Source organism: Sarcophilus harrisii, chromosome 4 (genome assembly GCF_902635505.1).
Source record: "Sarcophilus harrisii chromosome 4, mSarHar1.11, whole genome shotgun sequence".
Classification (NCBI taxonomy): Eukaryota; Metazoa; Chordata; class Mammalia; order Dasyuromorphia; family Dasyuridae; genus Sarcophilus; species Sarcophilus harrisii.
The window spans coordinates 229,772,031-229,844,119 of NC_045429.1; the positions used below are offsets into that span (position 1 = coordinate 229,772,031).

General features: G+C 33.3%; 1 protein-coding gene and 1 pseudogene across 1 annotated transcript; both read right to left on the reverse strand.

Moving 5' to 3' along the window:
* The window catches only part of LOC100926233, a 13,245-nt pseudogene extending 10,626 nt beyond the window's left edge, over window positions 1-2,619 (reverse strand).
* An 18,133-nt stretch (window positions 2,620-20,752) lies between these two features.
* Window positions 20,753-21,682, reverse strand: LOC100924493 (olfactory receptor 14A2-like). The gene has a single exon (XM_003769224.1). The coding sequence runs from the start codon at window positions 21,680-21,682 to the stop codon at window positions 20,753-20,755; it is 930 nt and encodes a 309-aa protein (XP_003769272.1).
* Window positions 21,683-72,089: the final 50,407 nt, after the last annotated feature.

A 72,089-nucleotide genomic window follows, 5' to 3' on the forward strand; every position in this document is an offset into this window, starting at 1 on the left:
TTAAGAAAAGCTGCACAGAAAAGTAATTGCTATTGATATCACACAATCTTTTTTCTCTTAATAATTTCCACTTGTAAAAGAATAGTTTGTTTTAGCTTTGAAACATTAATGCTTTTTTCGTCTTTATATTTCTAGTGTTTGACAGATAGTGTACTGAATTATGGATAGAAGTCATGAAGTTATTCCCTTTATTGCTTTTGATAGAGATCAAACTGTCTGTCAAAGTAGTTATTAAAGTTTCTACACCACAGCCATATGAAATTTCTGGGTCGATTTTTGATCAATTTCCCCAATTCCTCATTGCTTTTCTCTTTTTGTCCTGCTTATTCATAGCAGTTTCTGTTCACTCAGAACATTTCTACCACTTATTTCTTCTCTTAATCCTCTCATAGAGAAGACAGGAAATGTAATATCATGTAGAATCATGCAAAACAGATTTTTGTATTATCCATACTGCAAGAAAAATAAAATTAAAAAAAATGCTTCAATATGCACTTAGACTCCATCAATTATTTCTCTGGAGGCATATAGTATTTTTCATTACTAGTCCTTAACAATTGTCTTGGATCTTTATATTGACTAAATCATTCACAATTGATCATTGTACAATAATGCTCTTACTATCTATACTGTTCTTATTCTGTTCAATCACTTTGTATGAGTATGTAAGTGTTTTCAACTTTTTCTGAAAACATACTGCTCTTCATTTCTTGTAGCATAATAGTATTCCATCACAATCAAATACCATACTTATTTTAGCCATTCTCTGGGTGATGGACATTCCATTAATAATTGTCTTTTTAGAAATTTGATTCATTTCTGTATACATTTGAGAAATGAAGCATTTAGCATAGAAACTTCATATAAAATTCTCCTGTGCCTAGTTTCTTGCTTTTCTTCTAATCTTGTTTACATTGAATTTGTTTGAATATAAATTTTAATTTAATGTTATTAGGACTATTCATTTTACTTCCAGTGATTCTACTTCTTGTTTGGTTATATTTTGTGGATTTTCATATGAAATTTTCTACTTTCATCATTCTTTTTATTTTAAAGTCTTTTGATTAGGTAATTATGTACTTCTGTTAATATTGCTCAGTTCCCGGTTTGGAGCCATTGATTTATTTTATGTCAATATAAATCTTGCCCATATCCCTTCAAGGGGAATTTTTTGATTTTTACCATCAGGGGAAAAGGAGAAGGAACCATGAAACTGACTATATTTCTCTCTCTCTACCTCTTTCCCTTCCCTCTTCCCTCTCTCCCTCTCACCATCCCTCTTTCCCTCTCACCATCCCTCTTTCCCTTTCTTTCTCCCTAAACTGAACCCAATAACTATAGTTATAATAAGTGCAACATGTGTATCAGAAAAAAAGATTCTGAGGAAGGAAGGGACATCACAAAAGAACTGATGAATCACATTTTAGTTTACAGAAAGTCAGAGTCAATGTACTCACTGTATATAAGACACCAAACAAACCTTTAAGAGTTCAGGAAATATCTGCCATTTTTACACAAGCCATTTTTACACAAGCCCTTTTGTTCATGAAGACTTCATAGTTGAGGGGCCAAAAGTTGGCCACATAATGTTTATAGGACATTACAATTAGATAAAATGATGATGTACAGAAAGTAACAAAAAAAAGCTACTCCAACAGAAAGATGAAATAGCTGCCAGTCAGGGAACTGGCAATAAATTTAGGGACTATGATAGAAATTAGGCAAAGATCTCAAAAGGAAAAATTCTTCAGGAAAACATACATAGAGGTAGTGGAGTTACTCATCATGAAATATGAGAGTGAAGATGAGTAGGTTCCCTATTACAGCCAATAGGTTGATCAGCAAAAAGAGTATGGCATGTAAGTTCTGAAGCTCCCATGTACTAGAAAAACCCATGAGGAGAAATTCTGTCTCCATCATGAAGTTGGCCATGCTCTCAGAGTTCTTTTGACTGTCTGCATAGAGAAAAGAAGTATTTATCAAATGATGAGAACGTTGAATCTTCTGATTATCATGACCTATTGCTTTGGACTTATTCTGCTATCTTATGAAATGAGATTCTCTTTGTCTATTTTGCTTTGGTCATTTGCCAAATGCATAGATGAAACTATATCAAAATATCTTAACTTTAGGTTACATGAATTTAGAATTTAGAAAAGTTTTAGTAACTGCACTGAAACAAAGATGATTTCTTTTGAAATCCTCTATTTTGTTTCATGAGTGTAAATATCTTATGTGGAAATGGTTTCATAGAATTTACCAGAAGAATCTAAAGAGACAAAACAGCTTAAGAAATTCTTACCGAAATGATTCTAATGGTTCTTTTGCCTTCCAAAGGAGTTGTGTTTCTAGGAACATAGCATTACATTTTAAAATATGATATCTGTCTAAATTGTATGATTTTAAAGGATTAGAGCAACTTTTTATTATAAGTACTATGTGAGGTACATTTTTCAAGTAGTATTATTACCATTTGAAAATAAGATTCTTAATACTCAGAAAAATTTTGTAATTGGTTATCCAAGGTGTCAGTACTTGAATGGTAACAGGGGCTTCTGATTCCAAAGCTAAATTGAATGATGTCTGCTGAAGAAGAATGCCCAAGCAAGACACTGTCATTTTGGTACCCTAATTAGTCTACAATAATGGAATTATTATAGAAAGAAAGGCAATCTTTTGGAATTGACACCATCTGGGCCATTTCATTTTATTCTTTTCCTTAGTCAAAGAAAATGGCACCAGAATTTCAGAACAGTCATGTTGAATTGCAAATCTATTGTCAATTGAAGAATTAATTCCCAAACACACCTCTGTCTATAGTGAACTGTCCTACCTTCTTTGGAAAAGTGAATAACTGTCTCTCTGCATTCTGATTCATCTTACCTGACTTAAAATACCCATATATCTAGAGGAAACTTCATGTTGCATTGGATAGACTATATTGCCAGGCTTGGAGTGTAAAAGTCCCAAGTTTAAAATGGTTCAAATATTTACTAGCTGTGAGACCCTAGAGAAATCACTTTTATTTTTTCTTCAGTTTCCTCATCTGTAAAACATGACTAATAACAGTGCCTACCTCCCATGGTTGTTATGAAGAACAAATGAGATAATGATAAATCTTTTAGTACTGTATCTGGCACATAGTAAGCAAGATGTATATTTTGTCAGCTATTATTATTATTATTATTATACATTTCTATAATCTTAGGAATAGATCAAAAGGCATATCCAAAGGAACTACTGCTCTCATGATGGATATGTGTAAACTAATAAAAAGAATTACTATTAACTGTCTTTCAATAATACTTCCCAACAAAGTTATATTGACCAAATTTTGTATATAAACCTTTTTTCTAAATCTATTCATTACTTCAGTTACCAATTTTGCTGTGTCTATTCAAGGGAGATAAAAATCTCATTTAATTATCTATTAATTTTTAATACTGTCTGGCTTGAGGATACTTTCCCACCTTCCTCATTTTTTCCAGCTTTCTCATTCCTTGGTCTTTCTAATGTTTTTGATGATTAAGAGACAAAGTTTTATGTATTATCTCCATTCTCAAATAAGTACTTTGATATTTTAGATATTATAGTTATTAATGAGTTCTTTTCTGAATCCATGGCTGGTTTTGCATTTGTCCTTTCACTTTACTCTCATAACTCTTCTCCTCTTCCTCCTCCTTCTTCTAAGGTCCTTTGGATATAATTCATATCTTTTGATTATTTATCAATTGAAGAATGGCTATTTTAAAAAATAAATTTGTTTCAGTTCTCTATACATTTTAGAAATGAGACTTTCACCAGAGACACTTGCTTCAAAATTATCTTCCCAGTTACTATTGCTAACTGTATTCCTCTGTGTTTATTCCATTTGCTTTCTCATTTCACCTTTCTACTTCTCAAAAGTGTTTCCTACTGACCACTGCTTTCCCCAGTATGCCTTCTTTTTTATCACCCTCACCCCTTTCTGTATCCCTTTTCCCTCCTATTTTCCTTTAGATAAGATAGACTTTCTATACCCATATTGAGTGTGTATAATATTTCCTCTTTCAAACAGTTCATGAGAATAATGTTCACTCACTGCTCCTTCCTTTCCCCCTCTTCCATTCCACTAGAAAAGCTTTTTCTTGCATCTTTTATGACAGATAATTTATGACATTCCACCTCTCCCTTTCACATTCTTCTAGTACATTCCTCTTGCCCTTAATTTTATTTTTTTAGGTATTATCCCTTCATGATCAACTCATACAAGTGCTCTCTGTCTATAGATATTCCTACCTGCCATAATAATAAGAAAGTTCTTATGGGTTACAAGTATTGTCCTCCCACGAAGAAATGTAAACAGATAAATCTTGTTAAGTCCCTTTTAATATCTCTTTCCTGTCAATCTCCTTATGCTTACCCTGATTCTTTTTTCTGAAAATCAGATTTTCTATTCAAGGACTGTCTTTTCATCACAAGTGCTTGAAATTCCACTGTATTATTGAATGTCTATCTTTTATCTTGAAGGATTATATACTGTTTTGCTGTGTAGGTGATACTTGGCTGTAACCTTAGCTCCACTGCTTTCCAGAGTATCATATCTCAAACCTTCCAGTTCTTTAATGTAGAAATTGCTGAGTCTTGTGACATCCTGACTGTGACTTGTTTCTTTCTGAATTGTTTCTTTTTGAATGCCTTCAAAATTTTATCCTTGATCTGGAAATTCCAGAATTTAATATTACTGAGTTTTTTCACCTTGAGATCTCTTTCAGGAGATGATCAGTATATTCTTTCCATTTATTTATTTATTTATTTGCTTATTTATTTATTTATTTTTAATAGCCTTTTATTTACAGGTTATATGTATGGTAACTTTACAGCATTGACAATTGCCAAACCTCTTGTTCCAATTTTTCCCCTCTTACTCCCTCCCCCCTCCCCCAGATGGCAGGATGACCAGTAGATGTTAAATATATTAAAATATAAATTAGATACACAATAAGTATTCATGACCAAACCATTATTTTGCTGTACAAATAGAATCAGACTCTGAAATATTGTACAATTAGCTTGTGAAGGAAATCAAAAATGCAGGTGGGCAAAAATATAGGGATTGGGAATTCAATGTAATGGTTTTTAGTCATCTCCCAGAGTTCCTTTGCTGGGCGTAGCTGGTTCAGTTCATTACTGCTCCATTTGGTTGATCTCATTGCTGAGGATGGCCAGGTCCATCAGAACTGGTCATCATCTAGAATTATTGTTGAAGTATATAGTGATCTCTTGGCCCTGCTCGTTTCACTCAGCATCAGTTCATGTAAGTCTCTCCAGGCCTTTCTGAAATCATCCTGTTGGTCATTTCTAACATATTCTTTCCATTTTTATTTGAACCCCCTGCTTCTAGAATATCAGGACAATTTTCCTTGATAAGTTCTTGAAAGATGATGTCTTGGGTCTTCACCTTTTCATGACTTCCAGGTAGACAAATTTATTTTTGTTGTTTTTCCTGGATCTATTTCACATGGTTTTCTATTTTTTATTGTTTTGTTTTTGTTTTATTGTTTCTTGATTTCTTCAAAAGTCATTAGCTTCCATTTGGCTAATTCCAATTTTAAGGAATTATTTTCCTAAGGGAGCTTTTGTACCTCTTTTCTCATTAGACTAATTTTGCTTTTTAAGGCATTCTTCCCCTCATTAGCTTTTTTGTGTTTCCTTTTTGTATCAGTCTCAATTCTCTTCCCAATTTTTCCTCTGCCTCTCTTACTTGATTTTCAAAATCCCTCTTGAAGTCTTCTATGGCCTAAGACCAATTATTATTTTTCTTGGGGACTTTTGATTTAGGAGCTTTGACTTTGTTATCTTCTGCTGAGTGTGTATTTTATTTTTTCTTGTACCATAGTCACTTTCTATGGTCAGAATTTTTTTCTTTTCTTTTCTCATTTTTCCCACCAATTTATTACTTGACTTTTAATTTTCCAGGGAAGTTTGCATTGTCTGGAGCTTCAGGAATTTTGTGTAGATGTTTTCAGAGATCCTTCTAGTGACTTGATCACCAGCATTCTTTTCTGCTGAAAATGTGAGGTGTGTCCCCACCCACTGTAGTTATACTTTCTAATGTGCTAAAGCAACTGAGTCCTTCCTTAGTTCTAGTAAAGAAACCTCATGTGAGCTGAGGTTTCCTAGAAGCTGTGGGTTGCCATGGGTTCCCATGTCCACACCTGGTTTGTTGGTTTCCCAAGCCTCTCTCGCCCTGCTGACAAACCTTTCTTGCCAATCTTCTAGGTCATCTTTGGTGTTTCTGGCCTGAGAGGTCTGGAAACTGCTTGTGCTATGAAAAATTCAGAGGCCCATTCCTGATTTGCTGGCTTCCAGACCAGGGCCAAGGTAGGGTATGCTGGCATGGCCTGCACTGGGACTATGTACTGAACTCCCACCCTAGTGTCACAAATATTTCATGCTGACATTCTAAATTGTTTTTGGCTAGAAAATTGTTCTACTTCATATTTTTGCGTGTTCTGATTCTCTGAAATTTGTTTAGAAACTTTTTTTAATATTTTAATTTTATTTTATTCATTCATTCATTATTTATTTATTTTTGCTGAGGCAATTGGGATTAAGTGACTTGCCCAAAATCACTCAGCCAGAAAGTATTAAGTTCTGAAGCAGATTTGAACTCAGGTCCTCCTAACTTCAGAGCTGATGTTCTATCCGCTATATCAACTAGCTGCTCCTAGAAACATTATTTAAAGAAATTTGGCATGGCTTGTGGGAGAAATCAGTGAATATCTGCCTGCCCTCCCCTATCTTGGCTCTGCCTACTGTCTCTTCTCTTTTCTTGTAAGAATATTATTCTTTAAGTGTATCATAGATTTATATAATTAGAACACAATGGATTTAGTCAGTTATTTGTGCCATATTTGCCATTTCAAGCTCCCAATCTAACAAACTCAAATATTTCAGTATAGTGAAAGAATTGGTAGAAGTTATGGACAAAAGTTATGGTGAGGTAATGTTTTACTTAATGTGAGAAAAGTGTCTGAACAACTAACAACTTGCAAATGTGGAATCAGTGTCTTTTACTTGAAGTTACTCTTTCTTAGTGAAAATATGCTTCACATAGAATTTAGATAAATCTCTATTGTAGATGTTTTATATGATTGTCAATTTCAGGTGGACTAATGACTAGAGGAATGATGTTTTCATGTCTTTCCCAATTCTAGATTTCTGTGCTTATGTTTTGTATTTGAAGGTAAAATCAAGATTCTAATACTTTTATGAAAGAAAATTGGTTATTTGTAAATAACAAATTGGAAGATCCTTTCCTCAATTTAACTTAAGAAGTAAATTGTTTATTTAAGAAGTGGTTACATGTAAAAGAAAAAAACCTTTTCTGACTTGAAAATAGATTAAACAGTTGAATCAAAATGCTATCACTTGCTATAGACTTTGAAATTTTATTATACTTAAAGTGGTGACCATAACACTCTTCCTAACTATCCCTATTATTGTATTTGTGAAAACAGTTAAAAAGCTGTAAAACAAAAGATATGTGAAGAACTTTTCCCCAAAAGTTCAGTTTAAGTTGTGGCATTGTTATTCAATCAAGTCAAATAATATTTTTCTGGCATTGCACATAGTTTCTTTTTAAGTAAACACTTGTTATAAATTGATCAAAAGACCTTCAAATTATTTTTGAATAATTACCCTTTTGTTTTCAGAAAAGTGTGGTGACTTTTTGATTTTAGAACTGGTATCCATGTATATACATATAAAAGTATCCTGTCAAGATTCTCTAGATGTTGTGGGAGTCAGCATTTTAAAATCAATGAGCTAGATATGGGCATAGAAGCAAAGGATTTAAGCCAGTAAATGTACATTAACATGATCTCTCTCTCTTTCTCTGTATATGAATATATATATATATATATATGTATGTATGTATATACATATCTGAAATGTGAAACAATAAATATGAGATATATACATATAAATATCCATTTATGTGTACACATGCATGCATGCAAGACACATATACATACATATATACATACATAGAAACACATATATATATAAATATACACAAGCATATGCTCATGGAAAAGATTTTGGAATTCATCCCTTGGAGAAGTATTTCCAGGCAATGAGTTTTATCAGGTTCATGTCATTCTGCAGGGTGTAGATGACAGGCTTCAGGGTTGAGGACACCACAATGACAGATCTAGAACTGAATCCAGTGACTTTAGATAAGCAATGATACCTGTTGTGATGAAAATTATTAAAATGATGAGGAGAGGCAGGCAAGGGGAGAAGGCTTTTGACTTATCCTCTGTGTTTGGAATTTTCAATACAATTGAAAACATGGGACCATAAGAGACAGATATGGAAATAGAGCAAATAATCCCTAAAATGTACTCCTAAGCCATGGTGACATCCATTGCAAGGTATGTCCCAGAGAAGAAAATCTTGAGTAAGGAAGCAACATCACCAAAGAACTGGTGGATCTTCTTGAAGCACAGAAAGTAAATGTACTGGTTGAATACAGGGCCTCAGAGAAATCTTCACTCAGCCAAAAGCAGCTGCCATCTTCATACATGCTCCTCTGTAAATGATGATTTCATAATGCAAGCGTTGACAGTGACCACATAGTGATCATAGGACATTGCTGTGAAGAGATAAAATTCTGATGCTGCAAATAACATTAACAGTAGCTGTGAACCTCCCTCCCAAAAAAAGAGATGAAGAAACTATAATTTAGAGAGTTTGAAATTGATATGGGGACTATGATGGAAATAAGGCAGAGGTTCTTTAGGAAGAAGACAGATGTATGAAGTTTCCCTTCAAGAGATTTGAGGATGAAAATTAGTATTTTACTCATTAGAGCCACCATAATTCTATGAGAATTCTATGATACCCAGATGCTATGATTTATCTTAAACATTGCAGTAACCATGATATCCTGTTTAAAATTATTTTTGATTTAGAAAATAATTTCATATTTTACAAAACAATATACCACCCATTTCATGAAGAACAAAGGAATCCAACAATGCTATATATTCCTCTGAAATACTTAGAAAAAGCAGCCTATCTCATTATATATTTTTTCCCATTTCACAAATTCTATTTTTCAATGAGTTGGTATTTTTTTCATATCTATTTTTAAGGAGTATATGCTTTTCCCATTTCATCTTGTCTATTTTGTATGGAGTTATATGCTTTTACCATTTCATCAAATCTATTTTATAGTGAGTTATATGTTTTTCCCATTTCATCAATTCTTTTTAAAGGAGTTTTCTTCAGATAATTTTTTTTTCCTTTTCCATATTCTCTTGCAAAGATCTTGCTTCCTTTCTCCATTTTTCCTCTAACTCTCCTTTAAGATCCTTTTTGAAATCCTCCAAGAAAACCTTGTGAAATGGGGACCAGCTCATATCTCCTTTTGGGACTTCTGCAGTTTATTGGCATTTAGGAACCTCAGGGTTTAAGGTCTATTCTCTCCATAAAAACTTTTCTATGGTCAGAGTTCTTTTTGCTTTTTTGTTCATTTTTTTAAGGGTTGATATTTGCTCTTAAGGCAAAGGAGCAACAGTTACTTTAGTTTGTCCTGGGGCCAATGTTTCTGACTGATTTCTGGTACTGGGTAATTGTGGTCAGGTGCCAAGTTCTTCCAGGGCTGAGCAGCTTACAATTTGCCTTTTGTATTCACTTTTGGGTGTATTACAGCACATATGAGAACACCTGCTTGCAATCAGGACAAAGTAGCCTAAGAGCCTCACAAGTGCAAGAAAGCTTCAGTGCTCTGGCTCCTCACCCAATCTTCTTGCCCCTATTCCCTGTGCTATGGTCTAGGGTTAGCAGACTGTCCCCCTACCTGTTTGAAACAGCCCTGTTCTGAAGTTCTTTCAAGGTATTGTTTTCTGGGAATGTATTGTACTCCAGATATTTATGGGTTCTGTCACACCAAAACCCAGTTTAGAGGCTTAATCCACTGTTGGTTTGAGAGAAAGTCAGAGGAGGTCACATAAAGTTTTGTCTTCTCTCTGCCATCTTGGATCTGTCCCTTAAACATTTTTAAAAATAATTTTTCATGTGTTATAGAAAAGTGGGTAACATTTAACAATTTGACAGAAATAGTGTCACTGGTTCTAGCAACTAGCACAGTGCCTAATGTACATTAACCATTTTTTAAGATGCCAAAAGAAGTCATGAAGATATTCATTTTTTTGAGAGAGAGAGGAAGAGGAGGAAACAAAAAAAGAGGGAGATACGCACATGGGGAGTAGAGAGAGAGAAAAAGAGAGAGAGAGAGAGAGAGAGAGAGAGAGAGAGAGAGAGAGAGAGAAAGAGAGAGAGAGAATTAACACATTTTAAGATGTCTTAATCTTTAAAGTATTCCTGTCTTTATGATATTATGTCACTGTGTCAGTTTTTTGATCATTTCCTTAATTCTTCACTTTTGTTGTCATTCAGTTGTGTGTGAATCTTTGTGATGCCAAAGATAATAGCACTCTACTCTCTTTTTTCCTCCATTATCTATCACGATCTGTTTCCATTATACTATCTATTTCTTCCTCTGTTCTCTCTTTTTAATTTTGCCTTCCTTTTCCTCAAAATTAGGATCTTTTCCAATGAGTTTTGTCTTGTAATTATGTGGCTAATATATTTAGTCTTCAGCTTCAGTAGTTGACTTTTCAATTAATAGCCTGAATTGATTTCTTTCAGTATTTACTGATTTGTTACCTTTGAGTCTAAAGGACTCTTAAAAGTCTTATATAATGCCATAATATTAAATCATTAATTTCATACTGCTTTGCTTTCCTGATAGTCCAATTCTCAAAGCCATACATTGTTACTGAATAAACCATAAATTTAACCATATGGACCTTTGTTTGCAAGGTAATATCTCTGCTTTTTAGTATGCTGTTCCAATGTGCCATAGGAGCAAATGATTATTAATTTTGAGGACTCAACCATTATCTCTAGTGGTCTTTGTGCCCAAGAATATAAAATGTGACATTGATGACATTTCTTCTCCTTTTATTTCCCAAGAAATGATGGGACCAGTTGCCAAGATCTTAATTTTTTTGATGTTAGATTTCTAGATCTCTTTTACAATCTGTTCTTTTATTCTCATAAAGATGCTCCTTAATTCCTCTTAACTTTTTGTTTTCAGAAAATTTATCATTGCTTTTCTCTTTAGATTTAGGTTATTTGTAACACACTCTGCATATAATTGCTGTTAGTCTCTCCATTATTCTCCATTTAAATCTTCTTGATTCTTCTTTCTAGGGTATCCTTACATGATTATTATAATTATTTCTAATTAGTATACACTATAATCTTTCTTTATCATGGTAATCCATGTTTTGGGTCTCCTGATACTTTAACAGCACTATAGGAGTAATCTTATTGATAATATTATTCCAGACACTAGTTTCATGACACAAAGATTCAGTGGTACATATGAGGTCAGAGTTACTTCTTGAATCTAATTCTTCATGTTTCTTACTTAAATTTGGAAATTGTATATGGGTTTTTTACCCTCAGAATTTTATATCTAGTCATTTCTCATAACCTGTCTTATGACCTTCTGAAAGTCTTCTCAACTGTTTTCTTTATTCTTTCATTTTAACTATACTAAATGCTATTTACCTTGGTAGATGTGAATAGCTAATTTTCTATCATCTTTTTTTTTTTAAATTTACACCACTTTTAATAGCACTTATGAATTTCAAAAGTCAATACTTTGTATTATGCCAACATCCAGAAATCCAAATCCAATTTTCTTTTACATTTTTCTTAAGTATTTTTCCATTATCCTAATTAATTTTTTCTTTCTACATGGTGTTTCTGTAAAGGGCTGAAACTCTGAATAGGCGCACTGGAATCAGACAACCGAGCACTTAAGGCTAATTGCCTATTGGACAATAACTCTACTAGCATATGTTTGGAAAAATGGCTCTTCTCACTATTTTGTGGCTTGATCTTTTGGTGTATACAGATAATTGTAAGAGGGATTAGGGGATGGAGTGAGACAAGCGAGACCCACTTTGCAGGAGGACCAGGAGAAGGAAGGTTGGTGGAGAACTTGTGGCAGTTTTGTCCATCACCTTTACTTATCCTCCTAAAGACCAAGGACTTTTGCTTATACTGACTCTGGCTGACCCTGAGGTGTCCAGGGAACTAGCCTGGACTTTACATGTTTCCTTATGTACTTCAAGATAAAACTTTCTAAACTTTTTTGGATAATATTATTTGTGTCCATGAAAATGACAAAAAGTTGGAAGCAATTCTCATTTGGACAATTATTGTGCAAATTTCTGGTTTTCAGGCAAATGTTCCAAGAAAGAACTAAACTTTCTTATGGTGGTAAATAGAATAGCTGTCTCACAACTTCTGAACACAATCATATTCTTGAACAGCTACTCTTCTGACTCTTTTTCCTCTTCTGATTCTAATTGGAATTCCTGATAATCTCCAATGCAGAGAGATAATCTCTGATCTTCATTATGTTTTCAAAATATATGCATGTACAATTGTTTAAAATTAACCTTTGTAAAACCCTGTCTTCCAACTTTCTCTCCTTTTTGCTACCTCAATTCCCAGATGGCATGTATTTTTTCCAATATGCCAAACATCGCAAAAACATATGCTAAATCCAATATATGCATGCATCTCTATAAAATTTTCTTGCTGCACAGGAAAAACCAAACCAAACAGGAAAAAAAAAAAGACAAAAAAAACAAAATGCAAGAAAACAACAACAAGAAGAATGAAAATGCCACACTGTGAACCACACCCAGATTCTACAATCCTCTCTCTGGGGATAGATGGTTCTCTTCAATGCAAGATCATTGGAACTGGTATGAATCATCTCATTTTTGAAGAGAGCCACGTCCATCAGAATTGATTATCATATAATCTTGTTGCTGCCATGTACCTCTCCTGGTTCTGCTTATTTCAGTTAGCATCATCAGTTCATGTAAGTCTCTCCAAGCCTTTCTGAAATTATCCTGCTGATCATTTCTTATAGAACAATAATATATTGATTTATTAATCAATACCTGCCAATTGTTTAACAAATAGGGACCAATAGCCTTTCTCTACTTCAACATTGGACATTGGATTCAAGGAGAGATAAACTTTTTTGCATTAAAACCTTTTTTTAAATTAACTAAATGAGACTCATTAATTAAAATACATTAACTGGGATACAAAATTAGGCAATCTGATTCTAATTGGTGCAATGTTAGTACTTTACTAAGTTGGGAAGGGGAGAGTGAAAAGGCACAATTAATTGAAATCAGTAAAAAAGGTGTCCTACCCCTAATTCCAAAAGTCTGTGTACAAACTAATGAACATGGAAATAATAATTGATTGATCAGTATGGGAAAAGTTTTCAAATAAGATACTTGAGATCCTTGAAATGTATAATTGTGAAAAAATTGTTTATATAAATCTTTGGATCACACCAAGTTTCTTGTAACTACAATCTAGATCCTCATTTAAAACAAAAATGATCCAGCTTCCCAACAACAGTGATCTAGGTTCAAACAAAGCAACAAAATCTTCTCACAATTCTTGTAATTAAATAAGAAATTATACTAAAACCATTCCTGAATAAAAAGGGAACTGAACTATATCTAGAATTAAGTTACAAGATGGAGTCAGTATGGTTTGACTCCATACTTATAACCACTTGGTGATGTAATCAATGCACTTTCCCCCATTTGATTCACTGGGGAATATGCATCCTATTCTTCTCAGTGGTCATTCATCTATAAGCCAAATTTATAACTCATATGTTCAAAGAGAAATTATTTAAGTCAGGATATAGATCCAACTTCTTAGAAGGCTTACAAGGGACTAATTTTGAAGGAAGCTATTTGCATATCTCTAAGGTTAGTAAGAAAGGCATAAACACCATGAAACAACGCCCCCCCCCCAAAAAAAAAAAAAACATGAAACAAGCATTAATATCAACTAACAAGAAGTCTCTAGTACCTTGATAACCCATTCCCAATGTCCATTTAATCATCGCATTTTGTCTTGAGTCCTAAATATGCTATGTAGTCAAATGATCCCTGGAAACCTTTGTTTGGACATTCTGGAGTAGGTTTCATTTTTACAGTAGTTCTGAAAGGGACTCTGTTTCTCTCATTCCAAATTACTTGTAATGATTCTGATAATTCTGCTAATATATGTAAGTAACAAAATTTTGTACAATACAGTAATTATTTTTCCTTACTTGAAATTTTGTTTTTCCAACTTGAAAATTTAGAGGATATTTCTTTCTGTTTCTTTCTTTATCTAAAACCTACACATGAAGTATAAATCCTAAAAAATTCCTGAGAGTTTAAATTGTAAAAAAGAAATTGTCTTTTTATTTTTTTCAAATACTTTACAAATGGGAAAACAATTTCACTTTAGGAGTTGGAATAGAAAATAAAATTACTGAAAAACTAATTCTCAACAAAGAGTAGTTTACATTTTTTGGATCAATAATTTAGGTTAGATCTATTACAGTGGAGATAATCATTTGACCCATCATCCCTTTACCTTTCAGGAGTTCAAAACATACTTTAGAGAACTGTAGAAATAAATGTGAACATGAGTATCAGAAAAGGAGAAATGAAAAACTTTCATTTGAATTGTTTCTTGTACTCTTTGAACTCATTAATAGTAAGTATTAGTAGAGGCAGAGTTTATTTCCTAATTTACCAGCTAACTCTGGATGAGTATTGAGTAATGTGGTATAGTCTTTTAGAGACTGGTCATGGTATTTCAAAGACAATGTCAAGTTCCCTTAGATTTAAGGGAGCCAGTTATGTAGGCAGAGAATGTAGAGTTCTGGAGCATTTTCAGTCTCTTCAAAAGAAGATGTTCATACATGTAATCCTAGTACTAGGAGAATAATAATGGACTAGGACAACACAGAGGAGAAAAATCCATGACTTTTGTTTCTTCTGCTATTTTGAGCTGTTCAGATATGTTTCCTGATGCATAGGAATATATGGAATATTCACAGAGTCTTTTTTTTCTAACAAATTATTTTTATTTATGAAAGTAAGCTAAGGTTTTATATCAAGAATGAAAAGGTACATCAATGAAAAGGTACATTAATGAAAAAAACAAACAAACAAAATTCTTCAATATTTAGTCTTTTCCAGGCACTGATCTTTGCTCTGTGCTTATAAATGCAAAAGTGACCAAATTCATATCTTCAAGAGCTTATATTTTAATAGAGAGAGTTATAGCCATGAAAAGGAAAATAATTTGTTCCAGACGTCTCAGGGAAAGTATAACAATAATTTTGTTTTCTTTGTTGGTGTAGCTAGAGAACCTTGCGTACAAGTAAATAAGAAAGGTGACACTACATAGCTTTTTTCTTTGAGTAAGTCATTGGGAGAGGGAGAATTATAATAGATTGACAAAGGTAATAATTTTGAAAAGGATAGAAAAGGCAGCTCAAATTATGTACTTCAGAACATTCCTGGCCATGATTTTCATGGAAGATAAAGAAGGAACCAGTATAAGTGCAATTCACAAAGCAGAAAAGTAAAATTCAGGATAAGTTGAAAAGCAAGAGACTGATGAAGACAAACAAATAAGTTTTAAGGTTCTGAAGGGTTACAAGTAGAGAATGTCACATTCTATACTCACAATGAAGGATATACAAAATATCTCTATCTCTTAATTCTTAATTTTAAGAGAAGGCCAGTGACAGGTAATATCTTGACTTGCATGTGAATTGGATTTAAGCGAGGCAGAGTTGCACCAAGTCATCACTTTCACTCTCTTTTTCCAGTGTCATCTCAGCCCAGTGGCAGAAAAGAAGTTTAGATAACTGGACATAGCCCGAGATGCAGTAGAGGATCTTGGTCTTTAAAGTCCTAAACACACCCCAGGACCTGCTTCAGCCCCCTTCATGTCCATCAGTACAAATTTTTCTCATCTTCCCCTTTTTCTGGGGAAATCCTTCACATGCATGAATAGCAAAAACATAAAGGAAATAAATCTAAATGCATAAAAGTGGTTAAATACAAGATGCTTTGTAGTGGGAGGGAAGGAAGTAACATAAGATGATGTTACTTTAGGTGCTCCTAAGAGGAAGAGAAAAGGAGAGAGTACATTTAAGATTTGTGGAATGATCACTACAGACAAAGCCAGGAGACATAATATCTTGTATAAAAAGTAGAGAGAAATCCAGTTCTACTATATTACCAAATTTGAGAAAATTGATAATATCCTGTGAGCCTGTAACCACTTGTTGAGTCTGTATCTTTAAAGAAGTGTTTCTAAACATGAATAGAGGAGCTTTTATTTTTGATCCATTTAGGCAATAAAAAGATGCTAAAGTTTATTAATTACTGAATGACTTTTATCAGATTTGTGCTTAAGTAAATTGGTTAGTCCTGTGTAGGATGTTCTACAGTAGTGAGATACTTGATTTAGAGAAGTCAGGTAAAAGATTGTTGTAGTAATTTAGTTTAGGGAAGAGAAAGGTCTGAACTAAGACATGAGACATGAGATTCTACCCAAGAAGAGCATGAAGGAAAAAAATATTAATGCGATGATAAAAAAAAACAGTGATTTAAAGATGAAGATGAAGTAGAGTCATGAGGTAATAGGATAAATATAAAAAAGTTTATATTCTGATATGAAGTGAATTGTCAGAATAATGTCCAGAGTACTCAAGCTGAGAATGCTCAGATTAACAAGGAAAAATAAAGGTTTTGGAAAATTTTTGTTTGTTTTTAAGTCTTGTTGAAAAGACTAGGATCAAGGAAAGGTCAGGATTACTGCTTCATTTGGGTAAGATGCTGATAATTGACCATACCAGGATAGGGGTTCCTTTATTTTTATTTTACATCTTTATTATTGGACAAGGAGAATGAGTTTTTCCACTAGAAAGGACAGAACAAAATGTGTAGTAGATTTGGTATTCAAAGTAAAGGGATCCTGAGAGTACTTAGCAACTGAAAGAGAGGAATGATGTTTATTGGTGCTGAAAGAAGTGGGAGATGTATATAGTTCATTATTTTAGAAATATCAATTAGAAGAGGAGAGTTTTATCAGATTGGAAAAGGAAAAAAGTGGTATGCCTTATTATTTCCTGACAATGTCACTTTATCCTTGGATATATTTACCATGCGACTTAATGGAAATTTCTCTAAGTTTCTCATATTTTATAACAATTCACCATGTACAGCTACATATTTGAAATAGTTTCCCTTGCATTCCACTTTTAAGGACTTATAATTTCATCCTTGGACAAATTACTATACACTCTTGAATCAATATATTGAGGAATACACACAACCACAAATGTTATAACCAACTTGATAAAATCATGACAATATTCATTGGTTGAACAAAAGAAACTGCATTTTTAAAAATGAAAACATGAAGATAGACAGGAATAAAATTGGTTATAGTACTTCTAGATCTCAATCTGCATTACAAAACTGCAAGCATCAGAACCACTCAGAGTTTGTTTAAAAAAATATAGAGATAGTTTAGGAGAGGAGACTAGAAAAAAGAGAGTTAGAAACCATGAAACTTAATAACTTAATTTTTGATAAAATTGAAAATACAAATTACCCCAAAAAGCCTCTTTTTTGAGGGGGGGATAAAACATATTGGAAAATCTGGGAGGAAGTAAACTTTGACCAAGAACTTATACCATGTTCCACAAAACATTTCAAATAGATACATGACCTTAATATTAAAAATTATATAATACATAATTAGAAGAGAAACAGTTCATATGCCAGAGTGGGGAATTTTATCCTATTGAAAGATTGTGAGTCTTTTGGCTAGTATAGCCTTGCTCTTGGTGATGTATTGGACAGAAGCAGAGAGGGTAACGAGCAATCTCAGATTATGCATTAATTACTGGGTTTTAAAACTTTCTTTTGTTTTCTAAATCATGGAGCAATCTGCAGCTACTTTGCTTTGATATGTCAAAAGTTATGAAAGGTTGTAAGTATTAGACATAATTAATGTCTGTTTTTCCATCTCCTTCTTTTGTTCATGTAAGCAGTTTATGCAGAATTCTTCATCAAATAAATAATAGAGCCAATTGCAAGAGGAAGAATAAATAGCTTTGATCACTTAAAACTAAAAACTCTCTGCATACACAAAATTAATGCATAGGTTTAATATAATAACAAGCTAAAGAAGTTGAAAGGAAAAACATTTTTTGAATCAAACTTCTTTGAGAATTAATACTTCAGGTAGCCATGGCTTATGAAATAAGTTATCTAAGGATATGAGGAAACATTTCTCAAAAGAAGTACAAAGAATTTACTACCATATGAAAGAATGCTTCAAATCAGTAATAATGAGCCATACAAATCAATGTAATCCTGGGGTTTCATCTCATATCATCCAAATTGGATGATACTAAAAATGTCAATAATCAAAGTTGGAAGGTTTGTGCAATAGTATGCACACTAATATTTTATTGGTGGATCTATGAAATGGTTAAACCATTTTGGAAAGCAGTTTGGATTTATGATAATAAAATGATTAAAACTCCATGTTTTTTGAACTAGAGATTACGTAATTGGAGTATAGTCCCAGAAAGTAATAATGAGGAAAAAAAGATCCAATATATACCAAAAGATTTATAGCAGCACTTTTTGTGATAGCAAAGAATTAGAAAATTAGAATCAGAGCAAAGATTCACTGACTGGGGAATAATTAAACAAATTTTGTTAATGGAATTATGTGATTATTATTAAGCTTTATTTCTTAATGTGATACTTGTGCCATAATCATACCTTTTTTTTTTTTTACCCTTGGTTTATTTTGAGTTGAGATCTGCATAGATCTCTACTACTTGGAACCAGACTCTGCCAAATTTTTAAAGTCCAGAGTATCGAATCTTCATTTTCCGTTATAGCATGTTAAGATAAGTTCTAATGATATCAGAAATTTAAAGAATAACTTTGGTGGTCTGAGTGAGGCTATATAGGCAGGTTGAGTGGCTTGATTAGTTTCATTGTGAATTCTTTAAGTTTCTGATCACTCAGGAGCTTTTTGTGGAAGAAAATTCTAATCTAGCTGTCACTAGATATAAGACCTTGTAGACTACAGTGTCTCTGGCAGAAATCTGTTTCAATTATGCAGTTCTTGGTTTGTTTTTCTTATTTTGGTTTCGTGACAGGCATTTCTTCTCATTGTCTATAGCATACCATTGTCATGTCTTTTTTCCTGTATTTTTCATGGGAAAAACAATTCAATGTAGATGGTTATTGGATTTCTTGATTATTATTTAAATTTTTAGTTTTACTAGTTTTAGTTTGCAAGAGCTTGGCTGCCTGCCTCAGTTGATTAGAAGTTGGAGAACTCTGGCCTTTAAGGAGCCTGAGCTCAAAATCTCTTAAACTAACCAAATGCTATGAATTCACATCTCCCATCTTTCGGTCATCTATTGGTGTATTCTTTAAATCTATCATAGTCTCTATAAATTGTTCTATATTCATAAAAAAAACTGTTCATTAACTTTAAAATTCTCCTTTCCAACTTTGATCTCAAGTTTTTTCTGCTTTTTACATTTCTAAGCAGAAGTTTGTGATGGAATAGGTCACTATCCACTGAATCCCTAATATGCCACTTTAAGAAATAAGAGAACATGGGAGATCTCTAGTTAGGTGTCAGTGAATAGTATTTGCCTATCTATATCTCACATGATGCCAACCAATTGTGTTGTGCTGATTTTGTTCGATTGACTCTTTAGGTCAGAAGTTAAGGAATGTAGAATCAGTGAATAGTTTTCCCAAAATTAACTGTGTTAGAAAATCATTGTTAAGGTAGAGTGATGGATTTAATAATTGCTATTTCTGTTGTTCTTAAACTTTTTCTATATGGGATGATTTATTCCTATTAGTGTATGGGGTCCCATTAGCATGTTGCCTAAACCATATTGAGTACTTAATAAATGCTTTAGTTATATATTTAACTATCCAAAGTAAAGCTTTTCCAGAGACACTTCAATATGAAATTCACTAATAGAAAGCCAACTAATATTTTATTGGTGGATAATTAAGTGCTAATTAGAAATTCACATATTAGCCACCATTATTAAAAATAACTTAAAAAATTTATTTCCAACTTTCTTGTTTTCAAATTCTGAATTCCAGATTCTCTCCCTACCTTCTACCCTTCCATTACTCACTAAGAAGATAAAAATATATCAATTATATATTTGAAATCAAGTAATACAGTTTTCCATTTTAGCCATATTATTCCCATTTTTTTATTCTTAGTTTATCAGTATGTTGATGAAAATACTATTTTTAAAGTAAAAAGTTTTGCAGAGCAGGCCCTTTCAGACATTTTGAAATAGTACAACTTGCTGTTCTTTTTAAATATACAACAAAATTATCATATTTTTTTTTCCCCTTTATCTTCTTCCACCCATAGATACAACTACTATTATGTGTGTAACTATCTATCTTTATATTTATATGTGTGTATATGTATGTAAAATTATTTTATGCATGCTTCTATTTATCAATTCTTTCTCTGGATGCTGATAAGGTCTTTATTAATATATTCTTTAGAATTAAATTGGATTTTTAAAATAACTCATTCAATTAAATATATATATTTGAAAATCATTAATTAACAATAGCTAATGACCTTGACATGGGGATACAAGAAAAATGTCGTCAGCAAGCCCAGAAAGGCTATGACTAATTTTCTTTCCATTAAAAAAAATAAAACAATAGTATAATCATGAAGAAAACCTTAGTGTTGATCCCTATGAGAGATGTTTCCAGGCTATTAGCTTTCTCAGAGAAATCTTGATGTCCTTGTTCCTTAGGCTATAGATTATAGGATTCAGGGTTGGGGTTACCACTGTATAGAATATAGATAACAAGGGATCTAGAACAGAGTCAGATTCCTGAGGTGGCTTTAGATAAACTATGACAACTGTTGTGAAAAAAACAATGAGAACAATGAGGTGGGGCAGGCAAGTGGAGAAGGCTTTTGACCTACTCTCCTTAGTTGGAATCTTCCGCACAGTTGAGAATATGGGACCATAAGAGACAGCTATGGAAATAAAGCACAGAATTCCTAAAGCAACTCCAATAGCCAAAGACACATCTACTCCAATATGTATATCAGAGCAGGAGAGTCTAAGTAATGAAGGAAAATCACAGAAGAATTGGTGGATCTCGTTGGACCTACAGAAAGGCAACATAAATATAGTAGCTGAGTACAGAGTCCCAAACAAACCTCCACCGAGCCAGGAAACAGTTGCCATCTTCACACAAGTCTCTCTAATCATGATGACTTCATAGTGCAGGGGCTGGCAGATGGCCACATACCGGTCATAGGACATCATTGTGAGGAGAAAAAGTTCTGATGCGGCAAAGAAAATTACTAAAAAGAACTGTAATACACATCCTGTGAAAGAAATGGAACGGCTATGACTCAGAGAGTTTGTGATAGATTTAGGGAGTGTGGTAGAAAGAAAGCAAAGATCTAAAAAGGACAGATTCTTGAGGAAGAAATACATGGGGGAGTGGAGATGTTCATCAAGGGAGATGAGGGTGAATATGAGCAGGTTCCCCATCAGAGCTACCAAGTAGATCAATAAGAGGAGAATGCCATATAAGACCTGCAGCTCCCAAATGTTGGAAAATTCCATCAGGAGGAATCCTGTCACCATGCTGAAGTTGGTCATGTTCTGAGAGTTCTCTTTATATCTGCACAGAAAAAAGAAGCAGTTATTAAATGATCAGAACACTCAATGTGCTGGACATCAAGGCTCTGAGGCCTTGTGCAAATTGCAGAACTTTGATTGGGTCATTTGCTAAATAAGATAAAACTGCATCATAGAGTCTAGACCCAAATCCAGGAATATTTTCAAAACTATATTTTGCTAAATATATTTCCCCATGGATGATTTCTTTTTAAAATCTATGTATTTTAATTAGACACTTACATATAGTATCCTGAAGAGGGGGAGGTAAACTTTGCCAAAAGTAGTCCAGGATAGAAGACAGGTAAGGAATCCCCAAACCAGAAGATTTTTAATGTCACTTCTACATGCCAAATGTTCTGTGTTTTAAGGAACATTATCCACAGGTTATAAAAGATAATAAAAATAGTAGTTTATCTCTAATGTATATGAATTTTAAGAGTTATCAAACACTTGTATTATAAGAACTCTATGAAATAAGTGGGTCGAGAAGTATTACCCCATTATGAACACAAAATACCAAATTTCAGGGAAGTTATGTAGTCATCCAGGAATTGTTAGAACCTGCCCTTCTGATTCTGACTGAGTTAAAATTGAGTCCAGGTTCCTTTACTGAGGCAAACCTGAATGTTCTCTTGAAGAGCAATTGACTTTCTTTCCATTCTTCAGGAATGTTAGTAATATAGTTTCTCTAGCAATTTTAAATAATGTTTATTGCCTAGGATGTATCACCCAACCATGTAACTGTCATATTTATAGGTTTATTACCCTAGAATAATAGAATTGTCATGCAAATTAAGCCAATGTCAGTGATTTGGGACCAACCTGAGCTAATTCCAGTTTATATTCTCCCTTGTTCAAATACTATACCACCAACAACTGAGAACTGCCATCTTGAAATGCAAATACATTGTCACCTGGAGAACTAATTTCCAGATCTCCTTAGGTGTGATACGATGAAGGCAGAATGGAGAAGGAAGGCCCTTATGGATTCTGATTCGTCTTGCCTTAAAGTACCCATTTTTCTTCAGGTAGCTCAATGAAACAGTGTATAGAATGCCAGAATTGTAACTAACAAGACTAAGTCTAAATCCAGGTTAAATCCAGTTTGTTCATTCATAAAACAGGAAAAAATAATCTCAAATGAAATAATAATAATTTTCTTAGGATAGTATGCATCACACAGTAAGTTTTATATAAATATTAGCTGTTATTATCTGTCCTCAGAGACTCTAAAGTTAACATAGAATAATATGCCTAAAGGATCCTCCACTCTACTGAAATATCTGCACAAACAAACCTGTATTTGTATACAAGACAAAATAATTACTTCTAAGTATGTTTCATTATTGTTTTTCAAGATAGTTTTATCAATTGTCTGTTCCATACAATTCTCTATTCTAGTCCTGTATAGTGCGTATAGATTAGATCTTTTTAAACTGTGAGTCTCAGCCTCTTATGGGTTCAGTTAACTGATTGTGGGAATACCAAAAAATTTGATTTAGTAAAAAATTTCTGAATGTCCTGTATCCTGTAATATCAAATATTTCACCAAGATGTAATTCTTTATGTAAAAAGTAAACAATCATATCCATCTCATTAGTTTATAAATTAGGTTTTGTATTTAGTAAAAGATAAAATGATTTTAATATTAACTAATATTTAATATATTTAAATTTAATATATTTAATATATATTAAATATATTAATTATGTATAACTATATATTTAAAATAAATTTCATTATGATTTATTATCAGAAAATGTTTGATTTGTGTAAAATAGATATAAAAAAAATAAAATAGCTATATGCCTGGGTAAAAAGAGGTCACAAATAGAAGAAAGTTTAAGCAGGTCTGATATAGACCACTAATACCCAAGTGTTGGCTTTATGGATCTTCTTGATTCTAAGTATATTGTGTTGACAAATATATAGTAGCAGAAATAAAAAGATCAAGTTTGGAAATTGGAGTTCTCCATAGGATTGAAATTGAAAATTTGGTAGTTTTAGAAAAATTTCCAAGCCTTATTCTCCCAAATCATGCTCTTTGTTTTTGTTTTTTGTTTTTTGACAATAGGTTGAAAGCATGTACTGGAATGAATGTTTTGACATGTTATTGTGAAGAAATGTCTAATTTTGAAACTAGATATAGCTCATGGGTGAAGTGGCAATTGCAAGAGGGGAGTTCACTCTGAAATGTCACAAGGTAGAATAAAAAGAGCATGAGGGATTTGTGCTATTAAAATGTAAAGAAGAGAAAATATTAGTACTTTGGAGGAAATGGTATGGAAGCAGGAAGATCTCTAAAGCAATCTTCATCTTTTCTTCAATTTCTCCCATGATTTGCCCCCATTTTCTTACGAGTCACACTTAACAAATTGTCAGAAACAATCTCTATATTTATTAATATAGTCTTTCATATTTCAGATGGATGGTGACATACATTTTTATAATCTTAGTCATAAAGATACTGAAGCTTATACACACACACACACATATATATTTCACAAGAAAAAAAAACTTCATACCTTGTAATCCATTTATTTCTTCAATTCATTCCTTGAATATTAGACTATGATATCACTTCACATTTTTCAATATGGTTACATGGAGATGGCATAATGTTTGAAAAGGGGAGATAATTCATATACCAAATTGGGACATGAGGAGATAACAAAAAATCTGCTAATCTTTCTTCCAACACCTGGTTCCCATATGATCCCACCATTTCCTAGACTTACCCTAAGTATATTGAGGTAGTATAACTTAGTGTCTCCTTATCTACTGTGGCAATTTATTCTCTATAAAGAATTAAGGATTTAAAACTCAGTAAGTGTTTTCTCTGATAGTTAAATACTTGGCAGATCCTTGCATCATTTTATTTTCCTTTTGGTATGTAAGTTCTCTCTGTATTGGACTTCCTCTATGGATCATAAATGACATTCTCCAGAGTATTTCTGTAGCCACTCAGTGCCATTTTCCCCCAAGTCTCTTAATTGCTTAAATGTAAAAACCTATTAGCATCACCCCTGGGAGTTGAGTGACACTTTAGAACTCTATGACATCTAGATCTTATGCCTAGTTTTGATAACCACATAAATCTCCCTTTGTCCACTGGATTAAATTTGTTTTATTTAATATTTTCCCCCAGTTATATTCAAAGCCTAATTTTTTACATGTTTTTAAAATTTTTGAGTTCTAGGTTCTCTTCCTTATGCCTATCCACAATTAAGAAAGTACATGTGAAATTATGTAAAACATTTCTATGAAGGTCAATTTGTGAAAGAAACCATAGGTCTACCTCATCAATGGAAACAAAAACAAAGAAAAATTAAGTTTAAAAAGGAGAGAGATAGAGAGAATTCTTCAATCTATATTTAGGCACAAATGGTTCCTTCTCTGGATATGGATAGGATTTTCTATTATAAGTCCTTGAGTAGTTGTGGATGGTTATACTACTGAGAACAGCAAAAGTCATTTACAGATGGGTATCCAGGAAGATTGCTATTCCTTTGTATACAAGACATTTCACTTTGATTGAGTTCATGGAAGACTTGAGTTGTTGTTGACTTTTAAGTTGTTGTTGTTGTTATTTTTTTCTGAAAGCATTCTGCTCATCATTTTCTATAGAACAATAATATCTCATCCCAAACACATACCACAGTTTATTGAGACATTCCCCAATTGATGGGCATGCTCTGAATTCCCAATATTTTATCCCTGAGAAGCTAGATGCAATAAATATTATGTGTACATATAAGCAATTTTCCTTTTGTTTTTAAAATCTGTTTTGGTATTCATGCCTAGTAATGGTTTTTTTAGGTCAAAGGATATGCATGAACTTATATCTTTTTGAGAACAAATCATATCTTTGGGTAATTTATCAATTATAAATTTTCTACCTGGAATTATGAATTGTTACTTATTCATTTAGTTGTTACTTAAATTTTGAGTGCAGTTATATAATAGGACTTTTAATTAATGAAAATGTTTTTCTCATAATTTCCTGCATTGTATTTTATGGACCTTAAGTACTATTGCTCTTTATTTATTTTAATTATGGTCTATGTCATTTAGCTAGGTAGATGTAATTTTTAAAAAAGTATTATTACTTTATTTTTAACATTAAATTAAAAATTTTTGAAGGGCTACATTCTTTTCCTCATGCTTACCTTTAAGATATCCATGGAAAAGACAAGAAATATAATATCATATAGAATCCTGTAAAATAGATTTCTATATTAACCATATTGTGAAGAAGCAAGAAAAATAAAGAACATGAAAAAATTATGTTTTAATCTGCACTCAAACTCAACCAGTTCTTTTTTAGGAGTTAGATAGCATTTTTTCATCACAAGTCATTTGGAATGGTTGCATCAGGTTGTTTCTGTGCATGGCCCTGAGGATGTTATTTATCCATACTCACATAATTATTTTTGAGTCAAAAACCTTGAAGAGGAGCCCTTTCAAAACAATTTTATCATAAAAGATAACAAAGAAAATTAAATTACAGGAAATATTCAAAAAAGCTAACATGGAGCTAGTACTTATATACCTCTTAATGGTTTGAGAAATATCTTAGATATATATTATTTTATTTGATCTTCACAATAACTCAGGTAGCAGTATTTCTAATTTACAAATGTGGAAACTGAGATGCAGAGAGGTTAACTTACTTGCTTACCTCTATATGAGAAGATTCTATGGGTCATCCCTTTATGCTAGGCCTACTAAGGAGGGGCTAAAAAGTAATTTGAGATTTTTTCTTTTCAAGGAGATTATGCCCAATCTCAACACACCTTAGAGTAGTGTAGAGATAAATGTTGATCTGAATCTCAGGATTAGGGACCATGAAGCCTGTTTCTTTCTCTTTGCTGTTGTCTACTCATAGTAAATCTGTTGGAAATTCTGTCAAACAAAATTAGGAATGGTGTCCTGAAAAGCATGTAATAGGATCCCTTCCAGAAAATTATCCCTTCTACAAAATACTAATAATTGCCTGGCACCTGGAATCTGACTGGATGCCCAGTGGCCTATCCACATTGCAATTAAGCATCAGAAGTACCTTTCTAATATCTGTCATCTATTATCATTCTGTCTCTGTCTCTCTCTGTGTTCCTCTGTATTTCTCTCTCTCTCTCTCTCTCTCTCTCTCTCTCTCTCTCTCTCTCTCTCTCTCTCTCTATCTCTCCATCACTTAAGAGTAGAAATGATTTTCACCTAGGTTTTTAAACTCTTAAATCATATAGACTTGGTTTCAAACTGGGGACATTGAACTAGGTTTCTGTTACTTTGTTTTGCTATCCTTATTTCATAGTAAGACTAGGGAGAAATCAGTGATATAAAATTTAGATATGACTACAAAATGTGGCCTTCTTTTGAGGTCAGAGTCAAGATGGCAGGAGATGCATGTTTATCTGAGCTCTTCCTGACGTTCCACAGATCAATACCAAATCAAGCTTCTGATCTGATTTTGGAGCCAACAGAACCCACAAATATTTGAAGTATAACAAATTTCCAGCAGAAGATTTTTTGGAATAACTTCAAAAAATGTCTGTTTCAATTAGACATGGAGGGGAGGGGCTGAGCACAGGTGCAGTGCAGTGACCTAGAGCAATGTGATGTTAGGGTACCAGGGAATCTACCAGGAGGCTCTGATCCAAAATACAGCAGTGTTGGCTACTTTGTCCTGGTTACAAGCCAGTGTATCAGCAGAATGACTGTCAGACATTTTACACAAATACAAAATGCAAATAATGCGCCTTTGAACCTCAGAATAATGAGGGACTCTGACACACCCATCAAACACTGGAAGTTGGTAACATAAATCCAGAGCAGCTGCTGTCATATGTAGATGAAACTTAGGATAATCTCACCTCTCTTCTAAGAACAGAGATTAATCTTTAAACAAAAGGGCAGACAAGCAAAAAAGAACTCTGATTGTAGATATTTTTTATGGAGCAAGAGAAAAGACTTCAAAACTGAAGATACTAAAAGCAAATTATCTCCAGATGAATCCACAAAGGATGGTATAAGTTGGTTCCTGTCTCACAAGGCTTTGTTGGAAGAATAAAAAAGAAGCTTTAAAGAGAGAAGAAAAATGGGGAAAGGAAATGGGAGCATTGATGTGGTATTTGCAAAGGAATTGAAAAATTATCTGAAGAAACTCCTTGCAAAATAGATTTAGCAAAATGGAAAAATCATATAACTCCTTATAAAATAGATTTGGGAAAATGGAAAAAGAAAACAACTTCTTGAAAAACAGATTTTGTGGAATGGGGAAAAATCCATTGAACAAGACAACTCATTTAAAAATTCAATTGGCCAAATGCAAAAAGAACTAAAAAAGGTAATTGAAGAAAATAATTCACTAAAACTTAGAGTTGAATATATGGAAATGAATGACTCAATAGGACATCAAGAATCAGTCAAAGAAAACACGAAAAATAAAAAAAAAATAGAAGAAAATGTAAAGTACCTCACTGGAAAAAGAACTGACTTGGAAAATAGATCTAGGTGAGACAATTTAAGAATTATTGGCGTTCATTAAAACCATGATATAAAAAGGTTGTCATCTTTCAGGAAATCGTTAAGGAAAACTGCCCAGATGTCCTAGAACCATAGGGTAAAATACAATGAAAGAATTCACTGATCACTTCCTGAATGAGACCCCAAAATGAAATATCATAATTAAATTTTAGAATTATCAGATCAAGAAGAAAATATTGCAAGCAGCCAATAAGAAACAATTCAAGTATCAAGAAACCACAATCACAAATACCCAGGACCTAGTAGTTCCATTTTAAAGGATCAAAGGGACTTGTATCTGATATTCTGAAAAGCACCCAAGAATCAACTACCCAGCAAAATTGAGCATTATCTTTCAAGGAAAAAAATAGACATTCAATAATGTAGGTGAATTTCATTTATTTCTGATGAAAAGAACAATGCTGAACAGAAAATTTAATCTTCAAATACAGAATTTAGTAGAAGCATAAAAAGATGAAAAGGAAAGAATTTTCAAGAACTAAATACTAAACATATATGCACCAAGTGATATAGCATCTATATTCCTAGAGGATAATTTAAGAGAGCTGCAAGAAGAAATAGACAGCAAAACTATACTAGTGGGGGATCTCAATCTTGCTCTGTCAGAACTAGATAAATCAAACCACAAAATAAATAAGTAAGAAGTTAAGTAATTACATAGAATTTTAGAAAAGTTAAGTATGATAGATCTTTGGGGAAAATTGAATGGAGATAGAAAGCAGTATACTTTTTTCTCAGAGCTTCACGGAACCTACACAAATCCTGATTGTATTAGAGCATGAAAATGTCAAAATCAAATGCAGAAAGGCAGAAATAGTAAATGAATCCTTTTCAGATCATGATGCAAAAGAAATCACATGTAATAAAGGTCTGGGAAAAAATAGACCAAAAATAAATTGAAAACTAAATAATCTGATCTTTAAAGAATGAGTGGGTGAAACAATTATAGACACAGTCAATAATTTCATCTAAGAGGATGACATTAATGAGATAACCTACAAAAATTTTATGGGCTGCAAGTTCTAAGGGGATGTTTTATATTTCTAATTGCTTGCTTGCATAAAATAGAGAAAGAGAAGATCAATTGGGCATGCAATTAAAAAAGCTAGAAAAAAGCACAAATTAAAGCTCTCCAATTAAATATCAAATTTGAAATTCTGAAAATAAAATGAGAAATTAATAAAGTCAAAAGTAAAAAAAAACTATTGAATTCATAAACAAAACTAAGAGCTGATTTTATGAAAAACAAAAAACAAACCCAATAGATAAACCTTTAGTTAATTTGATTAGTAAAAGGAAAGAAGAAAATCAAATACTATCTAAAATGAAAAGGATGAACTTTTCACCAATGAAAAAGAAATTAGAGGAATATTTCAGAGGTATTTTGCCCAACTGTATGCCAATAAATATGATAATATAAGTGAAATGGATGAATACTTGCAAAAATATAGATTGCCCAGATTAATAGAGGAGGAAATAACTTACTTAAATAGTCTCATTTTAAAATAAGAAATTGAACAAGCTATTAATCAACTTCCTAAGGAAAAATCTCGAGGGTCAGATGGATTTATTTGTAAATTCTACCAAACATTTAAAGAACAATTAATTCTAATATTATGCAAACTGTTTGGGAAACTAGGGAAAGAAGGAATGCTATCATATTCTTATTATGACACAGATATGGTGTTGATATTTAAACCAGGTAGGGACAAAACAAAGAAAATTTTAGACCAATTTCCCTAATGACTATTGAAGCAAAAATCTTAAATAAAACATTAGCAAAGAGATTACAGCAAGTCACCCCCAGGATAATATGCCATGACCAAGTAGGATTTATACCAGGAATGCAGGGCTGGTTCAATATTAGGAAAACCATTAGCATAATTGACTATCAATAATCAACTAACAAAAATCATGATTATCTCAATAGATGCAGAAACAGTTTTTTATAAAATCCAACACCCATTTCTATTAAAAACATGAAAGAGTATAGAAATAAATGGAGTTTCCCTTAAAATGTTAAGTAGCATTTATTTATAATCACTAGCAAGTAGTATATGTAATATGGACAAACTAGAAACAGAAGGTTATTCACTATCACCATTACTATTCAATATATATATTTTTATTTTTAATGATTTTTTCACCTAGATTAAAGCTTTTTATTTTTCAAAACATATATATGGACAATTCTCCAACACTTGCCCTTGCAAAACCTTGTGTTCCAATTTCCCCCCTTGTAGTGTTCTTGTTGGTTTTCTGGAGGTCTCTGGACCAGCCTTCTTTTCAGCAAAGTAATCACCATGAGAATAGCCAGGTGTTAAAGTTCAAATTCTTTATTGTCTCCTTGCCTGGGACTGGGCAGCTTTCTGTAGAGCCTTTCAGACCTGCCTTGGTCTCAGTCGGGGAGTGCAGGAGGCCAGCCACCATGGTGGTATGAGATGAAGTGAATAAATCTATTTCTGAGTCTGACCCTGGCTGAGTTTGTGCCAGCTTATATGCTCTATTCTAATTAAATTATCATAGATGTGAATCTTGTGGAACTATATCAAGCACTAAGTACATGTACTGAACTAGAGAACTATTAATCACCATACTAAACTAGATAACTATTGTCTTATCAATTCCACTGACTTAAAATCTTGTAAAAATCCTTCTTTTAAGTTACAGAGTTCTGGCCCATAACACCCACCCCGTTCTGCTATTTTCTCCCCTAGATGGCAAATAGTCCAATTAAACATGGTAAAAATATATGTTAAATCCAATGTATGCATACACATTTATATAATGATCTTACCACACAAGAAAAATCAAATCAAACCAAAAAAAAAAAAAAAAAAAGAGAGAGAGAAGCAAAATAAAATGCACACAAACAACAAAAATAGTGAAAATTCTATGAGGTGAACCTCACTTAGTTCACATAATTCTTTCTCTGATGGTTGCCTTCATCATTAAACAATTGGAATTGATTTGAATCATCTCAGTTTTTTTTAATTAACTTTTTTATTTTAAAAGCTTTTTGTTTTTAAAAGAAATGCATGGATACTTTTTCAGCACTGACCCTTGCATCACTTTGTGTTTCAGATTTTCCTCTACTTTTCATCACTTCCTCCCCTAGATGGCAAGCGATCCAATATATTCTATGATGTTAAAATATATGTTAAATCTAATATGCATAAATATAAACATACAATTCTCTTGCTGCACAAGAAAAATCATATCAAAAAGGAAAGTAAATGAGTAAGAAAACAAAATTCAAGTGAACAACAAGAAAAAGAGTGAGAATGTTATGTTGTGATCCACAGTCAGTTCCCACAGTCCTCTCTCTGGGTGTAGATGGCTTTCTTTGTCACAAGCTAATTGGAATTGGCATCAATCATCTCATTTTTGGAAAGAGTCATATTCATCAGAATTGATCATTGTATAATATTGATGTTGCTATATACAATGATCTCCTGGTTTTGCTCATTTCACTTAGCATCAGTTCATGTATGTCTCTCCAGGGATCTCTGAAATCATCATTTCTTATAGAACAATTATCCAATTTATGAGCATCCATTCAGTTTCCAGTTTCTTGATGCTACTACAGCCCAAAAAGGGCTGCCACAAAGATTTTTGCATATGTGGGTCCCTTTCCCTCCTTTATAATCTCTTTGGGATATAAGCCCAATAGAAACATTGCTGGGTCAAAGGTATGCACAGTTTGATAACTTTTTGAGCATAGTTCCAAATTGTTTTCCAGAATGGTTGGATCTATTCACAATTCTATCAACAATGTATCAGTGTCCCAGTTTTCCTACATCCTTTGAAACATTTGTCATTATCTTTTCCTGTCATCTTAGCAAATCTGAGAGGGTGTAGTGACTTCTCAGAATTGTCTGAATTTACATTTCTTTGATCAATAGTTATTTGGAACACCTTTTCATATGACTATAAATAGTTTCAGTTTCTTCATCTGAAAATTGTTTGTTCATATCCTTTGAACATTTACCAATTAGAGAATGGTTTGAATTCTTATAGATTTGAATCAATTCTTTATATATTTTAGAAATGAGGCCTTTATCAGAACCTTTGAATTTAAAAATGTTTCTCCAGTTTATTGCTTCCCTTGTAATCTTGTCTGAATTTGTATAAATTTTTTTAACTTAATATAATCAAAATTATCTTTTTTTGTGATCAATAATAATCTTGAGTTTTTCCTTGGTCACAAAGTCCTTCCTCCTCCACAGATCTTACAAGTAAACTATCATATGTTCTAATTTATTTATAATATCATTTTTAATGTCTAGATCATGAACCCATTTTGACCTTATCTTGGTATGTCATGTTAGGTGCGAGTCAGTGCCTAATTTCTGCCAAACTAGTTTCTAATCTTCCAGCAGTTTTTGTCAAATATTGAGTTCTTATCCCAAAAGCTGGGGTCTTTGGATTTGTCAAACACTAGTTTACTATAGTCATTGATTATTTTGGGCTGTGAACCTAACCTATTGCACTGATCAACTACTCTGCTTCTTAGTAGAAACCAAAACAACAAAAAATGTTTTTGATGACTGCTGCTTTATAATATAGTTTTAGGTCTGGCACAGCTAGGCCACTTTAATTTTCATTTTTTCATTAAGTCCCTCAAAATTCTTGACCTTTTGTTCTTCCAGATGAATTTTGTTGTTATTTTTTGAGGTCTGTAAAGTAGTTTCTTGGGAGTTTGATTGATATAGCACTAAATACATAGATTAATTTAGGTAATATTGCCATCTTTATTTATTCACTAGACCTATCCATCAGCACTTGATATTTTTCCAAGTGTTTAGACCTGACATCATTTGTGTTGAAAGTGTTTTGTAGTTTTTCTCATATAGTTCCTGACCTTCCCTTGGCAGATTTCCAAATATTTTATACTATTGACAGTTATTTTAAATGGAATTTCTCTTTGTATCTCTTGCTGTTGGAATTTGTTAGTGATGTATAAAAATTTGGGTTAATTTTATATCCTGCAACTTTGCTGAAGTTGTGGATTATTTCTAAAAGTTTTTTAATTGTTTCTCTTGGTTTCTCTACATATACCATCATATCTGCAAAAGCTGATAATTTGGTTTCCTCATTACCTATTCTAATTCCTTTAATTTCTTTTTCTTCTCTTATTGTCAAAGTTAACATTTCTAATATTATATTGAATAGTAATGGTAATATTAGGCAACCTTATTTCACCCTGACATTATTGGGAATGGTTCTAGTTTATCCCTATTACATATTATGCTTGCTGATGGTTTTAAATAGATGCTACTGATTATTTTAAGGAAAAGTCTATTTATTCCTATACTCTTTGGTGTTTTTAATAGGAATCAAGGTTGAATTTTATGAAATACTTTTTCTGCATCTATTGAGATAATCATATGGTTTTTGTTAGTTTGTTTAATGGTATAGTCAATTATGCTAATAGGTTTCCAATATTGAACCAGCCTTGCATTCCTGGTATAACTCCTACTTGGTTATGGTGTATTATTTTGGAGATGACTTTCTGTAATCTTTTTACTAATATTTTATTTAAATTTTTTGCATCAATATCCATTAATGAAATTGTTTTATAATTTTCTTTCTCTCTTTTCATCCTACCTGGTTTAGGTATCAGTACCATGTCTGTATCATAAAAGGAATTTGGTAGGAGCCCTTCTTTCTCTATTTTTTCAAATAGTTTTCTAGTATTGGAGTTAATTGTTCTTTAAATGTTTGGTAGAATTCATATGTAAATCCATCTGGCCCTGGAGATTTTTTCTTAGGCAGTTGATTAACAGCTTGTTCCATTTCTTTTTCTAAAATAAGACTACTTAATTAATTTATTTCCACTTCTGTTAATATGGGCAAACTATATTTTTGTAGGAATTCCTCCTTTTCACTCAGGTTATCAAATTCATTGGCACAGAATTGGACAAAGTAACTCCTAATAATTGCTCTAATTTCCTCTTCCTTAGTGGATAGTTTTCCCTTTTAATTTTTGAGACTAATATTTTGATTTTTCTCTTTCCTTTTTCTAATCAAATTAACTAAAGGTTTATCTGTTTTATTCTTTTTTTTCATAAAACCAATTCTTGCTTTTATTTATTAATTCAGTAGTTTTTTTTTTTTTTTACTTTTAATTTTATTAATCTCCCCTTTTATTTTTAGAATTTCAACTTTGGTATTTGATTGGGGTTTTTAATGTGTTTTTTTCTAGCTTTTTTAGTTGTAAGCCCAATTGATTGATCTTCTTTTTCTGTATTTTATGCAAGTAAGCATCTAAAGATACAACATTTCCCTTTATTACAGCTTTGGCTGCATCCCACAAATTTCGGTATGTTTTCTCATTATTGTCATTCTCTTGGATGAAATTATTAATTGTGTTTATGATTTACTGGTTCACTCATTCATTCTTTAGGATGAGATTATTTAGTTTCTAATTACTTTTTGGCCCATTTTCCCCTGGCCTTTTATTAACTGTAATTTTTATCACATCATGGTCAAAAAAAATGCATTTACTATTTCTGCCTTTCTGCAATTGATTTTGAGGTCTTTATGCTTTAATATATATTCAGTTTTTATATAGGTTCCATGAACGGCCAAGAAAAAAGTGCACTTCTTTCTGTGCATTCAATTTTCTCCAAAGATCTATCGTACCTAACTTTTCTAATATTCTATTTATCTCCTCAACTTCTTTTTATCTATTTTGTGGTTCAATTTTTCTAGTTCTGAGAGAGCAGAACTTGAGAGAGCAAGTTTGAGATCTCCCACTGTTACAGTTTTGTTCTGCATTTCTTCTTGCAGCTTTCTTAACTTCTCCTTTAGGAATTTAGATGCTATGCCACTTGGTGCATATATGTTTAATAATTGATATTGCTTCATTATCTATGGTACCCTTTAGCAAAATAGAGTGTCCTTTCTTATCTCTTTTAATTAGATCTATTTTTACCTTTGCTTGATCTGAGATGAGGATGACTACCCCTACTTTTTTTTTTACTTCACCTGAAGTTCACCTGCTTCAGCCTTTTACCATTACTCTGTATGTATCATTTCTGCTTTAAATGTGTTTCTTGTAAACAACATATTATAGAATTCTACCTTTTGATCTAGTCTGCTATCTGCTTCCATTTGATGGGAGAGTTTACCCCATTAACATTTACAGTTAAAACTACGAATTCTGTATTTCCTACTATCTTATTTACCCCAAATTGTACTTTTCTCTTTCATTTTCCCTTTTCCTTCCTCCCCAGTATTTTACTTATGAGCACCACTTGCCTCAAGCAGCCCTCCCCTTTTATAGCCCCTCTCTTTTTCTTACACCTTTTTCCTACTATTTCTGTTTTCCCTTCTATTAGCCTTCCACTTCCTTTTTCCCTTTCCCTTCCCACTTTCTTATAAGGTGAGAGAAGTTTCTCTATGAAAGCAAATATGTCTAATATTCTCTCTTTGAGCTGAATCTGAGAGTAAGATTCACACAGTGTTCATCCCCCTCCTTTCTTATCCTTAATTATAATACATTTTTTTTGGCTCTTTATGAGATGTAATTTCCCTCATTTTACTTCCACTTTCCCCTTTTTTCAGTTCAATTCTCTTTCCATGTTTGATTTTTTTATATATTATAACAATCAAATCAAATTATACATGCAATCTCTATGTATATGCATAATAAAGATTAAGTTCTCAAAATTATTTTCTTTTTACTTTTATATGCTTTTCTTGAGTACTATATTTGGATGTCAAATTTTTTGTTCAGCTTTCATCTTTTCATCAGAAACAAGTGAAATTCACCTGTTTCATTGAATGTCCTTCTTCTTCCCTGAAAGAAGCTCAGTTTAGGGGAGCAGTTTATTATTGTCTGTATTCCAAGTTCCTTTGCCTTTTAGAATATCAGATTCCAGGCCCTTCAATCCTGTAAGGTGGAAGCTTCTAGGTTGTGGCTTCTCAGTATTCCAATTGTTTCATTTGGGCTGCTTGCAATATTTTTCCTTTGGTTGGATAGTACTATAATTTAGTCATGATATTCCTTGGAGTTTTCATTTTGGGGTCTCTTTCAGGAGGTGTTTGGTGAATTCTTTCAAAGGCTATTTTACCTTCTGAATCTAGGACATCAGGGAACTTTTCTTTAATGATTTCCTGAAAGATAATGTCTAGGCTCTTTTTTTTCATCATGATTTTCAGGAAGTCCAGTAATCCTTAGATTGACTCAATGAGACATCAAGAATCAGTCCAAGAAAACCAAAAAAATGAAAAAATAGAAAAAAATATAAAATGCCTACTTGGGAAAACAACTGATCTAGAAAATGGATCTAATAGAGGTAATTCATTTGCAGTTTTTCACTTCTGATTTTTGGTGAATTATTTTCTTCATTTATTTTTTTTTGTTGTTCTTTTTGAATTTTCCCAATTCAATTTTTATAATTAGTTGTTTTGTTGTACAGATTTATCTTTTCTATTTCACAAATCAAGTTTTTAAGGAGTTATTTTCTTTTTCCATTTCAAAAATTCTGTTTTTCAGGGTTTTTTTCTTTTTCCATTTCACAAATTTTGTTTTTCAGGGGGTTTTCTTTTTTCATTTCACAAATTCTGTTTATCAGGGAGTTGTTTTCTTTTCCCATTTTGTCAGATCTATTTTGTAAGGAATTATATACTTTTTTCCATTTCACTAATACTGTTTGGTAGGGAATTTTCTTCAATTAATTTCTGTGTTTCTTTTTCCAAACCCTCTTGAAAATTCACATTTCCTTTCCCCATTTTTCTTCTAGCACTCTTTTTAAATCCTTTTGAATTTCTTCCAAGAGTCATGTGAAATGGGGACAAATTCATATCACCCTTTGGGATTTTACCTGGAGACAATCTGCTTTTAGTTTCTTCAGGTTTTGAAATCTTTTCTTCTCTTTCACCATAAAAACTATTTATTGTAGAGGACCATAGATATTGGGGAACTTTGAGAAAAGTATACTTGAAGCAAAGATACTTACAGCATATTTACACTCAGTGTGATTGATGAGATGATGGTTCTTTAGTTCACATATACTTAGTACTTAGTATGGTGATGAAATGGTTCTACAGTTGGCACATGGTCAGTATGATGTAGTGATGTAATTGTACTAAGGTATATAAGATCTGGGAGGACTTAAAATAAGCAGACTCGAGAGAGACTTGAGTGAGAATGTGCTCAAGCTGGATCTCAGACTACAGAGAGATCCTCAAGAAAGCTAGCCCAGACATTACATTTTGGCACCCAATGTAGGGCACTGAAAGAAGTACACTACATTTTGAGGCTCAGGATATAAGGACCTACACTCAGCAGTTCAACTGACGTGATCATAAGCTCAGTGGAGAAGTCTTTGTGATCTGGAAACAGTCACTTTCATTTTTTCAGCTGAAATAGGGGAAAAAAACTAAGAAAAAAGCATTTCTCACCCCCAAGGGAAGTGTGTAGCAAGCATAGTTAGGTTAATAGAGTTTTTGTTGGAAACTTGAAGGCAGATCATTGGACTCTTAAAAATATTAGATTGCACATCTCCTTGGTTCTCTAAGGAAGAAAAATTAGAGCCAGATATGGGGAAAGTAGTGGGAGAGCAACTAATTCAATATTATGAAGCTAAGGGTACTGATTCAGTTCCTGAGGATACATTTTATATATACAACATAATAAAATTGGCTTTAAAGAATCCCACAAGTTTTAAAATAAGGAAAAATTTTTAATGTGGATAGCCAGATAAGGAAGTGTGAGGAGAAAGAGCAGGAGGGAGATAGCGCTAACAAAGCAGCTGAGAAGTATGAAGAATTGGTTAAGTACAGTGCTGATGAACTTAAGGAGTGTGGTGCTTGTCAGCAGGTGCCCTTAGGGCATTTCCCATCTCCTGACCCTCCCCCCTCATATTTGCCTTCATGGGAGGAGGGAGGAGGAGGAGTGGGAAGAGTAGTGACATCACAAGAATCACCCATGCAGCAGCTTTGTCCACTCCCTATGTCACAATTACAAAAGACATTAATTAAAGTTAAAGATGAAGGACAGGATACATCTAATTTGAAAACAGAAGTATTCCCTGTGAGTGAAGAGTTTGACTCTTCAGGTCAAGAATCAAGAAGATAAACTTCTTTTAATCTGGAAATTATCAAAAAAACTGAAAAAGGCTTGCACTCTTTATGGGTCTACATTGCCTTATGTTAAGATGGTATTAGAGAATTTGGCTTTTGAAATTTTAATCCCTAATGATTGGAAATTTATAGCAGGGACATGTTTAGAACTTGTAACTTTCTGAGTATAGTGAACTCTATAGAATACAAGCCCAGAAATAGGCATACTGGATACTATAACAGTCACCTGTGAACAATTAGCAGGTTTAGGTCCTTGTGCAGACATTTTAGAGCAGTTTAATGACCCTATAGCAGCATATGAGCAAATTCCTTCTGATGCTATCAAAGCATGGCATACTCCACCAGGAAGACAAGATAGAGGGGAAGCCTTCACAAAAATTCCACAAGGTCTAAATGAACCCTGTGTTGATTTTGTGGGACGTTTGCAGAGAGCTGTCATATGAACTATTGGTGAAAATGCAGCAACAGAAATTATAAGGCAACTTGCTAAAGAAAATACTAATTAGAGTATTAGAAGAATTATACTGAGACTATACAAGGATGCTCCTCTAGAGAACATCATAAGATACTGTGCCACAGTGGACACAAATACCTTTTTTACCTAGGCTATGATGGAGAACATGGGAAGACAGGGTCCCTTTTGGCAAGGGACTTCAAGAGAGACTTGTCAATACTTTCATTGTGGTAAAGTAGGGCATCTGAAAGCTCAATGTTGGAATAAAAAACAGGGTGGGAAAACAAGGTCCCAACCCCTATGTCCAAAATACAACAGAGGCTTCTATTGGGCATCGGAATATAGATTGACTCAGGGAAATGTATAGCAGGGCTCAGCTCCAGAGCCCCAGGCAAAAAATACTTGGAGCATGATGACAGCCATCATCAAAACAACCAGAGAGTCTTTAGAAGTTCAGTACTCCAACTTGATCAATCAGCCGAGAAGCAATCTGATGGGGGAAAGAAATTACAATTGGGGGGAATAGAATTGTATGCATCTGGGACTACTGAGATATCCCCTGGAGAGGTAAAATCTGTCCCTGTCTGGCCAATAGATCCTTTGCCTCCAGGCACAGTAGGCTTGACCATTTCACCTCATAAGAGTACTTATAAAATTGTGTCTAGCTATAAACTGATTTGAGAAACTAGGGAATGTGTAGCTAATATCCCAGTCATTAATATGGGTAGACACTGTGTAATTTATCCCCCAGGAGAAGTAGTAGCATTAGGTTTACAGATCTGTACTCCTGATAGGCAATTTGGTGATATTTACCCAGATTTTGACTCCCAACAACAGAATTCAGGAATATTCTGGACTGCAGCTGTTGCAGCTGACTGACCCATGCTCACTATATATGTAAATCTATGTAAATCCCCTAGGGGGATTTTATCTATGGGGGAAAGATATTTTACAACAGTTAGAATTACAGTTGAGGTTCGGCTTTTTAGGCAGGGTGCTATTGCCTGCACTTTTACCTGTTCTCATTCAATAGAAAACTGATACACCAATGTGGGTAGAACAGTGGCCCTTAAGAAGTGAAAAAATTCAGCCTTTATTAGATATAGTATAGCAGCAACTTGACCAAGGACACTTACAACCTTTTCTAAGTCCTTGGCATTCCCCTGTATTTGTTGTAAAAAAGAAATCTGGAAAATAGAGGATATTGACTGATTTGAGAAAAGTAAATGGAAACTATGGGAATTATTCAGCCTGGACTTCCATCTTCTACTCAAATGCCTAGAGAATGGCCTCTTTGGATTATAGACATTAAGGATTGTTTCTATTCTATCCCACTGGATAAGGAGGATATGGAAAGATTAGCCTTTTCAGTGCCCAGCATTAATTTAGTTGAGCCTTATAAAAGATATGAATGGACAGTTTTGTCACAGGGAATGAAAAATAGCTCTACTATATGTCAAATGTATGTTGCTGCTGCTTTTACTCCAGTAAGAAAAGCAGTTCCAAAAATGATGTTATTACATTATATGGATGATATCTTGGGGTATGCACCTGAGGAGTAAATGTTAGAAGCATGTCTACAAAAGACTATAGAAACACTAAGGAACTACAAATTGCACATAGCTCCAGAAAAAAATCTAAAGGCACATTCCTTTTCAATATTTAGGATATGAAGTATATCCTAAGGTGCTTACAGTACAAAAGCTTTCTTTTAGAACAGAGATGAACACCTTAAATTACTTTTAAAAATTGATAATAGATATTCAATGGATATGTTCAGTGTTAGGCTTAGCTACCTATCAATTACAACCATTATATGACATTTTAAGGGGAAACAATGCTTTAAACTTATCACACCAGCTTACAAAAGAAGCTCAAGAGGCTTTGAGAGAATTTGAACTGACTTTATCCAATGTGGTTGAAAGAGTCACTCAAAAACCCTTGGAAATACCAGTTTTTGCTACACAAGAGGCACCCACAGCAGTTCTTCGTTAAGGAGACAGTGTGATAGAGTGGGTGAACCTCCCAGCACAACCAGAACAAAACTTTACTCCTTACCCAGTGCTTATGGCTAGATGTTATGGGCTGAAGCTTGAGTTGATGCACTGAGGTCCCAAGCACGTGAGGCTAAATAGTAATTGGACCATACTCTATTAATATATATGCTTGGAGAAAGAATGCCCCCCGCCCACTCTTGTGCAAGTCCTGATGTGTTGTATAGGAAATGACGATTTTGGTGGGTGGAGGCAGAGGGGCAGAGAGAAGAGCAAAGAGAGAAGGCTGGCTCATTTCTTGTCTGGCTGGCTTCCTGTTGCAGCTGCACACATTGCATGATCCCCCATTTATCTCCGATCTTTCTTCACCTCTACTGAGAATAAAGATTGAAGATTTTCCCTTAACCTGAATTCCTGACTCTGGCTGATTTTAAAATACGCAGTCATCACAGCTAGAGTTTTATTAAAGGCCATTAAGCAAGTAGTACAATTATCTGGGATATAAGATTTGACAAGATATACACCTTTTATACCAGTGTACAAATTAATGTATGCTGTGAATCTATCCTAGAATGGCAAATTTTATTTGCCATGGCTCCAAATCTTACACATGGGTCTCCATTACAGATAACCATCCCAGAGTGGCAAATTTAATTATCCATGACTCCAAATTTTACACACGGGTATCCATTAAAATAACCAGACTATTACATAATTGGTGATGAATTCTTGAAAAAAGGTTTCTAAAGTTCCTCTTAAAGGACCAACTATCTTTACAAATGCATCCAAACATAACTTATACTCTTGTGACTTACCTATAAAGAGAGTAGTCAGAACTCTTTTCAGTCCACTCAGCAGAATGAATTGTATGCAATCATGCTAGCTCTTACTTAATATCCAGGAAATGTGAATATAATATCTGATTCAACCTATTCAGTAGGTGTGGTACAAAGAATTGCCACAGCCCAAATAAAATGTGTAGCTTCTACTATATACCAGGTTTTTAAGGAACTTCAAGAACAAGTGAGAAAGCATCCAGGTAAGATTTATATCTTGCATGTCCACCCTCACAGTGGACTTCCAGCTCCCATTTTTGATGGTAATTCAAAGGCAGATACCCTTCTAACCATGTTACCCAATACTCCTTTATTTCAGGCAGCCCAAGAATCTCATTCCAAATATCATCAGGCTGTTCAAGCTTTATATTTGCAGTTTGGGATAACAAAAGAAGAAGCCAGGAACATAGCAAAAGCCTGTACAGCTTGCCTTCCATTCCATGCTCCTACAATCTCTCCAGGGAAAAACCCTTGTGGTATGAGGCCCGATGAAATTTGGCAAATGGATATGACCCATTATAAATCTTTTGGTTGTCTGTCTTTTGTCCATGGTGTTGTAGACACCTTTTCTAGATTTACTTTTGTAATACTAGTAACAAAAGTTAATGGATCTGCATATACTTCTAAATGTTTTACACACCTTTGTGCACAGTATATCAGATTTTACATACCACTGGCATACCTTTTAGTTTTCAAGGACAGGCAATAGTAGAAAGGAGAAACAGAGACATCAAGATGCCCCTCCAAAAACAAAAGAAAGAGGGAACCACAGGTAACCCTAGAGAACTTTTACATTTAGCTCTTTATACTATTCTTTGATTTTTGATAAAGATGTACTGGGTCTGGCAGACAGGTTTTATAACCTGCCAGGAGGGTAGTGTCCAGTGTGAGCAGCTCCACTATCTTTAGATAATTGCCAAGTGATGTGAAGAGATTCAGAAAGTGGTGAATGGAAGGGAACATAAAGGTTAACTTCTTGGGAGAGAGGATTTGCTTGTATCTTTACAGATGGAGAAGGAATCAGAAGGGTGTCAATGAGCCATATTCACCTTGTCCATCAGAGAGAGATAGAGAACACCCTTGAAACAAAGGAAAAGACCCAAGAAACATCAGATGGTTCCATCTCTGACTGCATGTGCCACTGAAAGAGCCTGAAAGTTAATCCTATGTGTATGGCAATTTACTCATGAACATAAAAAAAATTGTTAATGAGACTGCTGCAGGACTTCAAACTTGCAGGAATCATTGGTTTTCCTGACATGTGAAGTGATGGACAATAGACTGGTTTTGGACTATCTCTTGGCTGCTGAAGGGGGTGTGAATGTTATTTATATAACATCCTTCTAGGACTTATGGACATGTATAATTCCTCATGTTGATTTGTATTGTTTGTTACATCACTACTAACCTGTGTTAGTATGTGCTTGTGTAATACCTCCCATGCTGATGGATTTATGTATATCTGTTTCAAGTAAGACCCTTCAGCCCAGAGGAAACCTGATAACAATATCTGGTTTGACTCCCCATTTCCCTTTGGTGCTCACTTCCCTTCCTGAGAAGTCAGGCAGAGCGTGACCACCTGTGTTCTAAAACAAAAGAAAGAGCGAGATATAGAGGACCACAGATATTGGAGAACTCTGAGAAAAGTATACTTGAAGCAAAGATACTTACAACAGGGTGTTAACTCAGTGTGATTGAGGAGATGATGGTTCTCTAGTTCACATATACTTAGTAGTTAATATGGAGATGTAATGGCTCTACAATTGGCACATCCTTAGTATGCAGTAGTGATGTGATTGTACTAAGATATATAAGGGCTGGGAGGACTTGAAATAAGCAGACTCGAGAGAGACTTGAGTGAGAGTGTGCTCAAGCTGGATCTCAGACTCCAGAGAGATCCTCAAGAAAGCTAACCTGGCATTACAATCTATGGTCAGTGTTCTTTTTTGCTTTTTTTGCTCTTTTTTTTTTTTATAAAGTTGAGATTTGCTTTTAGGGAAAGGGTGATTGTCCATGATTCCTCTACAAGTTGCAGCAGCTTAGCTGAATCAATGTTGATATACTTCTGGTACTGGGTGGGTGTGTCCAAGACTGTGAAATTCTAGCATTTTGGGGCTCACTATTGACCTTTTGTGTTTTTGTTAGATGTTTTATAACTTCTCTGATGATCTATTGGCTTGCAACCAGGGCAGAGTAGCCAACATTGCTGTAGATTCCTCCCTGTAAATTCTCTAGCACATGGAGCCCACACCATCCCAAGACTGTGCACTGCCTGTGCTCAATCCTTGGCCTGCTTATAATTGACCTGCCTCTCTTTATGCCCAGTTGAAGCATACCTTTTCTGGAGATCTTCAACATTATCTTCTTCTGGTAATTTGCTATACTTCCAATATTTGTGGATTTTGTAACTCCAAAACTAACTCAGAGGCTGGATTTCCTAGTTAGTCTGAGGGTCATAGGAAGAGGTCAGAAAAAAAAAGTATGTCCTCTCCACCATCTTGGCTCCACCCTTCAATATTGTAAAAATATTAGCTTTGGCAATAAGAGATAAGAAAGAGATTAATGGAATTTGAGCAGTTAATAAAGAAACCAAATTATCCCTCTTAGCAAATTATGTGATGGTATTTTTAATGAATCTTAGAGAATCAACTAAAAGACAGCTAGAAACAATTTACAACTTTAGTAAAATTGCAGGATAAAAAATAAATCTACATAAATTAGCAGCATTTTTATATATTACCAAAAAAGTCCAGCAGCAAGTAGTATAAAGAGAAACTCTTTCCATTTAAAATGATTGTAGATAATACAAAATATTTGGATATTTACCTGCCAAGGCAAAGTAAGGAATTACATAAACACAATTACAAAATGCTTTCCACACAAATAAAGGCAGATATAATCAATTGGAAAAATAAAAAGTGCTCATGAATAAGTTGAGCTAATGTAATAAAAATTACAATAATACCTAATTTTTTCTACTTATTCTGTGCTATACCAATCAAACTGCCAAGAAATTATTTTTACAGAGCTTGAAAAAATAATAACAAAGTTCATCTGGAAGAAGAAAAAGTCAAAAATTTCAAGACAATTAACCAAAAATGCAAATGAAGGTGGCCTGGCAGGACCAGACCTAAAACTACATTATAAAGCACTGGTCATAAAAACTATTTGGTACTGGCTAAGAAATAGACGAGTTAATGAGTGGAATAGCTGAGGTTTGTAGGACAGAATAGTCAATGACGATAGTAATCTAGAATTTGACAAACCCAAAGTCCCCAGCTTTTGGGGGACTTTATTTGGCAAAAACTGCTGGGAAAATAGCAAATTAGTATGGCAGAAACTAGACATTGACCCACACCTAAAACATCATATCAAGATAAGGTCAAAATTGGTTCATGATTTAGACATAAAGAGTGATATAAGCAAATTAGAAGAACAAAGGATAATTTACCTGTCAGATCTGTGGAGAAGGTATGAATTTGTGGCTAAAGAAGCAGTGGGGTACATTACCAAATATAAAATAGATAATTTTGATTATATTAAGTTAAAAAGTACCTGGATAAAGAAAACCAATAAAGACAAGATTAAAAGGGAAGCAATAAACTGGGAAAATTTTTATATTCAAAGCTTCTGATAAAGGTCTCATTTCTAAAATATATAAAGAATTGACTCAAATTTATAAGAATGCAAGTTATTCTCCAGTTGATAAATGATCAAAGGATATGAACAGACAATTTCTTAATGAAGAAATTGAACCTATTTCTAGTTACTTGAAAAGGTGCTCTAAATCACTACTGCTCAGAGAAATGCAAATTCAGACAACTCTGAAGTACCATTACACACCTCTCAATTTGGTTATAATGACAAAAAAAGATAATGATTAATGTTGGAGGGGATGTGGGAAAATTGGGACACTAATACATTATGAGTGGAGTTGTAAACTGATTCAACCATTTGGAGAATAATTTGGAGCTGTGCAAAAAGGGTGATCAAACTGTGCATACCCTTTTATCCAGCAATGTTTCTACTGTACTTGTATCCCAAACAGATCATAAAGGAGGGAAAGGGACCCACATGTACAAAAATGTTTGTGGCAGCTCTTTTTGTAGTAGCAAGAAACTGGATACTGAGTTGATCCCCATCAGTTGGAGAAGGGCTGAATAAGTTATGGTGTATGAATGGCAAGTAATATAATTGTTCTATAAGAAATGATCAGCAGGATGATTTCAGAGATCCCCAGAGAGATTTACATGAAGTGTGCTAAGTGAAGTGAGCAGAACCAGGAGATCATTGTACATGCCAATAAGAAGACTATATAATCTTGGATGTCTTTTCTCAACAATGAGATGATTCAGGCCAATATCAATGATCTCATGATGAAGAAAGAGGACTGTGGAACTAAGTGTGGATCAAAAAATAGCATTTTTTTTTGTTGTTGTTTGCTTACATTTTATTTTTTTCTCATATTTTAAACTTTTTATTTGATATCTCTTATGTAGCAATTAATTGTGGAAATATATGTAAAAGAATTGCACATGTTTACATATGCCCTTTAGGGCAAGGAGTGGGGCAAAGGCTGGGAAAAAATTTGGAACACAAGGTTTTGCAAGGGTGTGTGTTTAAAATTATCTTTTCTTATATTTTGAAAATAAAAAGTTTTAAAAACGCTATTTGAACTTTATATATAGCTATATCAATTTATCTCAGAACAATATAAATATGAGATATAGTATGCTCTTTTCTTTTTCCTACCTCCAAAAATGCTTAAGACTATGAGGAGCTAACATGTGATTATAAAAAATGCAGTACCTCTCATAAACTTTCATATAAATTGCACTTATATTCTTCTTTTAAAGAAAAGGGCCCCATGTGACTGTTAAACTGGCATTTCATGATTAACTTGGATGTGTGCAACTTGAGGTCAACATCATCATGGCATGGATTAGGCTTTCTAACATTTAACCCCATTGCTTAGACAAATAAGTTTAAAAAGGTGTGTGTGTGTGTGGGGGTGTGTAGTGTATATGTGTGTGTGTATGTTTGTGTGTATACACAAAATACCATTTTTTATGGATGTTTAAGATAGGAATCTGGTTCAGATTCCTGATAGATTCAGATTCAGATAGAGTTTATATTACGAATGGTCTAACATTCTCATTTGTCTGTGGCTTTCTCATTATTTTCTAAATATTGAAAGAGCCAAATGATCATCTTTGAGGAGTTATTCTCCCTCTAGCTGTCTGGAATCAAGATTATTTCCTAGTCAGAAAGCATGATTCATTAAGGAATGCTAATTAGTATTTTATCTTCATGATTTAAAAGTCAGAAGAAATCTGGCAGGCACTACTTCTATGCAAGCACATGTTTTTGCTGTCATGTGCTTGCATAGGAAAACATGAATCCCCACCAGCATTCTTCTATGCATGAATTGGGGAGGAGAAAAATATCTCCATTAACTCCTTCAGGTTTGTAGCAAATTCAAGTTAAAATCTAGCAAAGTGTTCCAAAAGAAAAGGTCTCCAAAAAAAAAGGAAGTATAAGCTTTTTGCTCACTGATCTTAAAAACCATAGGGAAGGTGGCTCCTCCTGATTTTGTTTGCAATCATATTAAACAAGATGATCAATTAACATATGTTGCATCATCTCAGATACATTCATGTTTCAGTAAATAACCCATTCACCTAGAAACATAAATAAAAATCTCTGTGTAAAATGTTGTGTGCATGCCTGTATGTGTATATGAATGCATATCTTGTGGATATTTGAGATAGAAATCAGTTTCAGATAGAGATTGGATTAAAAGATATTTATTATTTCCAAGTGTCTGAGGTTTTTTACTTCTGTTTTAAATGTTGAAGTACATTCAAAGATTAGCTACCTTAGGAAAAGTTAATTGCTTTTATGCTTATATACATATATATGATTTATACATATATTAATTTTAATTTTAATTATATATGTATATATACACACATATATATAATTAAAATATATATATGTAAACTATATACTTAACACATACATATTTTTGTTAAATATTAGCCTTCTCCAGGGCAGGGGAAGGGAAGGCAAGAAAAAAAATTGGAAAAAAAAGAAATTTACATAACTTTATTATACATTTAAAAGGAATAGTAAGTTGTATATCTTTTTTCGTTCTGCTATGTTATAAAAATGCTTTCCCCCTAAATTTTGAAAAATAAAATAAATAAAAATAAAACTAACAAAAAAAAAGAATGCATATGATTGTGGAAAAGGCTTTCAATGAAAGCCTTTTAAAGAGTGTTTTCAGACAATTAGCTTCTTATGAAAGGCTTCACCTTCTTGTGCCACAGGCTATAGACAATAGGGTTCAGGGCTGGGGACAAAACTACATAGAATATAGATGACAATAGATCCAGAACTGATTCAGTGTCCAAAGGTGGACTTAGATAATACAAGATTGCAGCTGTAATAAAAGGCAAGAGAACAAAAAATTAGCAAGTGGAAAAGGCTTTTCACTAATCCTCTGTGGTTGGAATCTTCATAGTTGAAAAAAGTGGGATTATAAAAGATATTAATGGAAATGAAGCAGAGAATCCCTAAGTACAATATGTTTATCACAGCAGGATATTCTGAGTAAGGAAGGGATATCACAAAAGAACTGAAGGATGTCACTGGAAATAAAGACAGGCAAACTGAATATACTAACTGTATATAGGACCCAAAACAAATCTCCAGTGAGGCAGGAAGCAGCTGCCACTTTTATACAAGCCCTTTTGTTCAAGACAGCTTCACAGTGCAAAACCTGGCAGGAACTCTAATAATGATATTTTAAAAATAAATGGTTTTGATGCAAATTAAAACACTGTTGTCTTTTTACACAAAATATGTTGAATTTTCTCTGGAAGAGCTTTACCATCAGTTATTCAATACATAACTAAAGTAGTTATTAAATTCTTAATATACTCCCAACAGTACCCTAATTAGAAATTTGCAACCAGGCTTAATCTTTTTTTTAAAAAAAGATGATTTATTTCTAACTTTTTATTTTTTAATTTTGAATTTCAGATTTTTCACACTACCTTGTACATATTCCCCCTTGCACTAAGATGAACAATATATCAATTATATATGTGAAATAATGTTAAAAACGATTTCCATATAAGCCACATTAGTTTCAATTTTAAATGTTTGTGATTTAGTATTGTGTTTTGAGAATTCTATTTTGGAGGAAAAGCTTTGTAGAGGAGGCCCCTTAAAACAACTTAAAATTGTACAAATTGCTATTTCTTTTAAACCGCAAAGTTTTTCTGTAAATTTTTTTTCATTTTTATTTTGTTTATTTATCTCCTCCTCTCTAGAGATGACCACTTTAGACAAAAATAGGTGTGTGTGTGTGTATGAATATATGTATACATATATATGTGTGTGTATGTGTGCAAAATTATTTTAGTATATTGCTATTTATCACTTTCTCTGTATTTAGATAGCATCTTCTTTCACTTGCCCTTTACATTTAAATATATTGATATTGATATTATCAATGTTATTGATAATATTGATCATAGTCAAAATAACTTATTCAGAGTGTATATATTTTGAACATCATTTATTAACAATCTCTAAGAGACAGCATTTTCTAACTAATGACATTGACTTAGGCTGAAAGTAAAGAATTTAAGTAAGTAAGTACAGAAAGACCACAACTGATTTCCTTTTATTTATTTTTGTTTTATTTTATTTAATATTTTCCCCTAGTTATATTTTTTACATTTGTTTTTTAAAATTTTTGAGTTCCCAAGGAGATACTAAAGAAGGGAAAGGGACCTGTATATGCCAAAATGTTTGTGGCAGCCCTATTTGTAATGGCTAGAAACTGGAAAATGAATGGATGCCTATCAATTGGAGAATGTTTGGGTAAATTGTGGTATATGAATGTTATGGAATATTATTGTTCTGTAAGAAATGACCAACAGGATGAGTACAGAGAGGCTTGGAGAGACTTACATGAACTGATGCTGAGTGAAATGAGCAGAACCAGGAGATCATTATATACTTCAACAACGATACTATATGAAGATGTATTCTGATGGAAGTGGATTTCTTTGACAAAGAGACCTAACTCAGTTTCAATTGATCAAGGATGGACAGAAGCAGCTACACCCAAAGAAAGAACACTGGGAAATGAATGTAAACTGTTTGCATTTTTGTTTTTCTTCCCAGATTATTTTTACCTTCTGAATCCAATTCTCCCTGTGCAACAAGAGAACTGTTTGGTTCTGCACACATATATTGTATCTAGGACATATTCAACATATATAGGACTGCTTGACATCTAGGGGAGGGAGTGGAGGAAGAGAGGGGAAAAATCGGAACAGAAGTGAGTGCAAGGGATAATGTTGTAAAAAACTACCCTGGCATGGGTTCTGTCAATAAAAGTTATTATAATAAAAATAAATAAATAAAAATAAAAATGCTTACACACAAAAAATAAAAAATAAAATAAAATTTTTGAGTTCTATGTTTTCTCCCTTATCCCCACCCACAATTAAGAAAGCACAAGTGAAATTATGGAAAACATTTACATAAAAGTCAAGTTGTGAAAGAAAACGTAGATTTCCCACCCTACTGAAAACAAAATCCCTCAAGAAAAATTAAGTTAAAAAAGAGAGAGACAGAGAGAGAGAGAAAGACACACACACACACACACACACACACACAGACAGAGAGAGAGACTGAGACTGTGAATGTTTCGGTCTGTATTCAGACAATCTATTCCTTCTCTTGGTTTGGATAGGATTTTTCATGATAAGTCCTTTGCAGTCGTGGATGATTACACTAGAAGAGCCTCAAAGTCCTTTTTAGAACTTGGTCATTTCAGAAAATTGCCATTACTTTCTATGTTGTACATTTCACTTTCCTTGAGTTTATGGAAGCCTTTCCAGTACTTTTTTTTCTGATCCTATATATAATTTCTCATAAAACAATTATATTCTATCCAAAAAAAAATCAGAGTTTATTGAGCCATTCCCTCAATTTCCATTTTTTTTTGTTTTGAGAATAGAGCTGCTATACATATTTTTGATACATATAAATCATTTTCCTTTTTATTTTTCCAATCCTTTTTTAGTATTATTCATGCCTAGTAGTGATATTGTTAGGTCAAAGGGTATGCATGAATTTATAGCCTTTGGGGCACAGTTCATCTATGTTGATCATTTATCAATTGGGGCATGACTCGTTTCATAAATTTGACTCATTCCCTCTATGTTTGAGAAATGAGGTTTTATCAGAAAAAGTTGCTTCAAAATTTATGTTACAATTATTATGTTAACTGTTTCCCCCCTTAACTTTTATTTCTTTTAAATTATTTTTTATTTAAACTTTTAAACAAAGGTATGGAAATAACTGTAGTGTTAATCCCTATGAGAGAGAGATATTTTAGAACTATTAATTTCATTAAAGAAATCTTGATGTCCTTGTTCCTTAGGCTATAGATTATAGCATTCAGGGTTGGGGCCACCACTGTGTAGAATATGATCAACAACAGATCTAGAACAGTCAGATTCTTGGGGTGGCTTTAAATAAGCAGTGCCACTTGTTGCAATATAAATCATGAGAACGATGAAGTAGGGCAGGCAAGTAGAAAAGGCTTTGATGTACCATCTGTGGTTAGAATCTTCAGCACAGTTGAGAATATGGGACCATAAGAAATAGCTATTGATATAAAGCAAAGAATTCCTAAAGTAATCCCAAAAGCAAAACTCACATCATAGAACAACTAGTGAATCTCCTTGGAGCAAAGTGAATGTACTAGCTCAGTATAGAACCCCAAAGGAACTTCAAAGTAGAGTGGGATAAGCACATAGGAGAACAAAAATCTTACAGAGATGTGATGGAGAGCTAATTTCTGATTGGCAAAAGTCAGTTTGAGGCTTAAAGGAATTTGTAGAGTAGGTTTTAGGAGGGTTCTTAAGAGTTTTGATAGGATATCAAGAGTCATAATATTGAAGTTCCAAGGGGGATATGTACCATGTATGTTAAGAGTCTAAACATAAAAGCAGTGATGAACAGGATAAAAAATATAAATGTCTTAATATAAAGACATTTTGACATTTGATTTCAAGAAGTATAATTTTAATGAAAGTACAAGTACATACACACAATTTCCTATGCATTATTCTTCTTAACTTTATTATTTGTTTTTATTTAGATCTCCAGTTCTTGTATCACTCAACAATTTTCTTGTCAATCATATTTAATTTGACTTTACTTTCTTCCCTTCCTTAATGTGTTCTTATAATTACCCAGTTTGATTGGATATTTATCTCTATTCTTGAATCACTTGCTGCTTTGTCTTATTGCAGATTATTATACCTTACCAAATTCCTGATTACTTTAGCCATTCACCTCTTATAATTTTACTTGTATTCTGCTAAATGGAGCTAAGCAAAATCACAAATCTTTACTGACTGGGTTTACTGCTAATTGATGCCTTATAATTTCATCTGAATCTTACTTCAGCCAGGTAATCCTTTATTCCTCTCTTGTTTGTTCTCTATCCCATTCTTTATTTTGACTACTCCCCAGACTTATATTGTTTGTATATATTCCATATTTTTCCTTCCAAACATTTACACAACTGAAGACTTAATATACTTCATTTAGAAAATAGAGACTATTGTTGCTGTTATTTCCTCCTCCTTTTCAACTCACAGCTAATTGACATTCTGTCCCATTCTCTTGGGTTTCACTGTAGTTTCAGATGCAGATTTAAAAATAATCTTGATTCTGAGAAAAGTAAAATCCTATATGCATATCCTTGATTAAGTCCCATTTTAAAGTTTTACCTCTGTTATCTGACTATTTAGTCTTTCATCACTATACATCTGTCAGATTGGCTAAGATGACAGGAAAAGATAATGATGAATGTTGGAGGGGATGTGGGAGAACTGGAACACTGGTGCATGGTGGAGTTGTGAATGAATCCAACCATGATGGAGAACAATTTGGAACTGTGCTCAAAAAGTTGTCAAGCTGTGCATACCCTTTGATCCAGCAGTGTTGCTACTGGGCTTATATCCCAAGGAGATGTTGAGGAAGGGAAAAGGACCTGTATGTTCCAAAATGTTTGGGCAGCCCTTTTTGTAGTGGCTAGAAACTGGAAATTGAATGGATGCCCATCAATTGGAGAATGGTTGAGTACATTGTGGTATATGAATGTTATGGAATATTATTGTTCTGTAAATGACCAGCAGGATGATTTCAGAGATGCCTAGAGAGACTTACATGAACTGATGCCAAGTGAAATGAGCAGAACTAGGAGATCATTATACACTTCAACAACAATACCATTTGAGGATATATTCTGATGGAAGTAGATATCTTTTTTTTTTTTTTTTTGGTTTAAATGCTGATCTTTTTTTTTTAAAATAACTTTTTATTGACAGAACCCATGCCAGGGTAATTTTTTACAACATTATCCCTTGCATTCACTTCTGTTCCGACTTTTCCCCTCCCTCCCTCCGCCCCCTCCCCCAGATGGCAAGCAGTCCTATACATGTTAAATAGGTTACAGTAGATCTTAAATACAATATATGTGTGCAGAACCAAACAGTTCTCTTGTTGCTCAGGGAGAATTGGATTTAGAAGGTATAAATAACCCGGGAAGAAGAACAAAAATGCAAGCAGTTTACATTCATTTCCTAGTGTTCTTTCTTTGGGTGTAGCTGCTTCTGTCCATCCTTGATCATTTGAAACTGAGCTAGATCTTCTCTTTGTCGAAGGAATCTGGAAGTGGATTTCTTTGACAAGGAGAAGATCCAACTCGGTTCCAATTGATCAGGGATGGACAGGACCAGCTACAACCAGAGAAAGAACACTGGGCAATGAATGTGGACTACTTGCACTTTTGTTTTCTTCCCGGGTTATTTTTACCTTTCTGAATCTGATTTTTCTTGTGCAACAGGAGAGCTGTATGGACATGTATTGTATTTGGGATGTGCTTTGACATGTTTGGCATGTGTGAGACTGCCTGCCATGGAGGTAAGAAGGGGAGGAATTGGAACAGAACTGATTGCAGGGGATGGTGTTGAGGAGTTGTCCATGCATGTATTCTGTCAGTGGAAAGCTATAATGAAAAAGAAGAAAAAAAAAATCAGTCTTTCCTTATCTATGCATTTCTTTTCTGCTGCCTGAAATTTTCACTATTTCTATACTCAGCAAAAGCCTTAGAAAATATTATCTTTACATTTTATCTCCATTATTTCTTCTTTTATTCTTTATAAACTGACTATAATCTGAATATAACCTCACAATTCAACTAAAACTCTCTTTCTCAAAATAAATAATAATTTACTGATATGTATACAAGACAGACTTTTTTCAAACCTCATTCTTCTTGTCTTCTGTGTCATATTTGCTACTGTTGGAGTCTCTCATCCTTTACTCTCTGACTCATAGTTTACTCTCTGAATCTTTATTACTTGACTTTTTCTTGTTTGTTATAATACTCATCTGACACTTATCTTAATACTTGAGATCAGGTATTTGAAGGAATCATTTGTCTGAATATGCTGTAGAAAGAATACATGATTTTGGCACTGACTGCAGCCAAAGTAAGTTAATCCTGAGTGGGTTGAATGGCAATTTACAAGGAGAGAAGACTAAACTGAAAGTTTACTGAGAAATAAGGGAGCAACATTAGGGTTCTGAGTTTTTAAAATGTAGAAATAAAGTTATATTAAGACATAGTAAAAAGTATAAATAGTTAAAAGCTTACTAAAAGCAAGTCAGATTCTCTTTAATTTTTTCCATGTGTGGTATTGATTTTTACATCTTAGAACCTATTTAAAGTTGCAAATACAAGTTGTAACAAACCCTCTCCTTTTGCTTACATTTTAAAAAATATTTCAGGATATTTATGATCGATTTTGTCTTAGTCTTTTTCTTACCTTGGGCACAAAGTCTCTGATGCATCTACATTTTTGTTATAAAATGCCTATTACACCATTCACTTCTTCAATTCACTGTTTGAGATGAGATTATCTGTTTTCCATTCTGGCAACTATAGGCATACATACAAGCGAAGTAAGCTCTTAAAAGTGAAGGGTATTCTTATACTCATTGGTGACATGTGCAATGGAGAAAAACTTTTCCTTTCCTTTCTTTGTATTTCTGGTCTCAGTAGGATCCCATTCTATCGTTAGTCACAGTAAGCATACTGAGGTGGGAATCAGTAGTGTCTTCTTAGCTATGCTGGCCACTTTTCTACTTCAATTATAGCAATCAAAATGTTTTTTAGAGAATCAAGTTTCTTAGTAGCTAGTTCACTTTTCTTCCTGAGGTTGATATATTTGCTAAGATGTATGAATATGCATTATTTTATTTTCCTTCTGAGATTCAAACTCCTTATATTTGCTGGGATTCTCTAAGGATAATAGAATTTGAAATCTCATTATTATTTACATAGTTATTCAGTGTTAAGGACTCCACAAGCCCTGAGCAGCTCAAATCCCTGAACCTATAACTAGCTTATTAACATAACCTTTGGGAAATGGAGGAGGCAGCATCTGAGGAGTTTATTATGCCTAGATACTATGGCTTGTTTTAAACATTCTAGTAACCATCAGATCATATTTAAAATTATTTTTGATTCAGAAAACAGTTTCATATTTTACAAAGCAATATAAATCAATATATAACCTATTCCCCAAACAACAAAGATATCCAAAACACTGAATGCTTCTCTACAACTCAGAAAAATCAGCATTCCTCATTGTAAACAATTTAAAAAATAATTTTCCATGTATTATAGGAGAAAGGATGACATATAATTAGTTGGCAGAAATATCATCACTTTGTTCCTAGCACTCAGGACAATGCCAAATATATGCATTTACTGAGATGTCAAAGCAATTCATGAAGATAATCACTTTTTTGAGAGAGAGAAGAGGAGGAGTAAAGAGAGAGGAAGACACACATACACACACACACACATCGAGAGAGAGAGAGAGAGAGAGAGAGAGAGAGAGAGAGGAGAATGAGCATACACTAATTAGATTACATCTATTATAGAGGAGAAAATTTATCATTTAAATAATAAATTTTCATTACCCCTTTACCTTCAGGGATTCAAAACACACTTTAGAGAACTGTAGAAATAAATATAAACATGAGTATCAGAAAAGAGGAAAAGGAAACTTTCATCTGCACTTTCTGGTATTCATTCTTGAACCCATTAATAATAAATATTAGTGAAAGTATAATTTATTTCCTGCTTTACCAAGTGGCTCTGTATAAATATTGATTATTCATATATGACAATGTAATTATTGATATACATTGAATTCAAGAGCATGATGTTTACAGAGGATAAAGAAGAATAAATTTTTCACAAAGGAGAAAAGTAAAATTCAGGATAGACTGGAAAGTAAGAAAAATGATGAAGACAATCGATAAACAAATAGGTTTTATGTATTTACTATGCATATGTGTTATACTCTTGGGCTACAAATATAAAAAGGTACATTCTCTACTCGTAAGGAACATAAGGGAGACACAAATATGTGTATATGTATAATATAGTTCTTTATCATTAATTTTCAGAGAAGATCAATTATATTTCAAGTGATATATTCATCTGTATATGAATTGAAGTGAGGCAGAATTGCACAGAGTCCTAAACTTCTTTTTATTTTCCAGTGTCATCTTGATTCAGTGGCAGAAAAAAAAGTTTACATGGTTGGATGTGGGCTGAGATGCAGTGGAAGACCTTGGCATCTTCAAAATCTTACTAAATTCTAAGCACACCACAAGATGTGCTTCAGTCACCTTGATGAATGATTTATTTTAATCTACTCCTTCTGCTGGGGAATATCTTCACATGCTTGAACAGTATAAACATAAAGGAAAAAAATCTAAATGCATAAAATGGTTAAATACAAGGTGCTTTGTGATGAGAGAGCAGAAAGTAACATTAGAAAATGTTTAGGCGCATCTAAAAGAAAGAGAAAGTTCTTTTGTGAACAAAAGAAATGAGACACAAATAAGGAGAGAGTGCAATAAAGCTTTGTGCAATGATCAGTACAAAGACAAAAATGACATATGATATTGTGTCAAAGAAATAGAGAGAAAAACAGTTCTGTTGTATCACCAAATATGAGAAGGTCACTAAAGTTCAATGAGTCTGGAAGCATTTGTTGAGAGCTAGGCCATTCATGAAGTGCTTTCAAAGATGAATAGAGGAACTTTCTTTTTTTTTTATCCATGAGACAATTAAAAAAACACTAAAGTTTATTGAATATGGAATGACAGGGTCATATTTGTGTTTAAGTAAATTTCCTTTGGAAGTTCTGTGCAGAATGTCCTGTAGTGCAGTGATACATTTGAGTTATAAAGGAAAGGTAGGAGACTTGCAGTAATCTAGTTCAGGGAACATTAAGATTCTGAACTAAGGTGATAGCTGTTTGACTAGAGAAGAGTAGTTGGATTCAAGAGTTTTCGTGGAAGTAGAAAAACAAGATTTGTCAACAGAATCTATAGGTACCCTAGCTAATGTAGAAAAATTCTCTGAAGAAAGATAGGAGGTTTTATGTATCAGAAAAGTCAAACAACCACCTCCAAGACATGGAGGGATATAGCTCTAAATCTTGGCTTAAAAGCATGGAAATTTTATCAACCACAAACCTTTCATTCTTTCTTCCAATCCAGTTTGTGTAGTAGCAATTCATGGAATAACCTTTGTGAAGATGCTATGTGGCAGTTGTTTCAGCACCTGGCTCTCTTATGGGAGCCATCTGCTAGTGGCTTCTGTGTGTTATGGGAATCACCTGCTAGTGGCTGCTGGGGATTTCATTCTGACCAGGAGAATAGATCCCTTCATGTGAGAGGCAGATAACGATACAAGGAGACTGAGAGGCAGTTGCAGTCTCTGAGCTCTCTCCTCTTCTCTATTGTCTTCCATTTATTTCATTCCCAATCCACAAGCAACATCTGTGTCAGTAAAGGCTGATTTGCAATTCCTTCAGAGGTGTTATATTCACAGTTATATCAGGAATCAACACGCCCCTTCACACTTAGGCATAGTCCTTAACATAGTTCCTCAGAAGCCATAGCTAAAGATGAAAAGAAAACCTTTTGCACAGCCAAATGTATAATGTTAGAAGTAAGTATGGTCTTATTAGTGGAAATAGTATTAGAAAAGACAATCCATGTTTTTGTGCTCTATTAACCACTGAACCTTTTTTTTCCTTATAGCTAAAGTCTCCTATTATGTGTTAAACTATAAGTTTCTTGGGAAGAGGAACTGTTTTACAGAAACAGAAAACTGTTTGAATTTCTATCATTAGAGTAGTACTTTTCATGTAATAAACACTTAACAAATACTTCCTCTCTTCCTCTCTCCACCCTGCCATAGTAATTTATTCTTTCATGAGAGAAAAAAAGAATATGAGAAATCTATGATGCTGCTGCAGTTAGCAATTTGAGATAATCAGAGGGTCATGGCATTTAAAAAAATTTTTTTCAGAAGAAACTTTTAATGAATTATAACAGAATGAAAAGTTTTAATTTATTTCTGATTTCATTAACTATGTTTAGAGTCATTTAGATATACCTGGCATCTTTAATCTGGGATTTTGAAAGGTACCTGTAAATATTATTTAATTCAGATTTACAATAATTGGCAAGACAACTCTTAGTCTCCCATGTCAGAGAAATAATTTCATTTATTTATTAGAGTTGTCCAATTGGATCTTTCATGATTAAAAAAACACCTCAATGCAAAGTACACAACCATTACAATTCACTAAACCACATTAAAAATTGGGTGGCAGCAGTTGTCAGTTCTAGGAGTCATACAGTGCAAATATTGTGGATTAAAGCTTCATGTTCTTTTAAAATATTTTTATTAAAGCTTTTTATTTTCAAAACATGCATATATAATTTTTCAACATTGATCCTTGCAAAACTTTGTGTTCCAAATTTTTCCCTCCTTCCCCCCACACCTTTCCCAGATGGTAAATAATCCAATATATACTAGACATGTTAAAATATGTGTTAAAGCCAATATATTTATACATATTTATATAATTATCTTATTGCACAAGAAAAATTAGATCAGAAAGAAAATGAGAAAGAAAACAAAATGCAAGCAAACAACAACAAAAAGAGTGAAAATGCTATGTTGTAGTCCACACTTAGTTACCACAGCTCTCTCTCTGGATGTAGATAGTTTTCTTCATCAAAAGATCAATGGAACTGGTCTCAATCCCCTCATTGTTGGAAAGAGTCATGTCTATCAGATTTGATCATTGTTGCATTGTTGGTGGAGTTGTGAATGAATCCAACCATTCTGGAGAGCAATCTGGAATTATGCCCCAAAAGTTATCAAACTGTGCATACCCTTTGGTCCAGCAATGTTACTAGGCTTATACCCCAAAGAGATACTAAAGAAGGGAAAGGGCCCTGTATGTGCCAAAATGTTTGTGGCAGCCATGTTTGTAGTGGCTAGAAACTGGAAAATGAATGGATGCCCATCAATTGGAGAGTGGTTGTGTAGCAGATTTGATACTCAAAGTAAGTAAAGGGATTCTGAGAGTACTTAGCATCTGGAAGAGAGGAATGATATTTATTGGTACTGAAAGAAATGGCAGATGTCCTTTTAATGCCATGGTTTGTGACCTTAGAAATATGAATTAGAAGAGGAGAGTACCATCATACTGGAGAAGGAAAAAAAGTTTAACTATTTTTCCTGAAAACATCCTTTTATCCTATTTACCCATGTGGCTTAATGGAAGTTTCTCTAAGTTTTTCCTTTTTTATAGCAATTCACAATGTGAACCTATACGTTTGAAATAGTTTCCAATGCATTTCACTTTCAAGGACTTATGATTGCATCCTAGGACAACTCACTAAAACCTCCTGAATGAATATATTGAGGAATGGACACAACCACAAATGGTACAACAAACTTGACAAAATCATAACAATATTTATTTGGTCAAACAAAAAAATTCAAGATTAAAAAAATGAAACCATAAAGAGAGATAGGAAGTTGATTATAACACTTTCAGATCTCAATTTATATTATAAAACAGCATCAGTAGTATTTAGAGTTTGGTTAAAAAAAAAGAATTAGATAAATGTAACACATTAGAAAAAAGAGTTAGAAATGATGAAAGTGCTTGATAAAATGGAAAATACAAATTAACTCTGAGAGAACTCTTTTTTTTATAAAAATAAAAATATATTGGAAAATCTAGAAAGTAGTCTGGGAGAAAGTAAGTTTGACCAAAATCTTTTTTTTTTCTTAAACCTTTTTATTTTTCAAAACATATGCATAGATAATTGTGCAACATTAACCCTGGCAAAACCTTGCATTCCACTTTTTCCTCCCCTTTTCCCATCCCCCTCCCCCAGAGCCCAATTGTCCAAACATGGTAGAAATATATGTTAAATCCAATATATGCATACATATTTACACAGTTATCTTTCTGTACAAGAAAAATCAAATCAAACCAGAAAAGAAAATGATGAAAAAAATAAAATGCAGGCAAACAACAACAAAAAGAGTGAGAATGCTATGTTGTGAACTACACTCAGTTCCCACAGTCCTTTCTCTGGGTGTAAATGGCTCTTTTCATCACAAGACCATTGGAACTGGTCTGAATCATCTTATTGTTGAAGAGAACCACTTACATCAGAATTGATCATTGTATAACATTGTTGTTGCAGTGTGAAATGATCTCCTGTTGACCAATATCTTATATCATGTTCCATAAAACATTTTAAACAGATACATGAAATTAATATTAAAGGTCATAAATACATAATAGGAAGAGAAGCAGATCATACACCAGAGTGGGGGAAGAATTCATCCTGTTGAAATATTGTGAGTCAGGGGACAGAGCCAAGATGACAGAGAGGATACACACCTCTTCCTGAGCTCTCCTACTACCCTCAGCTTCTGAAATAGTGCTAGACTGAAAGAATTAATGAATATTGGGAGTACAGCAAATTACTAGCAGAAGATAATTTTGAAGATCACCAGAAATGGTCTGTTTTGATCACATGTGGGCACAGGAAGAGGTTAGGCACAGACAGGGAGGAAGAACACGGTGGCTAGCACATGCTGAACAGACCTGGAGTGGGGTGTGGTCTCTATGCTATGGATAATCTACAGGGAGGACTCTACCACAGTGTTGGCTACTTTGCCTGGTTGCAAGCCAGTAGATCAGCAGAGAAGTTATAAAACATCCCGCACAAATGCAAAAGGTAAAGAGTGTACCCCAAAGTGTCTCATGGGACTTGGCCACACCCACCCAGCACTGGGAGTGACTCAGCACAGTTGTGATTGCTTCCTGGTCTATAGAGGAAGCTTGGAACCCTTCCAAAATATAAAGAGAATTGACTCTAATTTATAAGAAATGAAGCCATTCTCCAATTGATAAATGGTCAAAGAGTATGAACAGACAAATCTCAGATGATGAAATTGAAACTTTCTAGCCATATGAAAAGATGCTCCAAGTCATTATTAATCAGAGAAATGCAAATTAAGACAACTCTGAGATACCACTACATGCCTGTCAGATTGGCTAGATAATGCAGAATGTTGGAGGGGATGTGGGAAAACTGGAACACTGATACATTGTTGGTGGAATTGTGACTACATCTAGCCATTCTGGAGAGTGATATGGAACTATATTCAAAAAGTTATCAAACTGTGCATACCCTTTGATCCCGCAATGTTACTACTGGACTTATATCCCAAAGAGGTTTTAAAGAAGGGAAAGGGTCCTGTATGTGCAAGAATGTTTGTGGCAGCTCTCTTTGTGGTGGCCAGAAACTGGAAACTGAGTGGATGTCCATTAATTGGAGAATGGCTGAATAAATTATGGTATATGAATATTATGGAATATTTTTGTTCTATAAGAAATGGCCAGCAGGATGATTTCAGAAAGGCCTGAAGAGACTTACATGAACTCATGCTTAGTGAAATGAGCAGGACTAGGGGATCATTATATACTTCAACAACAATACTATAAGGTGATCAATTGTGATGGATGTGGCCTTCTTCAACAATGAGATGAACCAAATCAGTCCCAATAGAGCAGTAATGAACTGGACCAGCTATACCCAGGGAAAGAACTCTGGTAGATGACTATGAACCACTACACAGAATTCCCAATCCTTCTATTTTTGTCTGCCTGCATTTTTGATTTCCTTCACAGATTAATTGTACACTATTTTAAAGTCCAATTCTTTTTGTATAGCAAAATAACTGTTTGGACATGTATACTATATTGTATTTACATATACTTTAACATATTTAACATGTATTGGTCAACCTGCTATCTGGGGGAGAGGGTGGGGGGAAGGAGGGGAAAAATTGGAACAAAATTACCCATGTATATATCTTGTAAATAAAAAGCTATGAGAAAAAATATTTATAAAGATGGTTTCTTCTTAAGAACTTCTTCACCAAATACTTTTAAGGGCTCTTAGCTTCCAAAGGATTTGTGTTTCTAGAAAGAGCATTCTTACCTTTAAAAATAATAATAAAAATGCTAGTATACTAGTAATACTAATATCTCTAATTTGTATGATTTTTAAGAAGTACAGCAGCTTTTTATTATAAGTATCTTGGGAGGTAAAATTTTCAGATAGTACTATTATCATTTTGATTGTAAGATTCCAAACATTCAGAGAAGTTTTCTGACTTTCTATTGGTTACACAAGAACTGTAAGAATATGGATTCTAACATGGGTTTCTGATTCCAAGTTGAAAGCTCCTTCAGGTTCCTGCACTGAAGTAAACCTGAACTTTTGGTTCATGAACAAAAGCCATTCTTCCCATTCTATCAAGAATAAAAGTGATGTGGACTGTGTGATATTTTTAATGATATTCATTGCACAGGATCTCTAACTAAGCCATGTTTGATAATCTCATTAGACCAGAATGAGAATTGTTATGCAAAGAAAGGTAGTGCCTTGGGTTTGACACCAATATGAACTATTTAATTTTATGCTCTCCCTTAGTGAAAGATTATGCCACCAATAACTCTGAACAGCCATCTGGAAATGCAAATCTGTTGTCAATTAGAGAATTAATTACTAAACCACTTTTGCTTGTGGTGAAATTGCCTAGCTTCTGTGGTAGAATGGTGAATAATGACCTCTCTGAATTCTCATTTATCTTTCCTCAGTTAAAATACCCACCTATCTAGAGGAATCTTAATCATGTAGTGGCTAGACTTCTAGGTCTAGATTTTAAAAGACCTAAATTTAAATTGGGGTTAAAATACTTACTAGCCGTGGGACCCTATACAAATCACTTAACTGGTACTCTTAATAAAATGCCCAACATTTTCAGGCCTTATTCTTCAGAAATCTGTTCTTTGTGTTCCCTTTGATGACTAGTCCTTCCATCCTTTAGTACTTTCCCCTGCAATCACCCATGTTCTGACCAAACATCCTTACTTTCCTAATTGGGATCTTATATTTAACTGTTCCCACTCCTTTGAAATCATTTGTCACTCTCTAATTGCAGATCATACTTAACACAATCAATGTTGATTATTTCCATCATCCACCTCCATTTATCTTACTGAGGTGCTGTGGAATGGAACTGATGAAAGTTCAAAATTATTCTAACTGCTTCCATTATACCAATTTTACTTATCAGATTGCAACCAATTTCTCACAGCAGCAAGATAATTTTTTTTCACTCTCAAATTGATTTTTGATAACATTTTCCACCTTTCTCTTCTCCCACATTTTTCTTCTCTCCTTTCTGCAAAATTAGTGACCTTTTTATTTTATGTTTCATTTAGGAAAATAGACTATCTCTGTTAACTACCTCTTTTCCTCTTTTGCTTAAAGCTCCTTGACAGGATCCTCCATTTTGTCCTACTTTACTCTTCTGTGATAAAAGTAAATATGTTAGGAGGCCCTTCTTCTGACAAAGGTGAATTATGCATTCTACTGACATTTTCCATCATACTAAAAGGTCCCCAATTTCTTCTCTCCCTCTAATTTTTTTCTACCAACCAGTTCCTTCTTTGCTTTTTAAACATACCTACATTTTCCCCAATTTTAAAAGGCCTTCATCAAATTTGACAGTTTTCAATAAGTTACCTTTTCATATCTCCCTTCTTTTTCTCAGCTTTTGTTCTAGAAAAGTTCTGAACACTTTGACTGCACTAGCTGTATGGTAATGTTTTCTAAAACCTCTATGATCTGCTTATTACCTCATAAGTAAACATCTATCCTTTTCTAAGTTATTAATTAATGGTTTATTAATTGGTAAATTTGATGAACTTTCTTCTTCTTTGCCCCTGTGCAGTATTTTGTGATTAGATGCCAATGTTTTATTTGGTGTTCTCTTTTATCCTCTTTGAATCTTCTCTCTTTGTGATTTTATCAGTTAACATGAGTTTATTAATCTTCTCTAAGATGACCACTCCAACTTCTATATTTCTGCCATCAGTGTTCTGATCATCTGTAGTTTTCCTATAAATAGCTTAAATTCAATATATTCAAAAGATAAGTCATTATCTCATCTTTCCCTTCCTATCCTCTTTCCCAAAAGACCTCTCTTTTTTGGAATTTTCTTACTTCTATCAAAGTGGGACACATTCTTTCTATCACCTAGATTCAGAACTTTCCTGATATTCTTGTACTTCATCCTTGTATCATACATACATAAGTTTCCACATCTTGTGATTTCTATCTCCATCTCTTATGTTGTCTCTCTTCTTTTTATTCATTCAACTACCATTTTAATTCCATCATTGATTACCTATCATTAAACTCTTAATTGGGGTCTCAGTCTCAAGTCTGCCACCCTTATAACCCATTCTTCACAAAGTTATCAAATTGACTTTTCTAATGTAAGATTTGAATATGGTATTGCCCTACTCACTAAACTTCAGGAACTCCCTAATATTTCCAGAATCAAATATAAACTTTTCTGGCAATCTTTGGGGAATCAAGATTAAACTATTCTTCTCAGTTATAATGCACATTACTTTCCCAGAGCAGCATAAAATGCATTCTTGCCCTTATTCTTATATGGCATATTATTTCTGATCTCTGAGACTTTTAATTGCTGTTTCCCATACTTGGCCTGCATTTCCTCAGGGGACCTGGATTTGTAATCCAGAAATGGGCAGTAGACAGGTGATAATGAGAATTCTTGCTTTTTATTTGTGATGACTTTTTGGGAAAGGTAAAACTGAGGAATGATAAAGGAAATAATTCCATATTGTGTAGAAGAGGGAGAAAAAACTTTGTATTTCAAAAACTTCAAGTTCATATTGTTCACAATGGACATGGAATCAACAGATTTGATTATATCTCAGAAAAAAGAGCATTAAATTCAGGTAGATTAGAAAGCAAGTAATAATTATCAATCTTTTAGGAATCATTTATTGTATGCCTTCTATATGCTAGGTGAACTACTGAGTTGTAAAGATACAATTACAAAGAATGAAGCAATCACTCCTTTCAAGAAGTTTATATTCTAACAATAGTGATACCAAATACTTGAATAAATCTTTGTAATATATAATATAAAGAGAATAAATACTAATATAAAAAATGGTAAAATAAATGTACTGTTGTGATGGCGTACACTAGCAGTTGGGGGAGATAAGAAAAAAAGCTTTATTATGAAGACATTGCTTTATCTAAAAGAAAGAGAAGGGCCTTTATGAGGCAGAAGTAAGAGAGAGATGGATTCAAAATATGCAGAATTTTCAATGCAAAGGCATGGAGAAATTTGATGAAGTATTGTTTCAGGGGAACAGAGTCAATAAATTCTGCTGACTGAAATATGGGTTAAGGAATAATGTTTAAAGTGCCCAAAAAGACTGGTGTGAGTTCAGATCTTAAAGTACTTTAAAAGCTGTATTAAGGAGTTTATACTTTATTTTTGACATAATAGGAAGTTAGTTGAATTGAATTGTATAATGACACGTTCAGTTTATCTCTTAAGTAAAATTATTTTGTCATTAGTGTGCAGATTATTCTGGAATGATGAGAGACTTGAGTCAGGAAAGCCTGGTAGGAGATTGTTGTAATCTAGGCTAAATAGAGGTGATGAAAGCCTGAACTAAATAACTATGTGAATGGAGAGACTGTATCAAAAAAAGGTCAGAATTTTGCAACAGATTAAATAGACAATCTATAAGCACACAGCAATTAAGTTACTTTGTATCTATCTTTTTCATTATAGATAGGTAGATATAGATACCGATATCTATTTAAATATTAAAAAAAATATGAAGTTCCCTTTCTGACTTAAATGTCCTCTATAGGATTATATATTCAAAGACACTTTAAACAGGTATTTAAATATATTGAATTAACTGAACATTTAAAAATATGATCATGGACATGCAAAAATCGGCCTAAAGCTACAGTCTCTGGGATAACAGATTAATAGAAAATGCATCTCTTTTCTGAATGTTAAAACAAACAAACAAACAAACAGAAATCATTATATCCTTTTGTATTTTATAAGAATATTACTCTTTAAGGAAATTTCTAGATTAAATCTATCATAATTTTGTGTGATCAAAACACGACTGGTTTAGTTAGTTATTTATGTCATTTGCCATTTCAAGCTCAAATAACCCAAATAAGCCCAAATAACCTACATTTCTGTGTAACGAAAAGACTAATGGAAATAGGAAGAATGAGTAAAATTGTAAGGACACAATGTTTGACTTAATATGAGGTAAGTATTTGAACAAGTAAAAACCTGTTAATGTGGAATGGGTTGCTTTTGCACAAAATTATACACCCTCCCTCAAAATACTCATCACATGGAGTTTGGATGACTATAACTTGTGGAAGTTTTATGTTTATGTTAAATTCAGGTACATGTTAGACTAAAAGACAAAATAATGCTTATTTTCTAAATTTGAATGTTTGAATTTCTCTGATCAATAGTGATCCTATGATTTCCTATGATTTTCCTATGATTAGAAATGGTTTTAATTTCTTCATCTGAAAATTGTCTGTCCATATCTTTTGACCATTTATCAACTGGAGAATGGCTTGAATTCTTGTAAATTTGTGTCAATTCTATATTTTAGAAATGAGGCCTTTATCTGAATCATTCAATGTAAAAATGTTTTCCCAATTTGTTGCTTCCCTTCTAATCTTGTCTACATTAGTTCCAAATGTAGAAAACTTTTTATTTTAATATAATCAAAATTATCTATTTGGTGTTCAGTTCTGAGTTCCAGTTCTTTGGTCACAAATTCGTTCCTTTTTTACAGCTCTAAGAGATAAACTCTCCTATGTTATTCTAATTTTCTTATAATATTACTCTTTATGTCTAATTCATGAACCCATTTTGATCTTATCTTGGTATATGAGTTAGGTGTGGGTCAATGCCTGGTTTCTTCCATACTAATTGGAATCAAACTTCTCTAAGCATTTAGTATTCCACAGAGCAATGTCATTATATGTTATTAAAGGAAATGAGGGAACATTTCTCTCTCTCTCTTTTTTTTTTTATTTAATAGCCTTTTATTTACAGGTTATATGCATGGGTAACTTTACAGCATTAACAATTGCCAAACCTCTTGTTCCAATTTTTCACCTCTTACCACCACCCCCTCCCCCAGATGGCAGGATGACTAGTAGATGTTAAATATATTAAAATATAAATTAGATACACAATAAGTATTCATGATCAAACCGTTATTTTGCTGTACAAAAAGAATCAGACTCTGAAATATTGTACAATTAGCTTGTGAAGGAAATAAAAAATGCAGGTGGACATAAATATAGGGATTGGGAGTTCAATGTAATGGTTTTTAGTCATCACCCAGAGTTCTTTCTCTGGGCGTAGCTGGCTCAGTTCATTACTGCTCCATTGGAAATGATTTGGTTGATCTCATTGCTGAGGATGGCCAGGTCCATGAGGAAACATTTCTCAAAAGAAGTACAAAGTATTTACTACCACATGAAAGAATACCATATCACTATTAATGTGCAATACAAATCGACATAACCCTAGGGTTTTACCTCACATCATTCAAACTGGAAGAGATAGAAAAAATATCAATAGTGAAAGCTGGAAGGTTTGTGGAATGATATGTACCCTATTTTATTGGTGAAGCCATGAAATAGCTAAACCATTTTGGAAAGAAATTTGAAATTATATAAAAGAAATGATTGAACTTCCATGTTTTTTGAAGTAGAGATTCCGTTATTAGAGTATAGCCCCAGAAAGCAGGTAATGAGGAAAAAAAAAAAAAAAAAAACAATCTACACCAAAGATTTGTAGCAGCATTTTTTGTGATAGCAAAGAATTGGAATCAAAACAAAGGTCCATTGGCAGAGGAATAATGAAATAAATTGTGTTACTCTAATGTATTTGACTATTACTAAGCTTTACTTCTTAATGTGATACTTGTACCATAACCATGCCTTTTGTCCTCTCTTTGGGTGATGTTGTTTACCTTAACTGATCTCAGCCTGCATAACCTGAATTCCCAGGTGGATCTCTATTACCTGGAATCAGAACCTGCCATATTTTTAAAAATCAGAGTATTGAATCTTCAGTAATCTTTACAGTAAATCGATAAGAATTATAGTGATATCAGAAATGAAAATCATGGCTTTCATGGTTCATGTGAGGCTGTATGTGCAGGCTAAGTGCCTTGATTACTTTCATTGTTTATGCTTTAAATTTCTGATAACTCAAGGACTTTTTTTTTTGGAAGAGAACTCTACTCTAGCTGTCACTAGATACAAGACCTTGCAGATTACAGTGTTTTTGGCAGAAATTTGTTTCTGTTGTGCAGCTCTTGGCTTATTTTCATTATCTTGGTTTTGTGGCAAGCCCTCCTTTCCATTGTCTATGGCATGCTATCTATATGTCTTTTTTTCCTATAGTTCTTGGTGAAAAAAATTGACTGTAGGTAGTCCCTGGATTTCTTGATTATTATTTGATCTAGTACTACTTTTATATTTTTACTAGTTTTAGATTGTAAATGCTTAGCTGCCTGACTCAGTTGTCTGGAAGCTGGAGACTTCTGGCCTTTAAAGAGCTTGCCCTCACAGTCTCTTCAACTCTGTCTGTTTCTTACATCATGCCAACTAATCGTCTTCTGCTGATTTTGTGAGATTGATATTTTAGGTCAAAAAGTAAGGAAAATGTTGGATCAGTGAATAGTTTTCCTCAAATTAACTGTGTTAGAACATCATTGTCAAGGTAGAGACTGATGAATTGAATAACTGCTATTTTTTAAACAAACTTCTTCTGTATGGAATGATTTATTCCTATTAGTGTGTGTATCTTATTTGCCTAAATTGTTATATTTGGAATAATTTCCCCTCTAATCCATGGACTGTTCCTTATAATTTCAACTTGGTCAGTATCAGCTGCATCAAACAATCTGTGAGTCTGTGCACTGATCATTTATGTGAATGTAAGAGAGATGGGTTGATTGTCATGACCCAATGTATAGGAACTTTTCCTTTTCCCTATTCTTTATTGCAATGGATAGAAACCTGGTTTAAAAGTTTCTTCTAGTTTAGTGTGGACAGAGTAGTGAATCCATCAACAGTATTAGGGAATGCACTCAAGCAGATGAATGTTTTCCTTATCCTCTTTTCCTTCCTTCAAACATTATAAAATGTGTTGAAGTAAAAAAAAGGAATTTCTAAGATCAAACATCTTAACTACCCAAACAAGATAGACAACTGTATATTATATAATTATATACTGTTGTCATTGGTCTTATAAGGTTTAAATTAACATGGCAGTTATAGTCCAGCTAAATGCTTTTCTTTGGGAATACTTCTCTTATCTAAATAAAATATTGCAATTAATAGAAATCAAACTTCCAAGTGAGTGGGAACAATAAGAAAACAAATACCTAATTTTTTTTAATTAAAAGAAAAATAAGAAAGCTCAAATAAAACAGTATTGGTAAATGTCATTGGTAAATGTATAAAAACACATTGGTAAATGTAATATATATATATAAACACATGTATATATATATATGTGTGTGTTTGTGTGTATAATAATAATTATTTCCAAAATCTTTGATTTCAAATTATGAATTCCAGATTCTCTCCCTACCTTCTATCTTTTGATCATCCATTGTGCAGACAAAGAATATATTAATTATATATTTGAAATCATGCAACACAATTTTCCACTGTTGCCATATTGTTTCAATTTTTTTATTAGTAATCAATGGGGTAATGAAAATACTTTTTTTTAAGCCAAAAGTTTTGCAAAAGAGACTCCTTAAGACTTCTTGATATAGTGAAACCTGCTATTCCTTTAAAATATACAACAAAATTATCATATTAATTAATTATTTTCCTCCTTACTCCCTTTCCACACTCTAGATTCATTAAGTGTGTTTCTGTTTGTGTGTGTGTTAGGTATCTATATGTATAATTATTTTATGCTTATTTCTATTTATCAGTTCTTTCTTTGGATGTTGATATGGTCTTTATAGGTTCTTTGGAGTTAATTTGAATTTTTATAATAACATTCAATCAAAGTGTAATACATTTTGAAAATCATTGATTAACAATCACCAATGACCTTAACATAGGCAAACAAGGAAAGATTTCAAGTCAGTAAGCACAGAAAGGCCTTAATTGATTTTCTTTTCCATTGTAAAAATAAAGCATTAATATAATCATGGAGAAGATATTAGTGTTGATACCTATGAGAGGTCTTTCAGGCCATTAGCTTCCTCAGAGAAATCTTGATGTCTTTGTTCCTTAGACTATAGCTAATAGAATTCAAAGTTAGGGGCACGACTGTATAGAATATAGATAACAATGAATCTAGAACATAGTTAAATTCCTGACATGGCTTTAGATAAACTGTGACACCTGTTGTCGTAATAGCAACAAGAACAATGAGGTGGGGAAGGCAAGTGGCGAAGACTTTTAACATACCATCTGTGGTTGGAATTTTCATTCAGCACAGTTGAGAATAGGGGAGCATAAGAGATAGCTATGAATATAAAGCACAGAATTCCTAAAGCAACTCTAATGGCCAAAGTCACTTTTATTATCAGAGCAGGAGAGTATAAATAATGAAGGTTAAGTCACAGAAGAATTTATAGATCTCCTTGGAGGTACAGAAAGGTAAAGTGAAAGTACTAGCTGAGAACAGAACTCCAAAGAAATTAAGAGGAGCCCACTCTGAAATCCATTAAATTAGGAAGAGAGGAATATGAGGGATTTGTGCTATTAAAAGGTAGAAAACACAAAATGCAAATACTTAGGAGGAAAGTAGAGTGGAAGTAGGAGGATCTCTAAAGCAATCTTAACATTTTCTTTAGTTTCTCCCATGCTTTGCCTTCTTTTTTAACCTGAGACCCTGTTTATTGTCACACATATAAGTTGTCAGAAACAATCTCTACAGATATTTCATATTTCAGATTGATGTGACATTTTTTAAAATTTTAGTTATAAAGACATTGATGCATATATATTTTTATAAGAGGAAAAGGAAATTAATACCTTGTAATCCATTTATTTCTTCAATCCATTGCTTGAGTATTAGACTATGAGAACACCTTGCATTATTCAATATACTTATGTGGAGATGGAGTAATTTTTGAAAACAAGATGATTCATATACCCAATTGTGACATAAAAAGGTAACAAAAATATTTGCTGATTTTTCTTCTATTTCCTGGCTCCAGCATGATCCCACCATTTCCTAGATTTACCATAAGTATACTTGGGTAATATATCTTAGTGTCTCCTTATCTAAGATTTAACACTTTTCTATTGTGGCAGCAGCATTCAGTCTCTGAGATCATGGGGAACCTCTAATTAGGTAGCAGTGAGATCTCTGTGCTTACTGTTTCTCACATAATGCCAAGGAGTCTTGTTCTGCTGATTCTGTTAGACTGATTCTTTAAGTCAGAAGGAAAGTAAAATGTGGGAGTCTATTCAGTGACCATGTTTATGAATGTAACTGTATTTGTAGACCTTCAAGACCCGATATATGGGAACTTTTCCTTTTCCCCATTCCTTTATTGCAAGGACTAGAAACCTAGTCTAATACTTAATTTCTTCCAGTTAAATGGGGGAAAGGAATCCATTTCAATTTCTTCTCTTCCTAGAATGTACTGAATCTCTCACACACCTGTATCACAAGATATCCTCAGGTAAATAGTTTTCTTATTCTCTTCTCCTTTCTCCAGATAAAGAAACTCTAGATTAAAAAGTTTTACCTGTCTCAGAAAAAGGGACACCTAAATATTATATGGACATAAGCTGGAGTAATGGACCTTATAAAGTTTGAATTAGTATATCAGATATGGGCCAATTAAATGCTTTCCTTAGGAACAATTTTCTTATATATAAAATATTGGTAATAAAGTAGATGAAAGTTCTAAGCAAGGGACGATAATAAAACAATTCCCAAATCACTTTAGATAGGTGTGTGTTTGTGTGTGTGTGTGTGTGTGTGT

Coding starts and splice junctions, on each gene's coding strand:
- LOC100924493 (XM_003769224.1), bottom strand. CDS start 21,682: ATGACCAACTTCAGCATGGTGACAGGATTCCTCCTGATGGAATTTTCC.